Genomic DNA, 64,207 nt, shown 5'->3' on the forward strand with positions numbered 1-64,207 from the left:
CTCTTGCCTCAGTGTCACACTGCCTTCTGCCTGTGTGCCAAAGCGCCCTCTGTCTCCATCCTATGACACTTGTGATGACATTCAATAATAACTATGCAGGATAATCTCCCCATCTCAAGATCCTGAATTTAACCACACCTGCAAAGCCCCTTTTGACATTTCAGGGAACATTCACAGGTTCCAGGAACTAGGAGCTGATATCTTTGGGGACTATCATATAGCCTACCATAGATACATTTACGCAAACACAGTATTAGGGTGGCCACACCAACAGACACAGACATACACACACACACACATTACACACAGGCAGACACTGTCAGTAGAAACCCGCATTCCTGGGGTCCCACGTGGTCACCCATCAGTCACACACATGCCTCATGTCCAAAGCTCTTCCCATCAGCCTGCTTAAGCCAGGTTTGGGAGGCCGCAGAGCACTTCCCTGTCCCATTTTCTCCTGGCTCCCGGGTGACAGCCTTCCTTTCCCCAGTGACACTGTGCATGTCCCTCCTTTGCCCCCTCTACCTAGGAAGCCCTTGCTCACCTCTGCCTTCAGAATTTAACTAATCTTGAGGCCTTAAAGTTTAAGGTCTTGTTCTGAGCCAGCCACCTCCTCCATACAGCCCACCTTGCTCTGCAGTTACCTCTCACAACCATGCCTCGCTGCCACACCCCATGGGTTCTTAGAGAACGTGAACTGAATAAAGGAACAGTAGAAAACCAAAGGTCACTGAGCAGAGCTCTTAAACACCGGTCGTGCGAAGGTGCCACAGTGCCTGAGTTTGGGAGCTTGGTGACTGTCGGACAGACATCTCAGTGTTGGCCAAGCTAGAGCACCTGGGTCTGGGGCATGGATGGGGCCAGACAATGCCCCCAGGCTATGGCTCCAGTCAGGCTAGGGAGGGGTCGCCTCTCTGATCCCCACCTCTGCCCCTGAGTGCTAGACCTCGGGGCCAGACTCTGGAGACCAGCCAGAGGCTCCCGCTCTGGGTGAGTGCGGCTGGCCTCAGCCCTCTGGGTCCTCCACCTCCCCCTGCTGCCCTCCTGGGGCTTCACGCCCCGTGTCCTTCACACATCCTTCCTCCGCCGTCCCCCAGCCTCAGTATTCTAGGGACTCCATCCCCCCAGAGGGCATCTGTGGAGTCTGTCCTCCACCAGGGGCTCAGTCTCTGCCTCTGGTGCAAGGCCCTCAGGCTGGGCCTCACCAAAGGGTCCAGTGAGCACGGATGTCCTGGGCAATTCCGGAACACAGCCTGGACCAGGTGGTGAGTCCAGCTCCCTGCTGAGGCCAACTGCTCCGGGCTCCTGGGTAAGAGAACGGAGGGAAAGGAGGGAAAAGGAGGAAAGGGGAGAGCACAGGCCCTGGTAGACATCTTATCTTGGAAGTTTGACCTGGATGCGTGGAAAAGAATGAGCAGAAAGGTAGGTGCGGAGCAGGAAGGCACCCCCTAACTCTGGGATCAGAGGAGGCCAGTGCCCGCCCAAAGCTTTGGAACGCCTTGGAGCGAAGTCCTCCGTAGGGGTGCTGGGAGGAGAGGACGACCCTCCCGGTAGAGCGCTATCGAGCGTTGGCCTGGAGCCACCTGGGTAGACGGGGGCCGCGTCTAAGCCCCTGCCGCTAGTGAGCGCCCGGGGCTGGGGTCCGGAGCGGCGGGGAGGGGCCGGGGTCACCGGGGCACGGCATGCGTGCTAACCCCGTGCGCCCGCCCTCAGCACGGAGACCCGCGCTGCCGCCGCCCGGGAGGTGCTCCTGGCTGCGCTTGAAGCGCTTCCGCCACAAGCTGCGGGACGCGCCGCTGCACGGCCGCCGCAAACCGTGGGGGCGGCTGGAGGGCACGGACGCCGTGGACTTCGCGGAGCACCTGATCCATTTCGACGGGCCGGAGCGCGCGCTGGACGCGGCGCGAAAGACCCTGAAGAGGGCGGGCGTGCGTGATGTGGCGACGCTGCGCAAGGAGCAGCGGCTGCGGAGTGAGCGCGGGGTGGGGCTCGCCAGGGTCCCCGCCCTCCGTTCCCTCCCGCCTGGGCAGAGTCCTGGCCACAGGCCTCCATCCTTCCACTTCCCCAGAAAAGCCCCGGAGCTCTTCCGGCCTGGGCGCGCTTCGTCCACAAGTTCGCGGGCCCCAGGGCTCCGATCCTGCTTGTGGCCCCGACCCCTGATTGCGCCCCTCCCCGCACCGCACAGTCGGCGGGGCCTCACCGCAGTCCTCCCTTCCAGGGCTCGGCCTCAGCTCCTAGGCGCTGCTTTCCGCGTCCGATAGGTCTCTCTCGGCGGGAGGCGCAGGCCCCGAGCTTTCCGGGCCTTGAGCCCTGGGTTTGGAGTACGAGTGTACTCGAAGTCACTCGGAGGTTCCTGACAGCTGGTCCCAGGGAGGAGCGCGGATGGGAGGGGGACTGTGGCGCAACAGGGGAAACTGAGGTCTGAGCCCGGCGGGGAGGGAAATAGGCCCCTGAGAGTCGGCTGACACAGCCCGCCTCCTCCTCGACCCCCTGTTCCCCTCTCCTCTGTCCGGCCCTTCCCTGCCCCCAAGAGTACAAGAAGAAATATCGAGAGCACGTGCTGCGGCAGCACGCCAAGGTGAAGGAGAGGGACGCTCGCTCCGTGAAGATGAGCGAGCGCTTCACCAAACTGCTCATCGCGCCCGATAGCGCTGCCCTGGAGCACGAGGCTCCGGGGCCCGCGGAAGAGCCGGAGCCGGAGCGCGCTCGGCGATCCGACACCCACACCTTCAACCGCCTGCTCGGCCACGACGGGGAGGGCCAGAGACCGCCGACCGTGGTGCTGCAGGGCCCGGCGGGCATCGGCAAGACCATGGCGGCCAGGAAAATCCTGTACGACTGGGAGGCGGGCAAGGTGTACCACGGCCAGGTGGACTTCGCCTTCTTTGTGTCTTGCCGCGAGGTGCTGGAGCGACCGCGCACGTGCAGCCTGGCCGACCTGACCCTGGACCAGTATCCCGACCGCAACGCGCCGGTGCGGCAGATGCTAGCGCAGTCCACGCGGCTGCTGTCCATTCTGGACGGCGTGAACGAATTGCCGGCGCCAGGGCCCGCCGAGGCCGCGCCCTGCACAGACCCCCTTGAGGCCGCGAGCGGCGCGCGGATGCTGGGCGGCCTGCCGAGCAAGGCGCTGCTGCCCACGGCCCGCGTGCTGGTGACCGCGCGCGCCGCCGCCCCCGGGAGGCTGCAGAGCCGCCTGTGCTCCCCGCAGCGCGCCGAGGTGCGCGGCCCCTCCGACAAGGACAAGAAGAAGTACTTCTACAGGTTCTTCCAGGACGAGTGGAGGGCGGAGCGTGCCTGCCGCTGCGCGAAGGAGAATGAGACGCTGTTCTCGCTGTGCTTCGCCGTGTGCTGGACCGTGTGCCCCGTTCTGCGCCAGCTGCTCCAGGTCCTGACCTGTCGCGCACCTCCAAGACCACCACGTCCGTGTACCTGCTTTTCATCGGCAGCGTCCTGAGCTCGGCGCCCGCGGCCGACCGACCCCGCCTGCAGGAAGAGCTGCACAAGCTGTGCCGCCTGGCCTGCGAAGGCGTCCTCGGGGGCAGGGCGCAGGTCTCTGAGAAGGACCTGGAACGACTGGAGCTTTGCGGCTCCAAAGTCCAGGCGCAGCTTCTCAGCAAGAAGATGTGACAGGCGTGCTGGAAACCGAGGTCACCTGCCGGTTCCTCGACCAGACCTTCCAGGAATTCTTAGCCGTGCTGTCCTACCTGCTGGAGGACGAAGGGCTCCCCAGACACCTGCTGGCGGCGTAGGGGCACTTCTGCGGGGGCACCCGGAGCTGCGTGGCCACCTCGCGCTCACTACGCGCTTCCTTTTCGGGCTACTGAACACAGAGAGGATGCGCGACATCGAGCACCACTTCAGCTGCGCGGTTTCAGAGCGCGGGAAGCAGGATGTCCTGAGGTGGGTGCAGGATCAGGGCCAGGGCTACCCTAGGGTGGCACCAGAGGGGACCGAGGGGACCCAAGCGCTCCGGGGCGCTGGGGAGTCAGAGGAGGAGGAGGGCGAAGAGCTCAGCGACCTGCTGGAGCTGCTGTACTGCCGGTACGAGACGCAGGAGGGCGCCCTTGTGCACCAGGCCCTGCGCGGCCTTCCTGAGCTGGCACTGGAGTGAGTGCACTTCAGCAGAATGGACCTGGCCGTCCCGAGCTACTGCGTGCTGTGCTGCCCGGCGGGGCAGGCCCTGCAGCTGGTTAGCTGCAGACTGGCCACTGCCCAGGAGAAGAAAAAGAAGAGCCTGATGAAGTGGCTACAGGGCAGCCTGGGAGGCAGCTCGTGAGTCCCCAGAGCAGGGCGGCCCTCTTCTGCAGGCCCTCTGTGTGCGGCATATGTGCATCTTATGCACTGAAGTGTCCATCTGGGCCTGGGGAGTGTGTCCAGACCTGACGCCTGCTCCCCAGAGGAGAGGCACGACTTCAGGCTGGTTTTCCCACCTCCTTGCAAGGCAGCTCCCAGGGTGTCCTCACCATGCCCCGCACCTCAGCACCCACATCCGAGGCAACCCTCCCAGCAGCCCCCCACCCACCACGATGCCTTCTCATAAGTCCTGGCGTATACCACGCCCTCTGTGCCCTGAGCCTTTGCTTCTACTGTTCCCTCCACCCAGAATACTGTTCACTGCCTATCCTCAAAGCCTCTCCAAGCCATCCCAGCTGGCCTGAGACCATTTTGGCCTCAGAAATGCCCCACTGACCACCGTATGCCATGACATCTGCCCGTGCCCATCTCCTCCACCAGACCCTCTGCTCCTCCAGGGGCAAAGCTCGTGCCGTTGTTTCTGTGCAGTTAATTCCAACCCAGCACCTGACTCAGGTGCTCAGCATCTGTTGGGAGAATGAATGTCAGGACGTTGACAGGGGCTGGGGCTGCCCACTGCAGGTGCAAGGACAGGCCTACCTGGTGTGTGCAGGTGACATGCCTCCATGGGACTCACATAGACAGCTTCAGTGGGGAGGTACTTGTGGTCACAGTTGAGTGGTTTCACTCTGGGCTTGGGATGAAGAGGGAGGAGGGTCCTGGCCCAGCTTGTGGGTGAGGGCAGAAGCAGCTCCAATACCTCAGGACCATAGGAAGGAGTCCTTTGTGGGAGTGAGGGATTGGAAGGGGCTGGGGCCTTCACCTTCCTTTCTCTCTTAGTAGCTCTCGAACCACCATGAGAAAACTCCTGGGCTCCCCACTGCATCCACTCTGTGAGTGGACCGACCGACAGTGTGGTCTGAACACCCTGATGTGAGTGAACATGCCCCCAGCCCTTCCCCTGGAAGGGATGCAGAGCAGGACACCCTGGGCAGGGACAGAGGTGTGGCCCTGTCTGGGGATGGCTGAGAGGACAGGCTGAGAACCTGTGGCCTCTGGTGTCCCTTGCTGGGGTCGACAGGCTCTGCCCACACAGGACAGAGGAGGGAAGAGGGGATGGGGGCAGGGCTCCAGCACCAGCATAGGTGCTAGTTAGGACAGAGGGCTTGGCCCCAGTCTGAGTGGGAAGCAGAGTCCAGATGAGCATCCTGGGGGAGGGATAAAGAAGGCCAGACTGTATTTCCCTCCCCAAGGAAGGCTGCTCAGTGCTATTGTGAACTGCTGGGCGGTCCCTCTGGATTCTTACAAGCAGATATGGAAGGCGTTCAGGGCGCGGGCTCTGAGGCCTGTCCGCCGTCTGAGCTTCAGTTTCCTCCCCTGGGAAATGGAGCCAGTAGCTTCCACCTCAGAAGGTTGATGTGAGAATTAATGAGGCAGTACTTAGTACATAATCTTTCCAAGGACTGTTCACCACCACCAAGTAAGCAGAAAGTAAGAAAGGCTGTAGGAACTAGTACCGAAGGGGCATGTGGTGAAACAGGCACAGTCCTGTGTCAGTGGTGACACAGGGTAACTTAACTTGGCATAAACGTCAGGAGCCGAAACAGTGATCAGCTCACTTGGCCCATTAGTTCTGCTGCCCGGCTAAGTGCGTGAAGATGTTCCTCGCAGCATTGTTTATAATGCCCAGCTAACTAAATGAGCTCAGCCCACCTGCACTTGGTGGGTGACTATATGGAGTTAGACATATTAAGAACAAGGTCTCTTATTGGCTCATCCAGAAGCTGGTGGAGAATGCCCTGAGGGAAGAGGGGAGTGCAGTCCAGCAGGGACACACATGGTGACAAAGGGCAGGAGAAGCTCTGTGGGGCCCAGGGAGGCAGTTGTGCAGCCAGCACGTCTGCAGACTGAACCTCAGCCCCCAGGGAGTGGGCAGCTTGCACGGCTGGGGACCCATGTACCTCCTGACCACAGGCTGTCCCGCTGCAAACTGCCCGACTTGGTCTGCAGAGACCTCTCTGAGGCCCTGACGGAGCTGGGCCTCTTCCACAGCTGGCTCAGCGAGGCCGGCCTGCATGCGCTGAGTGAGGGCCTGGCCTGACCCCAGTGCCGGCTGCAGACACTCAGGTGAGGGCCAGCCTGGAAGGGACCAAGGGGGAGACGGGGGCTCCCATAGCAGCTCCTGCGGTCAGCACTGCCCGCTAGGGTGCAGCAGCTGGGCCTCCAGGAGGCTCCCAGTATGTGTTTGGCCTGCTCCAGCAGAGCCCAGCGCTGACTACCCTGGACCTCAGTGGCTGCCAGCTGTCGGGGACTATGACGACCTAATTGTGTGCCATCCTGCAGCTCCCAGGGTGCCGCCTGCAAAGCCTCAGGTGGGGGCAGCGCCGGGAAAGGTGCGGGAACACAGCCTCTCCACCCTGGCTTGGGGTGGGCGCCAGGGGCTTCCCCCAGACCTCACAGAGGAGTCCCGCCCAGGGCCCTCCCGAGGGACCCTGCTGAAACTCAGCCCCTGGAGACCCACCCCCTAAATCCCTGGCCCCAGCCCTGGGCTTCAACCACTCCGCCAGACCAAATGTCCATCTAGTGTCTGGTGCACATGGCCACAGTCTGGACCGGCACGCTTTCACTCCCTGAAGGCTCTGGCCCCTAGGCCCTACCCGCTGCCCCAGCCTCTGACAGCCCCCTTAGTGGCTGCCTCCCGTCCCTGTGTGCCTTCGGCCTAACCCAGGTCAACAGCTCCCCATCGCTGCCTCCCCGAGCCCTGGCCTCCTTCCCCCACCAGCTCCACTGCCGTCCTCTGCACATGGCTACAGTCTAACGTCCGTGGAGCTGAGCGAGCGGTCACTGCAGGAGCGGCGGGCCATGGGGACAGCAAAGGCGGGACTGGCCGTCACCCACCCAGCATTGGACAGCGACCCCCAGCCTCACAAAGGGCTCGGCAGTGACCCCTGAGGCCCTGGGGGAGGGCTCTAGTCAGCCCTACGGAGTAGCCCTCCCCACTCCAAGGGCGAGAGGTTGGTGTTCTCTGCTGTGGGCAACTCTTGAGCCTGAGGGGCCCTGGACAGGCAGGTGGGAGACCCAGAGAGACACGGCCCCTTACCTGCTCCTGGACAGCCCCCGAGACCTCCCCACACCCTGGGGACAGGTATGTCTCTGTCCTCCCCACCAGGAGGAGGGGGTCCCCTCCCCTAACCCCACTGCTGCCCCACCCACGTTCCTCTTCTGGGACCTCCAGCCCTCCCATTGCAGGCACCCCTCAGCAACAAGGGTGACGCTGAGCGCCCCCGGGAATTGAGGACCTACAGTGTGTTGGCCTTTACCTGGTGCAGGATGACCCATTTGCTGATCCTGTGCCCATGCACAGTATGGGCACCCAGAGCCCGCTACTCGGCTCCAGCCATAGGGCATCAAGCAGGGGCTGACCCGTGGCTGAAGGTAGGTGGGTCACCGTCCCTCCTCAGGAATTTGGGTCTCAGCATTAGGAGTGAAGCCATCCCTGAGGCTGTGTGGTCTGAGCCCAGAGGTGTCCACTCGCTGTCTGAGGACTTCAGGAACAGGCCAGAGGAGAGTGGACAGGAGCAGTAGCCCCTGCTCCGGATGGGAGCTGTGATGGCGCATGTGGTGGGCAGCGCCCCCGTGCACTGATGATAAATTCTCCTTGGGATTTGTTTTTGTCGGTTTCTGTTGCCCTTAGCCAGGCATCCTAACAGGTGTTCATACTCTTTCCTTTGGTCCCCAGCCCATCTCAGTGGGACAGGGTTGTAGCCCCCGTTTCCTGGGTGAGCTCAGGGGAACACCCTGATGCAGGAAGCTCTGACGTGAGGCTTGGCCTCCATGGGCAGGGCCAGCCACTGACAGCCCCCGAATCCTGAAGTCTTCTCTGCTCAACCCTGCTGGACTTGGCCAGCTTCTGGGACCCCAGTCAGCCCCTCCACTTCCCCAAATTCCCTTCCATAATCCAGTTATTCATTCCACAGAACAGACCAAAAATCCCTGCCCTCCTGGAGCTGGTATTCTAGGAGGAAGGGAAAGCAGGGGGCTGGGGGGATGGAGCCAGTGGTTTCCTCTTACATGTAAGTAGTCTGGGAACATCTGGTTGTGGACGAGGCATTTGAAAACGGAAGGAAGGGAGGGACCAACCCTAAGGATGTCCTGAAGAAAAGGCAGTGGGATGGCAAGTGTAAAGGCCGCAAAGGGGCCTGTCTTGGTTAGCTGCTGCTGTAACAAAATACCATACACCGGGTGGCTTGTCAGCAAGATAAGTTTATTTCTTGTAGCTCTGGAGGCTGGGATGCCCAAGGTTGGGATGCCAGTCAACTTGGTGTCTGGTGAGGAGCCTCTCCCTGCAGATGGCCGTCTTCTGGCTGTGTCCTCACGGGGTAGAGAGAGGGCGAGCTCTCGGGCCTCTTATAAGGGCAGAAATCCCATTCTTGACAGCTCGTGACCTAATTACGTCCCAAAGGCCCCACCTCCAAATACCATCACACTGGGGATTAGAATTCAACGGATGGGTTTGGGGGGATCACATTCAATCCATAACAAGGAGCGAGCTTGGTGCAGAAGCAGCAAGGAAGCCAGGGTGGCAGCAGCGGGATGGGGGAGGGGCTGAGGGCGGGGAGGCGGCCCTGGGTAGCTTGTCCTGCCGGTGAGGTGGGCACCACTGCAGGCTGTGACAACTTGCCCACTCCTGGGGTAGATGTGGCTCTGGCTCTGCTGACAAGGGCTGTGGGGCCAGAGCAAGGACTGCACTAACCCAGGAGCACGGCCTGGTGAGAGCGGGCACGCCCTGGAAGGGGGACGCGCCGGTGGATGTAGGTGGGGGGAGAGCGGGCCTGAGCAGCGGGATGGGTGAAGTCACCACGGCCTGTGCTGGGCAGGCCACGGCAAGGGCAGGTTTCAGGGACACGTTGAATCCGAGTGTCTCTGGCTGGGCGAGTGGTCAGAGCACAGTCATTCGGGTCAGACCAGGGCCAGAGAGACGAGGTCCAGACAGCCCCAGGGCCTGGAGCCTCCAGCGGGGCAGGGGGCAAGTGGGTAGAGGCTGAGAGACGAGGCTGGGGAGAGCCAGAAAGTGGGGCGGGGACAAAGGAAGGCGGGGCTCCAGGAGGGGGACCTGCCTCACCTCTCCGGGGCGGACGGGGGTTCAGGGAGAGAGGCAAGACCTGGCGGCAAGAGAGGGGACACCTAAGCCGAAACCGCGCCCCTCTCAGTTCCACCCTTGGAGAAGACTCAAGGGAGAGTTGGAGCTGGGCTCCTCGCAGCCTCGCAGGCACGACTGGTCGAGGCGGCCCGCCCCACCCGCGCCCCGCCCGCCCCGGGGGTGGGGACGTTCCATCCGGCCCGCGCTGCGCGCCCTGGGGCGGGGACCGCGGGGCCTTCCGGTGACAAGGCCGCCCCTGGCTACTTCTCCCTCCGGTCCGGCGGCCACCCGCTGGAGCCGAGGGACGCTGCTGGGCTGCGGCGAGCCCCAGGGACGCGGCCGACGGCCCGCCTGCCCCCCAACCCCCAGCTGCTGCCGGCACCCCACCCCGTACCCAGCCGGCCTCCTGGAGGGTGAGGCCCGCCGGCTGAGGCCTCCTCCCTTCCCGCCAGCTGGACGGCTTCGAGGCAGTGCGCCCGGAGAGAGCTGGAAGGGACTGAGGCCCTAAGGTGGGAGTCCGGGGCCTCTGCTGTGTCCCTGGAGATCAGTATTGGGGGCGAGGGTCTCTGAGGGTTGAGGGTGTTTCCTGGGGTGGCTTGAGAGTGGGGTTCTGGACAGTCGGGGCTGCCCAGGTGGGTCACACACGTCCCTCCACCCGTGGGGGCATTAACCAGGTTCCAAGGCAAGCTTCGGGGTTTACAGAAAAGGGAGGCCCAACCAACGGTGGGGGCCTCTGACTCCCCCTTTTGCAGGCCCCTCCGCTGAGCCAACCTTGCCATGGAGGATGCTGGCAAGGACGCCACCAGATTCACTGCCCATTCTCTGCCCAGTGACCCCCGGCTCTTGGCCACCGTGACCAATGCCTACTTGGGCACACGCGTGTATCATGAGACACTGCATGTGAGCGGAGTGTACAATGGGGCTTGGGGGGATACGCACCGGGCCATTCTGCCCAGTCCCCTCAATGTCCAGCTGGAGGCCCCTGCAGGATCAGGAGAGCAGCTGACCAAGACCTTTGTCCTGGACACTAACACAGGTAGCCACTGCCTGACCTCCCCCTCCCCTCCGCCATTGTTCCAAGTGAGTGGGAGACCCGACAGAGGTTCCATCGAGAGGATGCCGACTCCCAAAGAAAAGGAAGCTCTGAGAGGCCACTTTGTGAGGCCTTCAGCCCGACGGGCCTCCTGGGCTGGCAGGAGCTGGCGGCGCCTGTGCAGCTGTCGCTTCCCAGACAGGGCATCTGGGGCTTGGAGGTGACTCCACTCCCCGCCGGCAGCTTTGGAACTGTCCTCGGCGGCCCTGAGTGGGGTGTGCGAGTTGTCCTGTCTTCCCCTCCCCGCCAGGCTCCTTTCTGCACACCCTGGAGGGCCCCAGCTTCCGGGCCTCCCAGCGCATCTATGCCCACCGCACGCTGCCTCACGTCCTGGCCTTCAGTGTGTCCATCACCCGCTTGGCCACAGGGAGCTGGCCCATCACCGTGCTGCTGCAGTCAACCTTCTCCCCAGAAAGCCCGGACCTGGACCTGCATCTGGGTCCTGACTTCCAGGGAGCCCGGTGAGGAGGGGGCGGGGGGCCGGCTGGGTAGCCCGAGGAGGGAGCCCGTCCCTGAGACACAGCCATCCTGTTGCAGGTACCTGTACGGCCACACACTCACCCCCGAGCAGCCTGGGGGGGCACAGCAGGAGGTGCACATGCTGTGGACGCCGGTGCCCCCAGCCTTGACCCTTGGGGAAGGGGAGGAGGATGGGACGTGGGAGTTCCTGACAGTGGTGGGTGGCAGCCAGGCCGAAGCCCAGGCCTGCCTCGCCGATGCCCTGCAGCTGCAGGCCAGGCGCACTCTCTACATGGCCCATGCACAGGCCTGGGCCCAGCTCTGGGCAGGCTGTGGCCTGGATGTGGAGGGGCCCCTGCGTCTGCGCCAGGCCCTGCGTGGAGCTCTCTACTACCTGCTCAGTGCCCTGCCCCAGCCCGGGGCCCCAGGATACGTCTGCCACGGCCTCAGCCCAGGCGGCCTCTCCAACGGGAGCCGTGAGGAATGCTACTGGGGCCACGTCTTCTGGGACCAGGTGCGCGCCACCCACCCTTAACGCACACCTGCTGCAGAGCCGGCTGTACACAGAGCTGCTGCCTCTATCCTGCATGGGGTGGGGCTGTGGTTGGGGAGGCCCAGGGACCGTGGCAGACGGAAGGCTTCCTGGAGGAAGTAGTGTCTCGGCTGAAGGCTGTGTAGGCATTTGGTGAAAACGAGTGATGTGATTCAGGCAAGGGGACCAGAAGGTTCAGAGGCCCAGAACTGAGCAGGTGCGGCATCTGTGCAGGGCATCTGTGCAGGGGGCCCTCACCGCTGCAGGAAGAGCGGTTGTAGAGGGGGCTGAGGAGACTTTAACTGGGGAAGGACATGGGCAGCCGTGGGCTCTGGGAAGACCCCTGTGGCTGCTGAGTGGAGCGAGGGTGGAGCGAGGTGAGGCAGCCAGGACCGGCTGCCGGCTGGGCTTGGGAGGGTCCGGGATGCTGCTGCACATTTCCTGATGCCGGAGAAGCTGCTGCTGTGCTCCCTTCACAGGTGAGGCTCAGAGAGGCTGAGCTGCTCACTCTGGGTCGGCCAGCTAGTGAGCAACAGAGCAGGCACCCCCCCACCCCCACCAGGCTGCCCACACCCAGACTCTGGCCTGAGCCCTGGGCAGACGCAGATGCCCGCTGGGGACCAGGTCTGAGGATCATCTGGGCTGGGGATCGGACTGTGGGGTTGGCAGGCAGAGGGCCCAGGACAGACCCAGATGAGGCAGGAGAGGAGGGAGCTGGGTGTGGCCCGTGGGGAGAGAGGAGTGAGAGCGCCAGGACGAGGGGCCCCTCGGCTGTAGCGCCAGGACGAGGGGGCCCCTCGGCTGTGCTCGCAGGACCTCTGGATGTTCCCCAGTATCCTGATGTTCCACCCGGAGGCCGCCAGGGCTCTCCTGCAGTACCGCATCCGGACGCTCGGTGGAGCCCTGTACAACGCCCAGAACCTAGGCTACCAGGTGAGGGGGACTGAGCACCAACCCTACGGGGCCCCCCAAAGGGCTGACGTCCCATACCACCCCCCAGGTCTTCATCCCTCACCCCAGCCCCCTCTGTGGGTGTGGCTGGAATGTCCTGGATTCTCATAGAGGCTCTGTGGCATCCCCCAGCCTGTACTGTACGTGTGGGAACAGCAGCCTGACCGGGACCCCAAAGGACGTCCCCTCACTGCCCTGCCCCAGGGCAAGTACACAGTGGAAACGGGGCAGAAGCCACCTGGCCCACGATGGGGCCACACAGAGGGCACTCAGAGCCCACAGGCCCCCACGAGGTCACGCGGGACAACTGGTGCCCCCGCCTCTGTCTGCCCTCCATGGCTGAAGGCTGAGAGCGTTGAGAACCGGGGTGGGCTACCCCCAGCCCCCCGTGAGCGGAGTCAAGTCTACTCCAACCCCGCAGGGAGCCAAGTTTGCCTGGGAGAGCGCGGGCTCCGGCCTGGAGGTCTGCCCTGAGGCCATTTATGGGACCCAGGAGATCCACATCAACGGGGCCGTGGTGCTGGCCTTCCGGCTGTACTACCACACCACCCAGGTGAGGTGTCACTGTGCCACCACGTGTGACCTCCTACCTAGCGAGGCCACGCCCTCCACGCTGCCATGACTTCCTGTCCGGCCGGTCCGGCGGAGCATCTCAGAGCCAGGCCTTCACTTCTGGGCACTCAGAAGGGTAGGCGTTGGCAAGAAATGCAGTGACCAGTGGGAACTAGAATCACAGGTGCCACGGCCTCTGATGCACCACCTCCTGCCCTCCAGGACTTGCAGCTGTTCCGAGAGGCTGGGGGCTGGGATGTGGTCAGTGCCGTGGCTGAGTTTTGGTGCAGCCGCGTAGAGTGGAGCCCCGGGGAGGAGAAGTTCCACCTGAAGGGTGAGAGCATGGCCATGGTGGGAGGAGTGTGGATGACGGGGAAGGGGCAGGGGGAGTGGATGGTCACAAGTGGGGAAGCAGGTGGGTGCTTCTCAGTTCAGCATGTGGTCACCAGCACCTGATGCTGCCAGGCCCACACTGGCGACTGGCATCAGGGGCAGGTCCCTAAGACCCTGCACTGAATACCACCTTGTACTTATGTGCCCAGGAGTCATGCCCCCTGACGAATACCATTCAGGGGTCGACAACTCCGTGTACACCAATGTCCTGGTCCAGAACAGGTCAGATCCAAGAACCCGCCCCACCTCCACCATGCAGGGGGCCAGCCAGGAGTGCAGGGCTGCAGCCCACCTCTCCCCATCTCCACTCCTAGCCTGCGCTTTGCTGCTGCCCTGGCCCAGGACCTGGGTCAGCCCGTCCCCAACCAGTGGCTGGTGGTGGCTGATAAGATCAAGGTGCCCTTTGACCCGAAACTGAACTTCCACCCTGAGTTTGATGGGTACCAGCCTGGTGAGTGGACTTGGAGCTCCTTCAGGGCCCTTCTCCCCTCCCACAGGACCTCGTGTCCGCCCTGGATGCCCCCTTTCCAACAGGGCAGCCCCTGCCCTCCCCACCTCACCCCATCAGCAGCATCTCCCCCCTCCCCCCAGGAGAGGAGGTGAAGCAGGCAGATGTTGTGCTCCTGGGGTACCCCATCCCCTTCCCCCTGAGTCCTCAAGTTCGCAGGCAAAACCTGGAGATGTATGAGGCTGTGACGTCCCCCCAGGGCCCTGCCATGACCTGGGTAAGGAAACTGCAGGGTGTGGGGTGGTGGTCCCCAGGGCAGCCCCGGCCCTGCCCCACTGGCCTCAGTCTTCCTTCCCCCCGCAGTGGGCCTCCCCCAGCGTGACCTCTGATCTCTGTCCCCAGAGCATGTTTGCAGTGGGCTGGATGGAGCTGAAGGACCCCGGGCGGGCATGGGACCTCCTGCAGAGGAGCTTCGCCCACGTCACGGAGCCCTTCAAGGTCAGCCTGGCCAGAGCCTCGACCTACACGCCGACCACGCCCACCTCCTGCACTGACTGCTTTGCCCCCTGCAGGTGTGGACGGAGAATGCAGACAGGTCGGGTGCCGTGAACTTCCTGACAGGCATGGGGGGCTTCCTGCAGGCGGTGCTCTTTGGGGTCACGGGATTCAGGTGAGTGCAGTGGCAGGCAGAGGGCAACCACCTGCCGCCACCCCCCTCCTCACAGAACCTTCCCCTCGCCGCAGGATCACTGAGGCCGGTTTGACCTTCGACCCCATGTGTCCAGCGGGGATCTCCAGAGTGTGCGTTTCTGGCATCTCCTACCAGGGGAGCAAGCTTGACTTTTCCTTCTCTGAAGGGTCTGTGACAGTTGAGGTCACTGCCCGAGCAGGGCCCTGGGCCCCCCCGCTGGAGGCTGAGCTGTGGCCATCACAGAATCGGCTCCCCCTGTCCCCAGGTAGGCCGCCACTCCCAGACCCACCCAGGGGTCCAGGGCACGTGACCCCCAAGGTAGCCCCCAGTGTGTGCCCTCACCCCACAATGCTTCCTCTCCCTGCAGGACACAAGGTCTCCTTTCCCTGCTCAGCTGGCCGGATACAGAGGTCACACCTGTAGGAAGCAGGGGCAGCAAGTTCTGCCCCAAGAGTTTCCTGGGAAGATTGTTTGAAGACATTAAGCATCTGCGCAGAGCCCACAGGACCCCCTCTGGGACACCCTTGGGCCCTCCAGCCCCACCGAGTCGCCCCCGCCCCCCGCCCAGTCCTGCCCCCTCCCCCAAAACGACCAGGGCTATTGGCTTCAGGGATGTCTCTCAGGCCTCCCCCCGGCCACTCCCTCTGCGGGTGCCCCTGCTGGCTGCACCCACCCCTCCTCAACGCCCTCCCAGCCTGCCGCCCCCTCCCACCCTCCTCCACACGGCAACCAGGCTCACGGGTTCCAAGGAAAGTCTGGACTCTTTGGCCCAAGTTCAAGACTCTGCCTCTAGCCTGAGACCCTCCCCAGCCTAACCCCCCATAGATGGTCAGCTTTCTTGCAGCCTCACACAGCATGTCTGTTCCCGCCCTCCCTCAGTGCCCCTTCCCTAGGACCCCACAGGGTGAGGTGGGAGAAGGGCCAGCGGTTCTGCGAAGACAGAGGCAGATGCCAGCCTTGATGGGGAGCACGGCAGGATGAGGGGCGTGGGGGAGACTCAGTCTCCTGTGGGATTACTTGGGACACCGCATCGCAGCTTCACAAAGGACCCTTCTGTGTCACACGAGGGAGCATCAGGTATGGCTGGGTCCAGGTGCTCCTGGGCTGTTGTGAGCACTCGGCATCCTCAGTCCTTGGGTCCTCTTGCCTCTGGGCCACTTCAGTCAAGTCGGATGGTCTCTGTCACATGCCTTTCCTCAGCCAGGAAGGCAGGGGAGTGGGGTGTGGAGCAAGACCCTGCATTTCCTCTGACCAGCCAGAAGGACTGGGGCCGGGTGTGCGTGAGTTCCAGGCCATGGCCCTGGGCCCACCTGTCCTGGGCAGGCTGCCCTCAGCCGAGGCTCTGCCCACTGTCTCTTCCTGGGCTTCAGCCCCTCAGTTGGTACAGCAGACTTGGGTTTCCCCAGGGTGAGGCGAGATGGTGTCTGCCATGGAAATCCTGGCGAGGGCCGAGCCTGCTGCAGCAGATCTGCCTGAGGAATGGGCAAGCTTTGTCTGCTGTGAGGAGCTGGCGAGCTCCCTGCTGAACGTGAGGGTTTCGTAAAGGATCAAGTTTCCCTTCCACGCGGCTGGGAAGCACAGTCACTTGCTCGCTAGAGCAAGTAAGCGAGTCCCGTCAACACCTGCGCCCCTCCTTCATCTGCAGACCGTGCTCTCTGTTCTCAGTGGAGAGTTAGCCCGAGTTCTCCAAGAAGCAGACACCAGGCAGACAAACTGTGATGGACTGAAGCCCCATGAGGGAGAGAGGGAAGGGGGTGGCTGCAGGGAGTGTGGCCGAGCTGCAGACCAGCTCCCTGAGGGCCTGTGGCCTCAGAATGGATCCCGCGACTTGGTGGGGCTCCCCCAGGGGCCCACAGGCTCTCGCTCAACCGGTGGCAGTGCTGCAAAGGCCCAGGCAGGTCTGCTGAAGCACAGCATGGTGGCCAGGGACTGTCCCCATGAAGCAGACATTTGCCTTTGCAGCCCTGGAGCCAGATGTGGGCACAGGCATCAGCTGGGGGTGGTAGGTGGCCCTTCACCCACAGGACTGACGTAGCTTGATACGTGCCCGTGTGTGCCGTGTGTGTGTGTGCGCGTGCACGCACACCTACCTGTGCCTGTGGAGGGGCAACCCTCCAAGGGGCCGTGACGGTGGCAGCGTGTGTGCTGGCCTGGCTGGTCCGGCCCATGACAGCCAATTGCCTGAACCTGACCAGGGTCCTTCAACCTGCCCAGGACACAGGCTGGAAGGGTTTCTGGTGACCTTCTGTGCCTGGCTTGACCGCGTATTCTTTGTCCTCAGCAACTGGGCAAGGGCTGGACAATGTCTGCTCCCCTCACCAAATGTGGAGACCAGAAGACCATCCCCTGCTTGGAGACATGTACCCGGCTACACACAGGCTGACCCCTGCTCCCAGCCTCTGTGTCCAGCATGGGTTGGTCCCTTCCTGGGCCAAACCTGGAGCTCAGTGTTGGAACGCCGTCTCCATCCTAGTCCGAGCGCTGGCCTTGTCCTTAGTCCAATGTAGGGCCAGTGCCCAGGAAGGGGCACTGCTCCATCTCCACCCCAGGCCCCGGCCAGCACAACCTCTGCCTCAGGGGCTGGCTCAGAGCAGCGCACACTCAGCAGGGGGCTGGGGTACTGCCAGCCTGCGGCCGGGACTCATCTCTGCTGGCACGCTTTAGAGACAGCTGGACCAACTGTTGGCCGTCACAAGAGGGGGGCTACTCTGGGGGCTCCAAGTACAGGAACTAGACAGAGACCCACGCCCCCAGCCCAGGCAGGGTGGGCAGGCAAAGGGAGGGAAGGGACCATGGGTGGGGTATTCAGAGCCCTGAGCCACCCTGTGGTTAAGGCCCCTGCAATTAGCCTGCCCTGTCATTGGCCCGGCCACAGCAAGGCCCAGGGGCCTCACCCCCAGCCACACAGGGTGTGCGTGTGTCTTTGGCAGCCCCCACTCTGCCAGGCTCTGCTGGGGCTGCCGGGGGGTTACATAAGGGAGGTAACTGATGCGAGGACGTGCACCCGCACAGAGGCACTGGGAAAACGCCCTCACCCCCCACGCCTCCCTTTCTGTACAATCGTGCGTGTGCAGAAGGTGCTCCTGTGCACCTGTGCGTGATGGACGTGTGCACGGGTGACGGCGTGACCATGTCTGTGTGCCTGTGTGTCTGTGTCCAGCCCCACTGATCCAGGAAGGAGGGAACCCACTGCCGGGACAGATCAGAATTAAAGGGACGCAGGGTCACAAGGACAGAGTGACCCAAAGAAGTAGGTCAACACAGGCCCAGCCCCAGACAGGAACGTGCACGACAAGGACAAGTCTCACTGGTCAGGGACTCCCCTTAGCACGTGTGCACACACGCTGACTCGGGGATGGGCAGGCACGTGGACGCAGAGACACAGCACACACATTCTGAAAGACAGGCCGCTAAACCACAGAGCGGCAGAGATCAAAGCCCGACTTCTCTAACTTCATTCTAAAATACTCAGGCACCTCCACCCAGAAGCCGCAGGCCGCCCAGTGCCTGAGCAAAGGGGACAGTCGGGGCACCAAGCCGACAGGGCAGGGCGTCCACCATGGACGCTGGGGGCAGTCCAGGGGGATTTGGCTGCAGTGGTCCCTAGGGTAGCTCCCCTCAGGAAGATACCCTCCCCCACCCCAGCCAGGAACAGTCCTGGAAGGCACTTTCTGGAGCCAGGCGCTTTTAATTGTGAAACTGAGGCTGAGCCTGGCGGCTGGGGAGGGAGGAGCTGGCCTGGGGGCGGGGGTGGGGGGTGGGGTTAGGGGACTGGGGGCATCGATCGAGGTGAGGGTAAGGCCCTGGGGTCCCTGTGGAGGATCTTCAGGGTCAGTGTTAGGTGCCCAGGCTGGGGCTGGAGGGTGGGCCTCAGGCCCGTAGGCAAGTCAGGGTTCCAGGCGATTAGGATGGAGCCCCTGGGGTTGGGGTCCCTGGATCAGGGCGGTGACAGGGCCCAGCCTGTCAGTCATAGTCTGAGTCGTCGAACTTGGTGCTGAAGAAGGCGGCGGAGCCCTGGGCCAGCCGGGACAGGTGCAGGGCGCCGGTCACCACCAGCACCAGCAGCAGTAGAGGCGGCACCAGAGCCCACACCGTGGCCAGGATGTTGTAGCACTTGGCTTTGGAGCCGAGCCGCCGGGCTGCTTCCAGATCTCCAGTCACCTTCTGGTCTCGGGCCTGCGGGCCAACAGCAGGGCCAGCTCTCTACACCTGCCTGGGGCCTGGGTGGGGCCTGCCACCCAGTCCCAGGCAGCCGCTGGGTCCACACCTTGGAGGACCCGAGCTGGACCCAAAATCTAGATGGAGGGGTGTGGCCTGAGAGGATATTGCCCGGGCTCCACCCACTCCCTTCACTGTCCCCAGCTGGGCACATGGGCTTGGCCCGCCCAGGGGGCCTTGGGTCATCAGGGGCTCAGCCTAAAGTGGGGCTGAAAGGAGACCCTGCATCTTCCCACTCCAGCTATGGACCCAGTGGCCCTCCCAGGCCAGCATCAGCCTCCAAGGACCTCCGAGGGTAGGGAGTTCTCAGAGGTGCTGAGAGCGTTTGATGGAAGAGACGCCCTTGGATAAGGCCCCATCGACCCTGGGCTCTTCGGGACAAACTAGACCCCCCATTTCGGTTTTATGAACAGCACCCCAGCCTCAGTGGAGAAGCCCTCATGAGGGAGGGGCTCCCACCACCGTCAGGCTGACGGATGGCCCCGTGGATACTCCTGCACCCCAACTTGATAAGCAGCCCCCGTGAGATGCTCTTGGGCCCCCTCGAAGCGCCCCAAGGCCCACCTTGATGGAGTAGGCCAGCGCCAGGAAGCCGAGGCAGCACAGGTTCAGGTAGAGGGTGCTGAACACCGACCAGATCAAGTGGTCTCGAGGTGGGGGTAGCGGCGCCCCCAGCGTGAGGGCCGTGTGGGCGGTGCCGTCGGCCTTGTTGGGCGTCGGGGCCCGGGGGTCCTCGCGGGGGTACGACGTGTCCATGGGTTCCAGCGCCGTCTCCTCGCTCGGACTCCTGCTTCGAGGGTGGGCGCCCCGGCCGCTTATAGTCCCCGCCGCCGCCCGGCTGACCGGCCCGCCGCTAAATTTAACGACAAATGACAGCCCGGGGCTGAGCGGTCGCCCCGCCCGCCCCGCCGCCCGCCGCCCCGCCTGCGCGAGCCCACCCCCCAACCCCCGCAGAGTCCCCCTCCCCCCCAGAAAGCCCCGCTCCCCGCGGAGAAACACTGACCCCGTAGAGGCTGGGGGCCGGTGCGGGGCCACCAGAGCCCCTCCTGTCCGGGTAGTCCAGCCTAGGGAGCCCCCTGCAAGGCTGCTGGTGGGGCCATGCGGTGGCTGCGGTCTGCCCCTCAGAGCCCCCGCCCCCGCCGACGAAAGGAGGCGGACGCACCAGCTCAGGGCCATGGTGGGTGGGCCGCTGCCTCGGCTTGAGGGCAGGGCTAGGCGGGGCTCCTCAGGACCAGGGCTGCTGAAACCACAGCCCCTCTGTCCCCAGAACTGCCCGCATCACCTGGTCATCAGTGCCCACCCTGCCGGGTGGAAAAGAACAGTGCTCAGGAGAGAACAGCGGGGAAGAGGGAGAGCGGGGGTGGGGGGGGTGGCCTGTTGGGGGACCAGCTGTGACCTGGACTGTTACTGTGCGGGCGCTACAGTGAGCTCTCCAGGGCCTGCTCTGGGGACTGCCCTCCTCCCTCCCAAGCTGTCAGCTGCTTCTCAGGCTCCTTTGCTGGTTGCTTCTCCTGAATCCAGAGCTAGGGGGCTGGGAGGGCGGGGCTGAGCTTGTGTCCGCACCCCGGTCTCATCTCCCTCCAGAGGGCCCAGCAGCCTGTTGGCTAAAATGCCATCTATGTGCCCGTCAATCACATTTATGTCAAAGGGCCAGATTGCCGTGCTCCGCGGAGGAGGGCTCCCAGGGTCTCCAGCCTAGCTCCTCAATAGGAAACCTCAGGCTCTCCCAAACCTTCTGTCTGAGCTGGGACTCCCATAGCAAAGTACCCGGACTAGCGGCTCACAAATAATAGAAATTTATGTCTCACATTTCTGGAGCCTGAAGGTCTGAGATCAGGGTGCCAGCGTGGATGGGTGCTGGTGAGACCCGCTTCCTGGTTGCAGAGGGCCGACTTCTCAGGGCTCCTCACTGGTGGAAGGAGCTGCGAAGCTCTGTGGGGTCCCTTTTATAAGAGCACTGACCCTACCATGAGGGGTCCACCCTCATGACCTAACCACCTCCTAATACCGTCACTTTAGAATTTCAGTGGGGGAGGGGGACACAAGTGTTCAGTCCACTGCACCCTCTGCCCGGTCTCTGCGGGCACAGCTGGTGGCCGCTCCACCCGTCCAACTGCTCAGGACAAAAGCATTGGCTTACGCCTGCACCTTCTGCCGCTCACACCGGATCCATTTGGTCCCACCTTCCAGAATGTGCAGAATCTCACCCCCACTGTGACCTCTGAGACCAAGCCACTCTCACCTTCTCCTGGGTTAGCGGGCCCCCCTCCTCGGCGTTCTCACTACTCCAGCCAGAGTGATCCTGTTACAACAGAAAACAAGTTGTGCCCCCTGCGCCCCCCAAGGGCCCCCACCTCACTCCAGATCCAGAGTCACTGCAGTGGCTCACAGGCCCTGCAGGGTTACTCCAGGCCACGCTCCTGGACTCTGAGAAGGACATTGAATAGGGAGGCTCTTTGTGTCCAACCCTGAAGAAGGGAGGAAAAGAACAGGATGGGGTGGCAGTAGAAGCTGAGCTGCAGTAAGGCCCAGCAAAGGCCTGAGCTGAGCCCGCAGGAGCTCTGGAGCTTGGAGGACATTTGAGACGTGTCCAAAGCAGGGCGACATTCTGCTCACCGCCAGCCACCAGCTCTGCTAGGCCCAGTGGGCCGCGGTGTGATGCGGCCCCTTCTCCAAGAGACCTAGGCCTTGGCCACCGTGACCGCCTTGGGGCAAGAGTGCTGCACTTGGCCATTTACCATAACACTGGGCAAGAGGGGGCCCAGTGTGGAGCATCCCTCCCTCCTCCTGCAGACCAGAGTCAAGTGGCCCTGCCTGTGACCCAGGCGTGGGAAACAAAGGGGCATCCAGAGATCGTAGGTCAACGGCACCTTTTTGTGTCGCCTGAAGGAAGCTTTGGGAGACAGAACTTCTGAACCCACAAAGCCCAGAGCAGCAGGGCTGGAGAACGTGAAGGCACCAGTGGTCCAGGAAGTGAAGAGGCAGAGCTGCCCGGTCCTGCCCTGGGGCCCTGGGCCCATGTACTCTACCCACAGCCACACGGCACCTCCTAACGGCCTTTGACCTGAGGGCTAACTGCGGCCAGGAGGGGTGCCCACCCTCTGCTTGGTGCAGTGGGGTGGTAAGGTGTGGGACGTGACTGGCAGACCTGAGCCTGTGTTCCCATCCCTGGGGATGACATATGACGTGGACTCCTGTGCAGGGTCGGTGCTCCGAGTTCCTGAGGGCTACACGCTGCCCCTCTGGGGACAAGGGTCCAATGAAAGTAACTCGCTTGCAGCTCTGCCCCTCACCCCGGTGTTCAGGCCACTCCTGATTGGGCTGGAGTGCAGGACCAATCCTGTGGCCAGCCGTCTCCCTCACACTAAGCTGACCAATGGAGAACCGGGCTGGGAATTCTTCCTTCCCCATCATCTGGTCCCAGACGGATCCCCCTGTAGCCCCAGATGTGAGCAGAGAGACAGGCCTTGGGAAGCAGTGGTGGATGACACAGGGTCAGGACAACCTGCTTGTTTGACCTGGAATGGTGCACGTCCAGCCTCGAAAGCATTGCTGCTGGACTAAACTGTCAACTGAAAGACAAACACACAATGCAAGAACTGTGAGGTAAGTTTTATTAACAGTGTTACTGAGGACTATAGCCTGGGAAGCAGCCTCTTGGTGCCTCTGAGAAACTGTAACAGGAAGAACAGACCTGGCACCACCTCCCCCAACACCCATTCTTCGGCCTATGTAGTCCATCACTTTCGTCCCCACACGCCAGGAGTTAAACAGTAGAGAAATGTTGTTTGTTCCCAAATAGCCCATTAAGTTCCCTGAAGAACGTTCCCATCCCACGGTCCTGGGTTACTTATGGCCATTACTTGTTGTAGATAAGTTTGCTTTCAGCCTGGAAACCTTGCAAATAAGCAGAGATAAGACTGTAAAGTAAAAATAACTGCTAAGGACTTGAGGATTTGCAGGCGCCTTGTGATCCAGCCTGCGTGAGCAAGCAGAAGAACGAAGCAATGCTGCGCTTCCTTGAAGGCCAGGTGGCTCTGAGAAGTCTGCAATCTGCCTTCACCCTCTAATCTCAGATGGTTCTTTAGGAACCATCTTCTTGGTTTGCTGGCCTCTGATTAAAGTCACTACTTCTTCCCCATCACCTTGTCTCTTGCCTCATCAGCCTGTCGTGTGGGAGCAGCGCGAACTTGGACTCTGCACTCGGTAACAGAACTGCTCCGAAGAGGTAGGGGAGAAGCCAGTGCACGTATGGTTTTAGCTAGGAAATGCGTGCAGTGAAGCACACAGCTCGGTAAAAGGTTCCCGAGAGTCACGAGGATCAGACATCTCAGTTAATGATTTTAGTGCTTTTCTATATGAGAAAATGCAAGAAATTGGGTTCATTAAAATTTCTTCTTGGGACTTCCCTGGCAGTCCAGTGGTTAAGACTTCATCTTCCAATGCAGGGGGTGCGGGTTTGATCCCTGGTCGGGGAGCTGAGATCCCACATGCCTCGGGGCCAAAAACCAAAACAGAAGCAATATTATAACAAATTCAATAAAGACTTTAAAAATGGTCCACATCAAAAAAAAGTCTTAAAAAAGAAAAATTTCGGGCTTCCTTGGTGCGCAGTGGTTGGGAGTCCGCCTGCCAATGCAGGGGACGCGGGTTCGTGCCCCGGTCTGGGAGGATCCCACGTGCCGCGGAGCGGCTGGGCCCGTGAGCCACGGCCGCTGAGCCTGCGCGTCCGGAGCCTGTGCTCCGCAACTGGAGAGGCCACAACAGTGAGAGACCCGCATACTGCAAAAAAAAAAAAAAAAATTTCCTCTTGCGATTACCCTGCCTAAGGGGCCTGGTTTTCCAAAGCACAGACAGCCTTTTCGTCCTGTTCTTCATCCTGAATTGCCCTCAGGGTGAGCTGTCAGTCAGAGACTCCAGTGGCTAATGGCCTGATCCTTGTAGAACTGGATGGTGGGCAACAGTATTTGTTTTACAATTTGCCCCTCTTGGTCATAAATTTAACCAAGGTTTGGGAGGCATGTCATGACCATCCGCCCCATGGTGCCCAGAGGGCTCCATGTGCTATTGCTGGACCAGGCCCTGTCAGAGGTGTCCATGAAGTCTCTGGACCCCCTGTCACTCTAGTCTGTTACAGTCCAGAAAGTGACTCTCCCATGTTACTTCTTCCCATATCTAGAGTTACATTATTACGATCATTGTAACCTCATATAGAACTATATATTTGGTAGACTATTTCAAGTTGCTTAGTTATTATTTTTGTTGGAAGCTCACTTACACATTGGTCAATACAAGAAACAACAATCTTGTAGAACAGGCAGAAGACAAGTGCTATAGCTAGTAGCATTAATAAAATCGTAAGTAAGAAGTTAGGCCAAGAATTTCCATTCGGTGTGGCCGAGTGCACCCCAGTCGGCTGACAGTTTGCTCTGAACCAGTCGCTATCTTTAGGGGTAGCGACATATTGGCATTGTTCATAGGACAGCCCAATTTCCTGGTGTCATCAGGCTGATGACCCTTAGTATGGTTTAATTGTTCCCTGCCGGGGACCAGCCCCAGCTGAACAGGTTTCACCGAAAGGGGAGACGGAGTCGGCGTGGACAGAACACAAGACACCTCAGAGGATGCAAGGATCTGCCAAATTTATTTTCATAATTCCGAAGCTTTTATACTGTGAGGCAATCTCACTTTCAATCTTAAAAACTTCATTCCCACGCCAAAAAATCCCCTACATACATCATAAAAACAAAAGTAATTTACATCAGCAGGTTAAACAGGTTAATTAATCTTCTTATTGTTTCCAGTCTCCTTCGTCCCCTGTGGTTAGGCACATCTTGGTCACATCTACGTCAGGAACTCTGTCTGCGGTTTCCTCATTCTTCTCAGAAGATTAAGGTGTTCTTGTACCTGCACATTCTGCTTGATCAAGCCATAAACTTAAACATATTATTCTGTTAGTGATTAAAAATAATCATACAACATTTCATCTACAAATTTCCTAACCCCACCATAATAATCAAAACAATACACATTATTTTTTTATACTTCTAAAAAACCATGGGAGCGGGCATTGTACCATGAATTCATTGATTAAACTCACTGCTGCATAAAAACTCGCCACCATACCCAGGTATTTCCCAACATGTTTATAACTCCACTGGGAGGCCATAACTCTTTCAATTTTTCTTTCAGAGTAAAAAGCTGCTGCAGAAATGTTCCCACCATTGTATTTCCCCAAGTCCAATGCCCTGGCCTGGGAATAAAAATTTCAAATATAATCATTAAAAAAGCCGAAGTAGCTACAATTCTTCTCTTGGTTTTTACCCTAACTTGGGGTTTTTCTTAAACCCCTGCATTAAAACTATACATTTTTCCCAACACCAATAACAAAAATCACCTTAGGTAAAGGCAGGGGAAAACATGGGGAATCACACAGAGCAAAGCTTTGCTTCCACACAGAGGAAAGCTGTGGTCCACGGAGAAAATGGGAAACAAAGCCCTGCTGCGGCGGGAGAGCAGTTGCCATTGGCCAGGTCTCTTGTCTGCTACCTGGGTTCCCATCTGAGCTGGGCGTGGGAAGCGAAGCAGCCATGGGGACAAGAGACCTCCATCAAAAGGGGTGAGGGTTCAGGCTCCTGCAAAGTTGGGGGGTGAGGGTCTATGCCCCACCTCTGTTGGCCCCCAAGTTCTCTCCTGATGGCCCCTCTGCGACTGTGCCTGTCTTAGGTTGTTCCTTCCCTGAGGAATCTTACCCGTCTCTGGCTAACCAGCCATCCTCCGGGGCCAAGCAGGGAGATGTGAGGTGTGCGAGGTGCAGTGCCCCCAGAGAAGGTCAGTTCTCTGTCACCTTGGTAGCCTATGCCCCCGTGGCCTCCACGCCCAGCACCTGCCCTGGGATTCCCTCGCCAACTGGCGGGGCCCCGGCTCTGGTCACATGTCTTCGGGAACCCAGGTTTCTCCTCCAGAGAGGGCCCAGCTTACAGCACTGGGCAAGAGAGACCAATTGCACGGCACCAGCCACCAGGAGGCCTCAACCTCAGTGTGGGCAGGAAAGCCCAGGCACCAGCCCTGGGCAAGGAGATTGTGAGAAGAGAGCGCCTCTTGGCAAAAGGGCAAGAGGGGCCGTTGCAGGACACCCTGTGTTCAGGAAGCTTTGCAAACGAGAGCTTTGCTTTTCCATATTTATGTCTGACAGCATCAGCTTTGCAGAGGAGAACTTTGCCTCTCCATATTTATACCTGACAGCACCAGCTTTGCTGACACTAAGGGTCTCGTCCGTGCTGAGACTCAAAGGCACTTCCTATGTGGCTCCCGACAGTTCCCAGCACAAGGGGACCCTTAAACTTAAATGACTGTGACCTGGTAAATCTACCCCATAACTGAGGGAGGGTCCCTCCTAATAAGCAAGTGATTATGGTTTTTGACTGAAATTTAGCTCACTGCTCTGATTGAACTCGAGTAACTTTTAAAGAAAACTCATATTTCTGGCCAGGGTCAGAGCAAGTATGATTAATTAGCCAAGTGAGGGGATCCCACCTAGTAATTCGATAGTGGCCTGAACAGAACTATAATTTTTTTCTTCTAGAATAGATCTCCTAAGGACCATTCAGAGCCAGTCAGAGCCGCAGGAGAAATCCACCAAGATAACCAGATGTACTGAATGTAGTTAATTGACCATCAACCCAACAACTGGATTGATTTTAGAACTCTGCATAGGACTGTGCCCATGATAGAAACACATTCGATTCATATGCAGAAGTTCAAGAGTTAAGAAAACACTGTAAATGATCATATGGGTCAGGTCTGGCATCTTGGGCCAGCTGCCTACTTCTGATGTCATCTTCTTCTTGTCCCCGTGTGGGCATGGTTTCTCTTCTGATTGAGCATTGTTTTTGTTGTTGTTGTTGTTATTTTTACATCTTTATTGGAGTATAATTGCTTTACAGTGGTGTGTTAGTTTCTGCTTTATAACAAAGTGAATCAGTTGTACACATACATATGTTCCCATATCTCTTCCCTCTTGCGTCTCCCTCCCTCCCACCCTCCCTATCCCACCCCTCTAGGTGGTCACAAAGCACCGAGCTGATCTCCCTGTGCTATGCGGCTGCTTCCCACTAGCTATCGGTTTTACGTTTGGTGGTGTATATATGTCCATGCCACTCTCTCACTTCATCCCAGCTTACCCTTCCCCTCCCCGTATCCTCAAGTCCCTTCTCTAGTAGGTCTGTGTCTTTATTCCTGTCTTACTCCTAGGTTCTTCATGATTATTTTTTTCTTAAATTCCATATATATGTGTTAGCATACGGTATTTGTCTTTCTCTTTCTGACTTACTTCACTCTGTATGACAGACTCTAGGTGAGCATCGTTTTAAGGTGAGTTTGAGATCAGCAGTCCTCTATAGACCAGTCAGTCGGGTGCAAGGGCCCTTTGTAAATGGGAAATATGAATCCAAGAACTAATTCCCTTCAGTCTTGCTGTGTGTGAGCTAGTTAAGAGCACCCAATGAGGGTCCTTCTATCTGGGTTGGAGAGAATCCTTTAAATGATGTCTTTTCCAGTGTGTATAATCTCCTGGTTGCAGGTTATGGGGCATCTGATGTTCATCCAAAGAGAGATTATTGTGATAAGCTTCAGAAACAAGCTTAGAGTGTCCTTTTAACAATTTAATTAAACCATGGTAATGCAACACAGTAACAAGGAGCCATCTAGGCAGTGAGTCTCAGGCAGTAAATACAAAACCTCAAAGACAACTAACAACACTAGAACTTAATATCCACTGAAACAAAATTTTTTTCTCTCTAAAATTACCCTCGTTTCTACAAAATATAGCCGAAGTAAGACTAATTTGCTTACAAAATAAGCCTGGTTTCAATAAACATGACCTGATTATTTACATAAGTGTAATTGATGCAATAGGCTCTTCTAAATTGGCCTTGCTGGAACTTTTTTTTATTTTTTATTTTTTTTATTTTTGGCTGCCTTGGGTCTTCATTGCTGTGCGCAGGCTTTCTCTAGCTGTGGCGAGCAGGGGCTACTCTTCGTTGCGGTGCATGGGCTTCTCATTGCGGTGGCTTCTCTTGTTGCAGAGAACAGGTTCTAGGCGCGCGGGCTTCCGTAGTGTGGCACGCGGGCTCAGTAGTTGTGGCCCACGGGCTTAGTTGCTCTGCAGCATGTGGAATCTTCCCAGACCAAGGATCGAACCCGTGTCCCCTGCACTGGCAGGCGGATTCTTAACCACCGTGCCAGCAGGGACGTCCCTGCTGGAGCTTTTTATAAGGAATCTCAGACTGAACTTTAAAAGTCCTCTCAAGGCCATGAAAATCACACCAAACAGTTACCATCAGCTTCTGCCTGTAATACCTGTAGATTGGGGTAGACTCTTCTCTTCTCAAGGTCCCCCAAGATATCTTGAAATTCCTGCACCTGCCAGGAGGTGGCCTTCCTTATTCACCTGATAAGGCTGCTAGGAACCCCGTAAACAAGGTACCAGGCTGTTTGTCCAAGGGACTTCAGGCTCCATGAAGTTCACCTTAGTCCTTTAAAGCTGTGTGGTCATATCTGATTCTGATTGCATATTGTCCAATATGACATTTCAAAGCCAGGTTAATACAACCAGTGTTCCCAATTGTGTCTTGTTATAAGGAGAACATATTCTTTCTGAACTTATCCAAATAACTATATTGCCATGAAAATAAGAATACTCACTAGAAGTTTCCAAACTCTGGAGGGATCAGGTAGAGAGAAAAGATAAATGATTCAGTTCTGCTTACAAAGGTATAATTTACCAAATCGCCATAAGTCATAGCAACCTTCAGGAGAAGGGTTTCCTTAGATCTGGAAAACAAAGATGAAAAACCAGTAATATTTCAGACAGAAAGTCATAAAAGTTATCATTCAGCCTATGTACTAATTCCTCTTGATCTTGACCTTCTGTTAACAGCTTTATGAAGCCATCAGGTTTTTCGTTAGAATTCTGTCATTTCTTGCCCAGTTCAGTGTTATGACCTGAAAGTTATCGGAAATTTTTTACCTTCAGATTTTGTCCTATGCTTTCCCCTTTTCTCTCTCTCTTTAGAAGAAAATTACTTTCTTTTCCCTTAACAAAATGCATTTCCATTACTTACACTTTCTTTTTCCTTGCATACAAAGATGTTTTCCTCATTAATTTTTAGTAGTTTAATTACATTTTTAATTAGAATCCTTAACCTTTAAAAACCTTAATTTCTAGTGAGAACTAAGAGGTAAGCAATTATGAACTTTTACCTTAGCACTCTGTAAATTGGCAAATTTATAAATATTATTTATAATTTCAAAAAATGTGTGCTTTCTTATAGAATATGCCTCAGTATGGCGCCAAACATATCTACTAATATCTTTAATTTTTCTGTAAAAGGAAGCCTATGTTTTGTAATTAATGTTTCAGTATTTTATCTTATTTGGAAATAATAGAGACATTCAATAAATTTTCATCATGTAACTTTATTTAGCAAAACTCTCAAGTTTCAAGTTATCAAAAATCTGGTAAGTAGACATATCATAAAACCTAATTATTCTTAAAAGGTTTATCTGAAAGCTCTTACCCCATTTATATCTCTTTAATTCACTTGTTCCCAACAATTATGTTTAGATGACCCATGAAAACTTCATGAGACATCAGAACAAGTCAGCCATCATCTGAAGCTATTTTTCTTGCTGACAAATTTTGTAACAGATGTAACATAAACTTATCTGACTTTTAGTAAATCTAGGTACAATAAAAGTAGTATACTTAGTGTTGATGACTCTAAAGACATGTCTGTATTAATTAAATGAAACAGACAAAACTTAATACTGAATATTAATTTAATACTGGATATTTCCCTGATCACTTAACATGAGATGCATTTGGGTTAGTTTCTATTATATTTCTGAGAATTTATGTAAGCACTTAACTTCTTTTAAGTCAATTAAATAGAGCTCATTTACAAATTAAATTTGAAAATACCACCTGGAGGTAGAAACATTTATAATGTACATACATTCAGATAGACAGAGATCTCATCATTTTCATTTTAAAACAGTCATGAATCAGGTATTAAAATATAAAACTCACTAGTTTATAAATAACAGTTGAAATAGACTAAGTCTACTTGCTTGAGTTTTTAAAAAGGCTTCTTCCCTTCCCCCTTTTTTCCGTTAGTATCAGGACCTGGAGATGGCCCGGATATGTGTTCCCTGACCTGGTAGAACATTTATATCTCAAAGGCACAGGGAGAGAAATGCAAGCTTCTTCTAGAAGGACTTTTGTTCCCTTAGGGTCAGACTTCTGAAAAGATATTTTATCAAGCCAGCTTTCTCTAACTGCTTACGCGAAGAACAGTTTTGGAATGCTGAAAGAGCTCCATCTTGGCCATTGCAGGGAGAGATTTTTGTTTCCCATTTCATGGTCAGCTGAGATAAAATTGCTGTTAAAAGCTCTGTGTGGGTTGGCGTGCTATCTGTGAGCTTAACTCCTTCAGGTGTTACCACCGAGCCGTTTAGCTCTCTCACGTGTCTTGGTGTCTCTCTCTAGTAGTCTAAAACCTGAGCACCAGATGGCCAATCCTTTTGTGTGCTCTTCAGACGAGTGAGATGTTTTTGTTTTTGTTTTTTTGCTTAATGAGAGGCTGTCCCTTTGGGACCGCTGCATGGTATGAAGATCCCACTCCACCACTCCTATAACTTTCTCAATTGCCTGAGAAAACAAAGCCATAGCTGGCTGGGAGAAGCTGGGTCCCTTATCTTTGGAGCTGAAAGCTCTCATGTGATATCGTCACTTTCATTCAGACAAACTTTGTTAAAGTAGCCAATTCAAGGAGAGACACAAGGCCAGCCTCCTACCTAGTCACCCAGAGTCTAAACCTTTTCAGGGTCTTTCAACTGGGGAATCCAGGTACCCCTTCTTCACCTTAAGTTCAAAGAAAGAGCTACTCCTTATAACGAGGAGTTTAATAACCACCAGATATTGTAAAACTCAGGATTGCCAACCAGGATGGGAGACCTGGGACTCAGAAGAAACCTATCCATTCCTCTGACTCACCAAGGAGGTGGATGGGCACAAGGGGCCCTCGCTAGTACCAAGGCTGCCTATCCTCTTGGAGTTCAGGCAAGGAGAGACGTCTGCTCTGGGTCCCTTCGTGGTCACCCAAACTGTCGACTGAAAGAAAAATGTACAACGAAAGAGCTATGAGTTGAGTTTTATTCTGGGACCTTACTGAGGACTATAGACTGGGAAACAGCCTCTCAGTAGCTCTGAGAAACTACGAGGTAGGGGAGAAGCCAGCGTCACATGGTTTTGGCTAGGAAATGCAGTGAAGCACACATCTCAGTAAAATTTCCTGCTAGTTACAAGGATCAGATATCTCAGTTAATGCTTTTAGGGCTTTTCCATGTATGGGAATGACAGGGACAGAGTAGGATAGTTACACAGGTAGTCATAGAAGTCCCACTAGGGAATTATAGACAGAGAGGGAAACCTAGGGAACGTTGGGAGACCACTGTAGGTTAATGATCACTCAAGAAAGCTATCGGAACTTAATGGAACGAAGCAGTCTTGCTTAACTATAAAGCCATAAATAAAAGTATGAGATATGCCCCAGGTCATTAAGTGAAAGAATGAGGCCTGCATTCTGCTGGTCGAGTTCGGCAAGATAATGATCCTTAGGACCAAGGACAGGAACTTAAGGGAAAGATGACGTTCCAAAGTAGGAGACCTTCATTATACGGAAACCTGAGATGATGCAACATATTTCAGTATATGTTACCACCCTTCTGCTGATTTGAATGAGCGCTATGACAGTCGTAGTTTGACCTCATAAGGTCAAACACTCTCCTGCCTGATACGAAGGAAGAGCTAGTGACGTCTACTCAAAGAATGAGGAAGAAGGCGGTCTTCCCCCCTCCCCGCTTCCCTTTGGTTATAAAAATGTAGCCTGCTTAATTCTTGGGGCAGAACCCCCTCGCCTGCCCGCCTGTATCCCTCACGAGGGTCCTGTATTAATAAGTCCATCACTTTGCCTCTCACTGAATTCCTTCTGTGCTGAGCCTCAGTAAGTCCAGACACCAGGTGAGTGATTCTAATTAAGAGACCGTGGGCTCAAGTCCCAATCTGAGGTGCACAGTTTCAGAAAGATACAAGAAATTGGGTTCATTAAAATTTTTTCCAGAGATTTCTCTACATCCAAGGAGCATTCTCCTGACCTTTGTCCCGAACTCCTTTCAGGACGCCCTGTTGGTCCGCAAGTGCCGTGGCTGACAACCTGAACCGTGTAGCGTTGAGTGGTGGACATTCTTTGTTTCACAAACAAAGCTCTGTTTTGGTGGGTCTGACACAACCCTCCTATGGCTGCCAGATCTGCCACGAGGTGGCCGGGTGGCCATGTCCAACTTTAGAGACAGGACAGGAAAGACCGCCTTCCCCAGACCTCTGTCCACACACCCTAGCCCCGGGCCCGGTTGACGTACGTCTGGCACAGCAGCTGCACTTGGACTCCCACGGCTTAGTCTGCCGCGGCCCCGAGTCTCCACCAGCTCCATCTGGGTCTGGGGCCAGACAGGTGAACGAAATGGAGGTTTGGTGGGGGTGACACCCCTGCACCCTTTAGGCTTTGAGATGGCTTAATTTCTGCTTCACTCCCAGTCTGGGATACAGTAAGTTCCTTACATACGAACGAGTTCTGTTCCAAGAGTGTGTTCATAAGTCCAATTTTTTCTAAGTCCAACAAAGTTAGCCTAGGTACCCAACTAACACAATCAGCAATATAGTACTGTACTGTAATAGGTTTATAATACTTTTCACACAAATAACATATAAAAAACAAACACAAAAAAGAAAAGATTTTTTTAAAGACTTTAAAAGATTTTTAAACTTACAGTGCAGTCCCTTGAAAAGTACAGTAGTGCAGCACAACAGCTGGCATGCAGGGGCTGGCATCGAGGGAACAGGCAGGAAGAGTTACTGACTGGAGGAGGGAGAGGTGGTGGGAGACGGTAGAGCTGAAGGGTCGTCAGCAACAGGAGATGGAGGGCGAGCTGCACTTTCACTCACGCCTGACGCTGATGGCACAGGCTCTGGTTCCTTGCTGGGTTCAACTCTATCTACCATCTTGAAAAAAAGATCCAGTGATGTCTGGGTAGTAGCTCTTTTTTTCTTATCATAGGTGACATGGTAGCACTGGATTACATTCTGAACAGCTGCTGAAACCTTCATGTACTGTTCTATATTCAGGTCCTGTGCCTCAAAAACTAACAGTGCCTCCTCAAATACAGAAAATCCCCTTGCCATTTCCTGCGCTGTGAATCTCTTCCGTTCTTCAGTTACTTCTTCCTCTTCTTGTCTCTCTTAGTCCTTTCTCTGGGCCTCCAATTCCATCAGGTCTTTGTTAGTCAGCTCCTCGTGATGCACAGCAACAGTACCGTATGGTACAGTACGCAAAAGCACCACCACTTGGAGAGGATGCACGCACATGACAATGTACGCCAGACACGTGACCTAACTTACGTGACTGGATATGCGAACACACCTTCGCATCATTTTAAGTTCGCAACTTGAAGATTCTTATGTAGGTGACTTAGTTATTGGTTTTGATTTTCCTCCCTGCTGGGGTGGGCACTGGGAAGCAATTCCAGTGTCCCCACCAGCCAGCCCCATGACCGTGGCTCCTACCCAGAAGCCACTGACCCCATGTGAGGATGTGCCGAGCACCACTTGCTTCCATTCCCATTCCACCCCAAGGGTGGGAAATGCCCGGACGGGGTCGGGCCCCACTCAGAGTTTGATTAGGGCCTGGAGCCCCCTGATTCCTTAGCCCCACGTGCCCTGCGTGAAAGGGCAGCCAAGTGATACTTTGCCTGTTGAGTTATTGTGATTTATATTAAGAAATATATATTCGAAAAGAAAAAAAAGAAAAAAAAAAAAGAAATATGTATTCGACCTTCTTCCTGTTTCTTGCAAAGAACTCCTAAAACTCTTACAATTTCCTAAGTGATGAGAGTGACAAAGGTATCCTCGAGTGTAATGAGGTGACTTTTGGACCCCACCTGAGGATGAGCGCTTCTCAGGGGAACCAACCATGTGTTTAGACTGTTGGAATTCTCAGTCCCAGTCCCCAGGCCTCCAGGGAGAGGAGAGGGGCTGGAGGTTGGGTCAATCGCTAACAATCTATGATTTACTCAATATGCCTGTGTAATGAAGTCTCCAAAAGCCCCAGAAGGACAGCGTTCCAAGCGCTTCCAGGGTGGTGAGCACATGGAGATGCCTGCAGAGGGCAGGGCAGCTCTGTGCCCCGTCCCCCATAACTGCCCTGTGTGTCTCTTCCCTCTGGCTGTTCCTGAGTCATATTCTTTACAATAAATAAGTAAAATGTTCCTCTGAGTTCTGCGAGCTTCTGTGGCAAATTAGTTGAACCCAAGGAGGGCCTCGTGGGCCCCTCTGGTTTACAGCCGGGGTCAGAAGCCCAGGTGATATCCTGGTGTCTGAAGTGGCCGGGGGGCTGTCCTGTGGAGCTGAGACCCTAGCCTGTGGGATCTGGAGCTGTGTCTGGGCAAACAGTGTCAGAATTCAATTGAACTGAGTAGAATTCTCAGACACCTTGCAGGAAGCCCCCTCCCCCTCCACACACGCACACATTGAAATTGGGTCCAGGAACCTATTAAATACCAAAAAATTCAACGGTGAAAATTTGAAGATCTAATTGGCTTTACTGAATGACTCACGAATGGGGCAGCATCCCATCCAACGAGTGGAAAGGAGCTCCAGTGGGCTTGCCAACTACAAATCGGCACTCGCCGTCTGCCTCTACGAGGATTAAATCATGAGCCACTGAAGCTGCTGACTTCCATTCAACACCCCCGGAAAGGAGTTCAGGGTGGAGACCAGGAATGAGGCCCTCTGTGCTCTGGGAAAAACTGGCAGGACAGGTCTTCAGATAGTTAGATACTTTCAGGAGATTTTAGGAGCCCTATTCTTGCATCTCCTCGTATCTAGAAAAGCGCTAAAATCCTTCAAGGTGACGTCTGTTCCTCGTGACCAGCGATAAGCCTCTGCCAGAATGCGGGCTTGACTGCACGCCGCCTCCCCCACCAGCCCTTCACTAAAGTCGCATATAACGCTGACCTTCCCCGCTGCCTCTTTGGAGCAGTTTCTCAGAGCTGTCTGGGATGCTGTCTCCCGGGCTGCAGTCCTCATTTTGCCCCAAATAAAACTTCACTCGCGGGCTTCCCTGGTGGCGCAGTGGTTGAGAGTCCGCCTGCTGATGCAGGGGACACGGGTTCGTGCCCCAGTCGGGGAAGATCCCACGTGCCGCGGAGTGGCTGGGCCCGTGAGCCATGGCTGCTGAGCCTGCGCGTCCGGAGCCTGTGCTCCGCAACGGGAGAGGCCACAACAGTGAGAGGCCTGCGTACCGCAAAAAAAACAAAACAAAACAAAAAAACTTCACTGGCAACTCTTCACAGTGTGCATTTTTTTCCATCGACAGGCTACAAAAATGGAAAAGATTTTAAAGGCAAGACAAGGAAGTCATAAACAAAAAAAAGTCTTAGATAATTTAGATTTCAGGCTTAAATAATTCACCTATGGGGGGAGGGAAAGGATCTTATTGGGGTTTCCTCCTAATACTGACCAGGAAATTCCAGGTTGACTGGCTAAAGGTTACTCTCCCGGGGAAGGTTGAAACTGCAATTAGTTTGGGTGTTAAGTCTTGGTTGGCTGGTGTGGGGCTTAGCACATATGACTCCATTTGGGGCCTGTTGTTTCTTTTTAACAGTCCCCCCTTTTGCTCAGACTCTCAGCTTAGCTGGGAGATGTCATCAACATTTAAGGCATTAGCACTACCCCAGCTACCGCTCTGAAGATCCTTCCTGTGATGTTCACAGGTCACAACTTCAGATTCCAAATTTTTAAGAAACAGGTGAACTTTGAACTGTGTCTGGAGGCACATTTCTGGTTTTCCAAAGATTTGTAATATAAGGACACTTGTTTTTAATTCCTCAAAGAACTGGGTTGCAACTTAAATGACACCATAGGTTGATCCACTCATAAATCCTTTTACAAGGGCTTCCCTGGTGGCGCAGCGGTTGGGAGTCCGCCTGCCCATGCAGGGGACACAGGTTCGTGCCCCGGTCCGGGAAGATCCCACATGCCGCGGAGCGGCTGGGCCCGTAAGCCATGGCCGCTGAGCCTGCGCGTCCGGAGCCTGTGCTCCGCAACGGGAGAGGCCACAACAGTGAGAGGCCCGCGTACCGCAAAAAAAAAAAAAAAAAAAAATCCTTTCCCAAGAGCTTTAGGAGGTTTTTCCCTTCCTCTTGGTAGATTTAGCTTAGGGGAGGAGGCCTAAAAAATTTCTATCAGGCTTTGAACATCAGCTTCCAATATAGCCAAATTTCTGATCCTAGTGTGAAGTTAAATTCACATTTTATGGCAAGACAAGAAAATCTTAAACATAAAAAACTTTCTCTGCCCTTTGGCCTCCTCTCTCCCTGCACTGCGCATCGTGTATCGACATTACGCATCAACCAACCTCCCCCATCGGCAGAAATATTGGTTCAACCATAAAGAGCAATATTCACCCGTCAGCAAGGCAGCTCCTTAAAGATAACACCGCTTCCTGACCTGGTAAGGGGCCACGCTGTCGCTAGGCTCTGGATCGTGTAACTGTCGATAACGCGTCATTTAACGTACAGCGCTCTTGTCTCAAAAAACTTATGTAACTGTGCCTGGACTTCTAATGGGCAGAACAGTTCTCTGTACTTTCTGAGACGTTCTTCCCAGGATATAAGCCTCAAATTTGGCTCAAATAAGACTTTCCATTTCTTTCTTAGTTTGATTAATTTTTCATCGGCACTAGAGTATCCTTTTAAATATCTTGTCAGGTCTCAGCCAGGACAAACAGTAAATATTCCTGGCAATATCAAACAACTCCGTGGACCCAAGAGGCATCCTCAGAGAAGGTGTACAGGTTACCACCTCCCCAAGATCCAGAGTCACCCTCAAAGACAGCCAGAAAAAGAGCTGACAACATGCATGTCCCAGGCAGGCAGAAAGCCAAGCCCCCCTCCTAGGACACAAAGTGAGACGAGCAAGAAGACAACGGCAGTCCTTGGGGGAGAAAGATCCGTAATCTGTAGGTCTGGTTTGGAAAGGAAGGAACACCATGACATTTTGTTTTCCTCTCTCGACCGGGCAATAAAGACAAAGACATAGGAGAGCTGACTCTGCTAAGAACCCTCACCTTTCTCTGGCTTCTGTCAGCTTTCCCAGGATCCCCTGTGCAGGCTCCAGTTTTGCATTAATTTTAATTTTAGTTTCCTTGGCTGTTTAAGGGAATAGTGTAGCAGTTTACCCGAGACCCGTCAGAGTCCCATCAGTTCTGGGAGGGGCCCAGATGGGGCCTCCTTTGGGGATAGATAGGAGGGCATTCGAGTTGATGTTGAAAAATCCCCTTTGAGGACAATCTCTTTTCCATTGCCACAGTTGACTACAACTGACACATCATTCCCTGGGCCCCTAGGTGTCTGGTCTTGGAGCTGTAGTAGCTGTAATGTTAATGCTTTGGTGGACTTTTGATTATGACCTGTGTCTTTAAATTTTCATTAGCTTTTTGCAAATAATTTTTTAAGGAAGGTATTTTGGAATTTTGAAGGCTTTTGGAAGCTTCCACATACCAATAAAAACAGGTATCCCATTTGCTCTGTTTGATTTGGGAAACTTTGCTTTCAAGTACACCTCTTAAATGATTTTATCTAATTGGAATAGTCCTTATAAACGCCCATTGTGACTCTAGGTTGTTTTAGTAAGACTTTTCCCATTTTTGTGATATCTACAGCTTCTGGGACAACAGTTCTTAGATATACAATAAACGGTTGTGCCGGCAGGTGGCAAGTTCCTTTCTTCTAGCTAAGCCTTGGGTTCTCTCTGAGCCAAACTAAAACCTCAAAGGGATGTTTCTCTGGGATGCAGATTGTGTGTGGCTCATGGTGCATCTCGCTGCTCGGAAATTTTCTTGACGTTGGTGGGTGACCTGGAGTCAATATAACCTGTTCCACGATCAACTGATCCTAACATGGGAGTCCTTGGGTTAGGAGACAAGTGGTCTAACAGCTCTTAAATGCTCCACCTGCACTACCAATTTTTGCACCTTTTTTTTAACTTGCAAATTTCGCATTCGCTGTTAGCCTTTGCTTAAGATTTTACTCGCCCGAGGACCTGCACTGGACCCAGTCCAGCTTAAATTGGACCTAGTTCATTTTGAAACCCCGTTCAGTTTTTAAATCAGACCCAGTCTGACTCCAGCTGGTAAACACCAACAGTTCCTACTGTGGAGTCTGAGGACTCGTGGAGGATTGTACCAGCAGAACTCCACACATGAGGACCTCAGCCTGGGGGCTCCACGTGGATGGGAAACTGCACTGCCACTTACAGTTCCCAAGTAGACGTAGACGCAGATTCAAGGGAACTGTGGAACCTGTGGCTTGGGGGATCACTCCCAGTGAGAGTTCACAGCGAGGCTGCAGGGGCACACACGGGGATGGGGGGGAAGCTATGTCTCCACCACCCCAAGAAGTTCTCCTTCCCAGCCTCATTAGAGAAGTTACAGCCTTCACACTTCGGATTCAGACCTCGAGTCTGGTCCAGAAAAGAAAAAGGTACTGAAAGGGCACTGACCACTGGTGGGGTGAGTGGCCAGCAAAGGGGACAGAGCAGAGGGAGGGTGAGCCCTGGGGCCTCCCGGAGAGGCTGAGAGTCCATGAGGAAGCAGATCGAGGCCCAAGGAGGGGACGGGGGGCCCACCGGGCACTGTCCTGCTTGGGCTCCGGGGAACGGGCAGGGGTGGGTCCCCATCTGGGTGAACGGGCCCTGGGGGACGAGCAGGGGAGGGCCTGAGTCACAGCACCTGGCTGTCACCTGGCCCAGCTCCAGGACCCCTCACCGTCTCTTCTCCCCCAGTCTAGGGACCGGAAGATGGTGGGCGATATCACTGGGGCCCAGAGCTATGCCTCCACCGCCAAGTGCCTGAGCATCAGTGCCCTGGCCCTGGGCATCTTTCTGATCGTTGGATTGGTGTTTGCTTACCTGAAAGCCTACCAGATGGCTTTACAGATGGCGAATAATAGAGGCTACTAGCCGCTGGACATGGAGGCAACCCAGTTCCTCCACCGTCCACGGCCGGCCCTGCACCTGGGGCTGTGGGCCTGCCCCCTCCCCCCACCCCTTTATACAGCAATTTATGGAGACAGAGCTGTCGACAGCTGAATTCAATAAAGTGCACTCATCTGTGAAGGTGCTGTGATGTCCCCTGCGAGGGGACACTGCTGTGAGTCCCCGGTTGCCTCGGGGAAGCACAGAGCGCTCAGCTGTGGGCTGACAGCAGAAGCCCAGAGCAGAGCTGGTGACCCCGCCCCGATCGACAGAAACCCCCAGAGGAAAGACCACTCCCTCCCACGCAAACGTGGCTGCCCTGCTGGGTGGAAGTGTTTCACAGACACTGGGGACCCTGGGGCATTGGGTGTGAGCCTGGGCTGTACACGGGGAGGTGGGGACCCGCCTCAGCCCAATACAGGGAGGGGCACCCCAGGCAGGTATTCCTGTCTCTGAGCCCCAGAGGGAGTGGGCGCAGGGGACGCACCCTACCGGCTGGCCCACCGCGCCCTGCACAGTATCCCAGGTGCGCTGTGCATCACCCGGGAGAGGCTGGAGGAGTCCAGGCGGCCACAGGCTGGTGCTGGGGCAGTGACCCTTCTCCACAGGCCCCTTGGGGATCCAGGCTCTTCTGGGCTCCCTCACGGGGCTGAGGTCCAGTCCTGTCCGGCTCTCATTGAATTCAGCACTCTTCACAGTGGATTTCCTTCCATCCTGGCACCTAGGACTCTAGACCCCAAACCCTCACAAGGCCCTACCTCGGGGGCTATGTAGGTTGGGGTCCTCCCTGGAAGACGGTGACTCAGACGAGGTTGCCCGCTCTCTCTTGGGTCCCACATGTGAGCTCGGGAGGCTCGGCCCCAGGGAAGCTGGTTCCCGGAGGAGGGGAGGCTGGAGGACCTGCCTCTCTGAGTCCAGGAAGGACACTCTCCCAGGCAGGGGGTGGGGGGACAGACGTATGACCCCAAACCCCCAAACCCCCGACCCCGGCTGGCTGACTAGGCACGTCCCACACCCCCCTGTCGGGTGGACAGCAGTCGCGAAGGGTGGGTGGCACTGACTGTAACCCCGTCAATCTTCACGGATTTGGGGTGAGGATCCTGCTAGGTGGCAGGCCAGCTTTGCCTGGAGTCTGGCCTGGAGGAAGTCTGCCCTTAGGATTCCTGAAGATGCCCCGCCCAGGTCTGGTCCCGAGGGAGTGAGGGCAGAGCAGGACAGACGCGCTCGGGGTGGGGGTGGGGGGGACGAACATCTCTCCTGGCCTCGCCCCTGGCTCCCTTCCTGAGCGCTGCTGGTCCGGGAAGCTTCCACCTGCCCAGCCCACCCAGCAGGGGTCTGAGTCGCTGGGCAGCGCCCCCTGCCGGACTCCAGGGCTTTACTGGCTGCGGGCCCCTCCTCACCTTGGCGTCAGTCCTTCCCAATCCAGAGGGGCAGGTCTGCCAGCCTCCCCTCCTCCCGGACTTCCTTGGGGCTGTCCCCTCCTTGCTCACGTGTGACAGACCCCCGGGGAGAGGGGCTCCCTCATGGCCACCCTGAGACCCCAGCCCCTTGGCCATCTCCTGGAGTCGGGACTGCAGCTGGGGACAGATAAAGGGGCGTGGGTGCGGGTCGGGAGGGGATCCACAGCTGGGGTCGGGTGTCAGGGTACGAAGGGGAGGCTAGGGCCACCCCACCTCACACCGCACCTGCCCAGCTGGTTGTGGGCAGGGTCTGCCCTGGGGCACCCCAAGTGCCCACACATCTAGAGGCCTGACAGAACCAGGGATGGGGGCTGATTTCCGGGGCAGGGCAGGGGTTTCTCCTCCTCCTGGGGGCTGTCTCTGCAGCGGTGGCCCGCGCACTCTTGTAGCCTTCCTGAGCTGACGGGGTCCTTGGGGCCATGGACCAGGAACAGCAAAGTGGAGACACATGTCAAAGGGTCTGCAAGGGAGCAGGGGAGCCACTGCGGACCTGGAATTTGCACACGTCCTGGCCGTCCTGGGACCACTTGGAACCTGTTGTCTTTACTCCCTGGAAGCCTCAGTTTAGCAGCCAATCAGCTGCTGACATGTGACCCACTGCCTGCTGGCACCGATCCCGCTTCGTAAACAAGCCCTGTAACTTCTCTGGAATGTCTTTGTTGTGTTTAGAACCCCCCAGCGTTTGTCCTTTCCTCGCAGCACGTTTGACTTGCTACTTGAATCTGCACTTCTCCGATTGCAAATCCTAAAACTCCAAATAAACTCTTTTCTTATTTGTGGGCTTCGTTTGTTTTGTTTTGTATTTTGTCAACAGGGTCAAGGGTGTTCTGGACCCGGCATGACCCTTCCCCAGAGGAAGGCACCACCCCAAACCCCTGTCCAATTGCTGCTGCCCCAGCTCGAGGCCAAAAACAGGCAAAGCCTTAGGACTTGGCAGGTCCCACTCAGAGCAGCAGAGCAGATGGGACGGGGGGGAGGGGCTCAGTCTCAGGGGCAGGCTGGGACTCTCAACAGGGCCCCCTCCCCAGGTCAAAACACAGCACCCGGGCTTCCCTGGTGGCGCAGTGGTTGAGAGTCCGCCTGCCGATGCAGGGGACACGGGTTCGTGCCCCGGTCCGGGAGGATCCCACGTGCCGCGGAGCAGCTGGGCCCGTGAGCCATGGCCGCTGAGCCTGCGCATCCGGAGCCTGTGCTCCACAATAGAAGAGGCCACAACAGTGAGAGGCCCAAGTACCGCAAAAACAAAACAAAACAAAACAAAAACACACAACACCCTCACATACAAATGCTTTATTTCATTCAGCTGTGGACAGATGCGTGTGTAAACTGCAGTGAAAAGGGGTGACTGCCTCGGGCTGCCGGCAGCTACTAGTTGCCTCCATAATCCTTCATGAGCTGGGAAACCGCTTGAAAAATCATCACGGAGCCAGTGGCGAAAACAACGATGAAGACGGTGATGAGAAGGATGCCCAGGACCAGGGCGCAGATGTTCAGGCACTTGGCGGTGGAGGCATAGCTCTGGGCCCCAATGACATCGCCCACCATCTTCCGGTCCCTAGACTGGGGGAGAAGAGACGGTGAGGGGTCCTGGAGCTGGGCCAGGTGACAGCCAGGTGCTGTGACTCAGGCCCTCCCCTGCTCGTCCCCCAGGGCCCGTTCACCCAGATGGGGACCCACCCCTGCCCATTCCCCGGAGCCCAAGCAGGACAGTGCCCGGTGGGCCCCCCTCCCCTCCTGGGGCCTCGATCTGCTTCCTCACGGACACTCAGCCTCTCCGGGAGGCCCCAGGGCTCACCCTCCCTCTGCTCTGTCCCCTTTGCTGGCCACTCACCCCACCAGTGGTCAGTGCCCTTTCAGTACCTTTTTCTTTTCTGGACCAGACTCAAGGTCTGAATCCGAAGTGTGAAGGATGTAACTTCTCTCACAAGGCTGGGAAGGAGAACTTCCTGGGATGGTGGAGACATAGCCCCCCATCCCCATGTGCGCCCCTGCAGCCTCGCTGTGAACTCTCACTGGGAATGATCCCCCAAGCCACACACACACACACACACAGAACAATACACACAAGGGCTCTCCACACCCCACATGCCAGCCAGGCAGGGGGGGGCCTCTCCAGGCTCACACACACTTCCTTGGAGAACCCCCCAGGCGCCCACCCACCTTCACGGAGTAGGCGAATGCCACGAAGCCCAGGCAGCACCAGTTCATGAAGATCGTGTTGAACAGGGACCAGACGATGTGGTCGGGCACCGAGGTCTCGCTGCGGATGTTGATCACCGTGGTCGTCACGGGGGCCTGGCTCTGGGGAGCCCCCAGCATGGCCACCTCGTGCTCCTCCTTGAGCATCTCATAGTTCGGGGGGATCCCGCTGTGGGCACCATTGAAGAACGGTTGGGATGTGTGGTTCATGGTGGACATGAGGCAGCTGTGATCCAGGTGCCTGGACAATCTCAGGGGTCCTCCCTTTCCCCAGTAGTTTCGATTTCACTTAAGTTTCCTTTTCCTGGAAGTTGGGGAATTGGGGATGGGCTGGTCCTAGGAGGCGGGATGAGAACCTCCGAGTGTCAGGTTACACCAGCGTGAGTGGGAGGAAGGCTGAGGGCTTGGAGGGAGCTTCCCATCCCAGAGGCTGGAAGGGGCAGAAGACTTTCCTTCTACCTTCCCAGGTTCTTGGTTGAGACCCCACTGTAATAAAAAGACAGTTTAACAGAAGAAAAACAAATAAAAGTTTAATAACATGTATACCTCCTGTATACATGGGAGAGACCCAGGAAAACTGAGTGACTCCCCGAAATGCTAAAGCCACCACCTTAAATGCCACCTCCAGCTAAAGACAGAAGGTGTTGCGGGGTGGGGAAGAGAGGCCCCTCTGGGAGGTGACAAGGAAAAGCACATAAACAATGGTAAGGTTTCCTGCGGAGCTTCTCCATCCACAAGAGTCTCTAGAAATGTGGCCGTCCCCCTCATCCCCACACAGGAGGAGACACACTTGCATGGAGGTTTCCCTTGTACGTGTAAATGTCTTTCGAAAGGCTGACTTCTCCCAGGTGTCCTATTGCTTAAAAATAAGCAGCTTAAAGTAATCAATATGGCAAAGAGGCACATTTGGGGTAATGAGTTCTGCTTCCCTTCACACCCGAGCCAGGCCCTGTCTCAGCCACCCCACCTCCCTACTTAGGGGTGTGGTCGGGCCCCGGGACGCTTCCCCAGCCTGGGGGTCTCAGGCCCAAGCCTGCTGCAGCCCCGCTGTCCTCACGCAGGGCCCCTCCCAGAGCCTCACTCAGCCTCCACACCCCAGCCCCCAGAGCGAGCCCTGGCCCACGGCCCACCCCTCACTGCACCGCCCTCCCCTCGGAAATGCACTGGCCTTCCTGGCCCTGAGTCCCTGCTCCAGGCTGGTCTGGGTCCTTCCTGGTTGCAGGTCAGCAGCCAGCAGCCTGGGTGGCCTGCCCCAAAGGAGCCTCCCATGATCTCCCAAGGGCTCCCGGGTGTGGGGACACTGGGCTCCGCGTGACCTGAGGAGGCAGCTGTGGTGGGAGATCCCAGGGTCCAGAGCATCTGGTGGCAGCTAGGAGCCCAGGGCCTGCATATTTGCTCAGCCCTGTCGTTCCTTCCTCCCTCCCGCCGCCCCCCCCCACATTTGATCTACCGACCAAGGAGCTTAAGGGGCAGCATGGAGGGGCCTCGGGAAGGGTCAGTGCCTCCACCGCCCAGAGCCTTCCTGAATTACACGCTTTCCTCTTACTGACTCTGTCCACCCCACAGCAAGATGGTGACATCGGAGCAGAGAATGGTGTGTGTCTTGCGGTGAGGCCGTTCCGGTGTCTCAGGGGCAATGAGCGCTGTGCTGTTTCCCCGTCACAAAGAAGTAACGCACATAGTAGGCCTGGCCCCTGACCCGCCTCTCCCGCAGCCCCCCTCCATGCCGATGTCCATCTGGCTCCCCCCAGCCCCTCCTGCTCTGCCGTCTGAGAGCCCCCCACCCAGGGCAGGGTGGCTGCCTTTTCTCCAGGAGCTTCCAAGTCCCCTGTGCCCTCCCCTTGTCAGGCTGGGGGAATGAACTTGGTGGCCGCCCTCCTGCTGCCCCACCTGGGGGTCCTCCCTGCCAGCTCCCACTCCTACAACAGCCTCCAGGGTGGCTCTGCTCCAGCGCTTCACAGTGGCCACCAGGCCCGGGAACGTGGAGGGTTCCAGTGGAGAAAAGATGTATGCATAAATCTCATATCAGCTGTCCTTGAAAGCTTGGTGAGAAAAAAAGAATTTTTTGTTAAGATATAAAATATTTCATCAATAATATCGTTCATGGGGCTTCCCTGGTGGCACAGTGGTGAAGAATCCGCCTGCCAATGCAGGGGACACGGGTTCGAGCCCTGGTCCGGGAAGATCCCACATGCCGCGGAGCAACTAAGCCCCCGCGTGCCACAACTACTGAGCCCGCACGCCACTACTGAAGCCTGTGCATCTAGTCCACAATAAGAGAAGCCACCGCAGTGAGAAGCCCGCCCGCCGCAACGAAGAGTAGCCCCCGGTCCCCGCAACTAGAGAAAGTCCACGCGCCACAATGAGGACCCAACGCAGCCAAAAATAAATAAATAAATTTATTTATTTATTTTAAAAAATAATACCTTTCATTGATGATATGTTGTTATAATATTTTCTATATTTAGGTTCAAAGAAAACAGATCCTTAAAATAAACGTCACCTGTTCTTTTTCTCCCTTAACGTGGCTACTGGAATAGTTTAAATTGGGTTTGCAGCTCACACTCTACTATGCGCATGCCCTGGTGATCTGTAGGCAAAAGAACAGAGGGTCTGACCCCTTCTACTTGCAACAGTAGGCCCCAGAAGGGACATGTCATCTTGTGGAGACGCCCCTCCACCAGCTCCCCAAGTCTGAGGTCCTTTCTCAGGCGGGGCAGGGTCTCTCGGAGTCTGTGCTGGGTCCCCGCGCAGCAGACGAGGTGGTGGAGGCAGGAGGGGATGGTACAGCTGGCCGATCCCCTTGGAAGGTGCCATTCCTCTGCAAAGTTTTAGGGGTTTTACACAACTTTCCCTAATGAATTTCCAAGGACCAATAATCAGAGAGACCAGAACAACCTGTAACAGTTAGGGTCACCTAGCTTTCTAACTACTCAGGGAAACGAGATCCATCTGTGAGCCTGCTCAGATTAACACGGTGTAAAACCAGATATTGAACATGTCTAGGATGTAGAAAGATACCTCTTCCCTCTGTTAAGCCTAGCCTCTGGGGTTGCATGAGTTAACATTTTAAGGAAAAAGCAGGTCTCTACAGGGCCTCTTGCTGGCCAAAACGGAGTAGAGGACCAACAGGTTCTGCTTCACAGAGAAATCAGGAGCACAGAGCGTCCGCCGCGGCCACAGGCACTCTGACACGCTGTCCTTGAGGAGGTCCCCTCTCTTGGAGGCGTGAGGGCCAGCGCCTCGGGGTGGTGCTGATGCTGCAGCGCCCAGTCGCAGCTGGTACACGGCGGAGCGACAGCGGGCAGGGAGCCCGCGCTCACAGACCAGCTGCCCCGGGACCGCAGACAATCAGCACAGACGCGAGAGCAGCCGGAGGCAGGGCCGGCGGGGCCGCCGTCTTCCGGGAGTTTCGGGGGAGGCTCTGGCCCCTCACAGTGCGCGGAGCGCGGAGCCGCACCCCGCCAGCCCTCCCCCACCAAGTCCCGCAGCACCTGGGACGCGGGCGCAGGTGCGGGGTCACTCGCGGGCATCACGCGGACTCCGCACATCCCTGTGGCGGTCACGAAGCCCGCGATGGGAGCTTCACCCTGGGCCCCGGGGGTGAGGGGGACCCGCCGCTGACGGCCGCCAGCCCACGTCAGGTGGCAGCAGAAGCAGGAACAGAGCTTTCTTGGCCGCCGTTAAGATCCCAGATCACTCGTCGTCAGAGCACCGTGCAGCTCGCCCCGACCGCCGCGGCCCAGCACCGTAAACGCGCCTCGGGCCCGGGCCCGGAGGCCGCAACGAAAAGCTATGTTCCCGAGGCGGGAGAGATCCAACCCACGTGGAGAAGCGTGATGTGAATTTCCTGTGTCAGCCCGGCCGGGGCGCAGGGCCCAGACGCCGGGTCAGAGGTTATCCTGGCGTGTCTCGGGGGTCTTCCTGGATGACCTTCACTTTGAAAGGTGCGCTGAGTAAAGCAGACCCCCTCCACAGTGTGGGCCGTCTGTCCAACCCCTCCGAGGGCCGAGTAGGAGAGGGCGGAAGAGGGCAGAAGCTCCTTCCGACTGGGCCCTGGCCTCAGCCTGGCGGCCCTGCGGCTGCCCTGGTCCCCCTCCTTATGACAAGTCTCATCTAAGTATACGGGGGTCTGTTTCTCCAGGGAACCCCGACTAATACAAGCAGCGAGGAAAGGGAGGGTCAGCTGGCTCCCTGTGATATTTGGAAGGCGGACCAAGAACCTAGAACCCTGTAGCCCTAGAACCCCCGCTGCTGGCTGCCAAAGGCCCATTGCATGCTGTTCACTGTTGGCTGCGTGTTCTGGCCTCTGGGCTCAGAGAGAAGGGCTGGCGGGTGGGCAGGAATGAACGGAAATAGAGGAAGTCCAGGGCAGGGACTTGGGGGGTTAGAAGAGCGATAGCTTCTCAACCAGAAGCAGTGAAAGATAAAATCACAAAGCTCTCGAGTTATACTCCAGTCAGGGCGCAGCTTGTCCACGTCAGCCCGACACGCCCGGTTACCTGCCTCGCGCGGGGGGAAGGTGGGCGGGAGGAGTAGGGGGTGAAGATGCAGAGAAAAGCAGCAGAAATGAGAACTGTGGGAAAAGGAGCTCCGGGCATGACTTTGACATCTGAACCTGACTGAAATTAAGTCCAAGTTTTAAAAGTCGATTACACATATGAAAGAGAGATACTGTCCCCCCAAAAATCATCAGCCTGGACCCGAAGAGACTGTGCTGGCTCGAGACTTAAAATAACCCTGGGACCCCGACTCTCTGTGGGCGAGAAGGGGATGGGAAAGCTTTGGGGTCTCCAGTGCCCACCTCAGCACCCAAAGGCCATGGAGAACGGCAGGTGGTGTGCCCCGCCGGTCTAGTCCAGGAGTGCATCCACCCTGGGCCGGGGTCCTCAGCACAGCCACCCGGAGGACTTCGGACCCCAAGTCCATGTCCACCGCCTTTCTGCTGCTCAGTTGACACTGCGGGTTTGGGGGTCAGTGATCTGGCCTTTTAGCCGTGCTGCTTGCCAGGAGGCATGGCTAGGCCTCCTTCGCATCACTTTTGACCTTCGTGGGGCTGGAGGAGACTTTGGGATGGTCCCCCTGGGGGAGAGTGTATTTCGCACACAGGAAGGAGCGCCCCCAGGTCTTCCTGACCAGGTGTGAATGTGGGGTTCCTTAGTGCCGCCCAGTCCAGGCGTAGCCAGGGTGTGAGTCCCCGAGTGGCCTTCCTGTGCCTCCAACCTGGAGGTGGCACCTCCCCTGGTCGCTGCCTGACCGCGGGAAGCAGCGGCCCCGTGCCCCTCCTGGGGGTGTGGTCAGATCAGGACTTAGGGATTTGGGGTTGTCTGTTGCAGCCTGTCCTAAGCAATGCGTCCTTCCAGGCAGCCGCCTGCAAGCCCCCAGCTCATCCCCCACCCACGGGAGACCCTAGCCTTTTGCCTTCACATGTTTCCCAGGCCTTTTCCTGGCAGAATTTTGATGACTTCAGAAACACAGTTACTAACAAGTGCACTGCTCCCAGCGTTTCCATTTGCTGGTGCCTGATGTGTTCGGTCTGTGTTGTTAGGTGCATATACTTTTAACCTTTCCTTATTGTGAAATTTCACAAGTACACAGCAAAATGCATGAAACATGAACGTTCTGCCTAGCAAGTTGCTAAAATGCAAATGCCTACAAAACTACCGAGTCACAAGCAGCGCACTGCTGCTACCCTGCGGTACCCGCCATGCCTGCCCCAGGAAGGCCACTACTCTCTGGGTCATTATGCTGTGTACATTCTTGCTTTTCATATGCGGTTTAACCCCCAAGTGTGGGCTAAACTGAACATGATTGAGTGGAGGTTGAATCTGAACACCATGGTTTACTTCTGCCTGTTTTGAACTCATGTAAATGAAACGATGCTGTCTTCTTTGGTGCCCGTAGTCCTTCACTCAACATTACATTCTTGAGCCGCGCCGAGGTTGCAGCTGTAGTCCATTTATTCTGATCTGTGTTGTGTCCATTGTATAACAGCTTGTCTGCTCTCCTGTCCATGGGCAGTGTCGCTTGCCGTTTGTGGCTACGAGGGACAATGCTGCTGTTGAGAGTGCCCCTGACCCCAAGGGTAGCCGCTCTGGGGGTTGTGTAATGCTGTCTCTTTGTGGTTTCAATTAGATTGTAGCAGTTAACTATTGCCACAATAAGGTTGCATAATGACAAACCCCAAAACCTCAGTGGTATATACCAATAAGCATTTGCTTTTGCCCAAGAGCCTAGGAGCTTCGGCTGACCTGGACCGCCTCGGGTGGCCTTGGCCAGGCTCCTCATTTTCTGCTGTCAGCTGTGCGTTGAGGGGACAATGCCAGCTCTCCTATGGGAGCCCTCACCTTCCGGGATGTCAGGCTGGGCTTGTTCTTAGGGCCACGGCAGGGTCCCCACAGAGAGCAGAGGTGTGTGAGGGGCTCTGGAGGCCGGTCTGGGAACTGGTCGTGTCACTTCCTCCATTCATTAACCAGACAAGTGTTGAAGGCTGTTTGCAAAAGTGGCCACAGTGGCTCCCAGCCCTGCATCCAGGACCCTCGTTGGGGTGAGCGGGGTGGTCTGGAGACTAGGGGCCACTTCTGTGATCCACCCACCGAAGAAGTTTGACACCTTTCGTTATGCCTGATGGCCATTTGCTGGCTAAAGAAATACAACCAGTGTTTGGATATGAACTTTGCATCCCGCAACTTCGCCAGACTCTTATTAATGCCAGTAATGTCTCTACTTTGGCTGGTGTTTACGGTTTTATGATTTCATCAGATAGTGTGGATACTCAACACTCCTTTCCTATTATCTTACTTGTTAACAATAAATTATGACATCGCTCTGAGACCCTTAGGTGCTCTTACCTGCCCAACGACACAAGGCCCTTACCTCCCTCCTGATTATGCCGCTGTTGCCCCGCTCTTTCATTTTTCATTTTCTGACAAATCAAGATGTTGTCATTGTTTGGTGCAACTACTACCTACTGACACTGACCACACGCAGGTTTCGCAGCTTCTCAGCCCTTCCTGCATGCCCAGTCCGTCCAGGTCGTTCTCTTCAGCGTGAAGAGCTCCCTTTAGTGGGGGCTTACTGGTGGCCAAAGCCCATCAGTTTTTGTTTTCCAAGAAAAATCTTTATTTCACCTCATTCTTGAAGAGTGTTTTCACTCGGTAAAGAATTTTAGGTCAGCGCTGAAGATACAAATCCACTGTTTTCTGCTTCTGCAGTTACTATGAAGTCAGCTACCAATGAGCTGTTACTCCTTATTAGGAAATCTGGGGGTTTTTTTTTTTTTTTTTTTTTTTTTTTTTGTGGTATGCGGGCCTCTCACTGTCGTGGCCTCTCCCGTTGCAGAGCACAGGCTCCGGACGCGCAGGCTCAGCGGCCATGGCTCACGAGCCCAGCCCCTCCGCAGCATGTGGGATCTTCCCGGACCGGAGCACGAACCCGTGTCCCCTGCATCGGCAGGCGGACTCTCAACCACTGCGCCACCAGGGAAGCCCCTGGAAATCTGGGTTTTTATCAGGCTGTTTATGATTTTGTTTACACCTTTTGTTTGCTACAGATTTACTGTGATGTGTAGAGGTGTGGATTCATTTTTATTTATTCTGGTAGAGACTTCTTGGGTTGCTTACACCTGTGGGTTAATGTCTTCCAACAGTTTTAGAAAATTCTCATCCATTGTATTTTCAGATATTGATTTTCCCCCATCTTCCACATCCTCTCCTTCTGGAACTCCAATTAAACATAGATTAAAGCTTTTCACCGTCCTCAGTATCTCTTCCTGCTGTCTGTGGTTCCCTCCACTGTCTGAATGGTTTCTTCTCATCCATCTTCTCCAAGTGAGGTCCTTGAGCAGCAGCGTTGGCCTCACCTGGGAGCAGTATTCTGAGAGATCCGGGACTCACTGCGTGTTCTCTCCAGGTGTGCTCCACATGTTGTAAACCGCCCACTGAGTTCTTAATTTCTGTTACCGTATCTTGCAGTACTATGATTTCTAATTAATTCCTTTTCAGATCTGCAATATCACTTTTTATGGCTTCCCATTCCTGCTAAAATGTTTAAGTTTACCTTTCACCTCCAGGAGCTTAGCAAGCGCAGCTAGTTCATCATCTGGAGATTCCAGTATCCAGAGTTCCGTCGTCTGTTTCTCCTGCCGATCCCCGAGCAAGTTTTCTTGTCTCTTGGGGTGCCTATTTATCTTTCGGTTCTGGGTTCAGAGCTAATTTCAGGCCTGAGATGGTGTCTCACCCCAGAGAGGATCCTGATGATTCTGGCAAGGAATCACCCAAATACAATTTCAGGGACTTCCCTACTGGTCCAGTGGTTAAGACTTCACCTTCCAATGCAGGGGGTGTGGGCTGGATCCCTGGCCAAGGAGCTAAGATCCCACATGCCTTGGGGCCAAAAAACAAAACAAAACAAAACAGAAGCAATATTGTAACAAATTCAATAAAGACTTTAAAAATGGTCCACATCAAAAAAAAAAAAAGAAAAAGAAATCCAATTTCAGAGACTGAGATTTCTCCATATTTCTGGGTCTTTTCTTAAATTGTATCCCTTTTTGGATCTCTGTCTTTTAATTCACATAATAATTCTTCTGTTAGGACTTATTTCTGTCATATTTTTCATATTTGCTATTTGCTCTACTTTTCTGTTTCTTTTTTCATTTCTGTTGATTGTCATTTGGTGGATTTTTTTTTCTTCTTATAACTTTTTTTTTTTCCTGCGGTACGCGGGCCTCTCACTGTTGTGGCCTCTCCCATTGCGGAGCACAGGCTCCGGACGTGCAGGCTCAGCGGCCATTGCTCATGGGCCCAGCTGCTCCGCGGCATGTGGGATCTTCCCGGACCGGGGCACGAACCCACGTCCCCTGCATCGGCAGGCGGACTCTCAACCACTGCGCCGCCAGGGAAGCCCTCTTCTTATAACTTTGCCCAGAGCTGTGGCGGACATGAACGTTCTGGCCGTGTCTGCTGGCTTCTGTCCACTCCCAGCACTGAGCACCCGGGCCCCTGACACCTTTGCCCTTTGGTGGCCCTTCCTGTGGCCCTTTATCTTCCCTCCTGTCATGTTGGCGCCACCCAGAATTTTAGGTGGGGTTTGTATGGCTGCACATCCTGCACTTTTTAAAAAACTTTATTTATTTATTTATTTGTTTGTTTGTTTGTTTTTTGGGGCTGCGTTGGGTCTTCGTTGCTGCACGCGGGCTTTCTCTAGTTGCAGCGAGCAGGGGCTACTCTTCATTGCGGTGTGCGGGCTTCTCATTGCAGTGGCTTCTCTTGCTGCAGAGCACGGGCTCTGGGCGTGCAGGCTTCAGTAGTTGTGGCTTGCGGGCTCTAGAGCGCAGGCTCAGTAGTTGTGGCGCACGGGCTTAGTTGCTCCGCAGCATGTGCGATCTTCCCAGACTAAGGCTCGAACCTGTGTCCCCTGCATTGGCAGGAGGATTCTTAACCACTGTGCCACCAGGGAAGCCCACATCCTGCACTTTTGCCCTTTGTTCCTGCCTTTTCATTGGTGATGGTTTGTTCCTAAAATAAGAAAAGGCTTCACAAAGGCATTTGGCCTCCTCGCTTCCTTTATGACTCATGGATTTTCCTGGGTGTGTTTTTCCTCTTTTTCAGCTCCTGCTCCAAAAATGTTATCAGTGTAGGTGTTTGGGAGGGGCACATGCTGAGGCTTTCTGGAAATATCTTTATTATATTCTTACATTTGAATAACAATTTGGCTGGATATTAAATTTTGATTAAATTCAGTTCTTTAAAATATCACCCTGTATCTTCTTATATGATTTGCTCAGAAATCTGGTATCAATATGATTCTTGTTCCCAGGTAGGCGGTCTGTTCTTTCTCTGTGGAACTTTCCTTTCTGGAAACTTCCCTCTGATACTCTTAAATTTCACTGTAGCATATCTAAGTGTGGGTTATTTCTCATCTTGCCTCTTTGTGGGCTGAAGCCCTTCATCTTTCTTCAGTTCTGGGAAGTTTATCTTCGTTGTTTCGTCAAGAATATTTCCTCTCATTTCCTTTCCTCTTCTGTCCCAGGACGTAGGGACTTCTTCCCCGACACGGCTCAGCTCCCTTGTCATCCCACTATGTGCCTCTCCATCACCTCCCAGGACCGCTGTAGCTTAATGTCCCACACACTAAGCTGCCCTTCGGGGGGTCCACCCCTGTTTACAGTTCTGCTCATCATAAGAGTGGTAAGTCTGCACCAAGCACTGTTCTAAATGCTTCACATATATTAATAGATTTAAACCTCAGAACAACCGGATCAGATAAGTGCTGTTATTTTCCTCATTTTAGAAAAGAAGAAATGGAGGCACAGAGACATTAGGTAAACTGCCCAATGTCACACAGCTGGACAGTAGCAGAGCAGGCTTTGGCACCGAGGCAGGCTGGCTCCAGGCTGCAGCCACAATGCTACCTTCCTTATCCCACCTCTTTATTACTTATTTCAACAAGCCTAACATTGACTTTTTCCTGGCTTTGTATTTTCAAGAAATTTCAGACATATGGAAAAATTGCAAGACTATACAGAGAGAGCTTCTGTACCTCCTCAGCCAGGTTCCCTGTGGTACCATGAGCAAAACCAGGAGGTTAACATTGGTACAATGCTATTGACTAAACTGAAGACCTCATTCAAGTGTCACCAGGTTTTTGCCTAACATCCTTTTTCTGTTCCATGATCCCACGTTGCATTGAGCCGTTATTTCTCCCAGCCTCCTCCAGCCTATAACAGTCTTCACTCTTGCCTTTTGCCCTGAAACGTTTGAAGAGTATCGTCAGTTATCGTGTAGAATATTCCTCAGTTTGTGTTTGTGTGCTGTTTGGAATGAGGCGCTAATAACAAAAATTCAACAAAGTAAACTTGAGATCTAATTGGCTTTGTTAAGTGATTCATGAATCAGGCAGCATTACATCCAGCAATAGAAAGAAACTCCATTATAGCTGCAGAGAGAAAAGGTTTTTAAAGGTAGGAAGGGAGAAGAAAAAAGGAAATTATTAGCAAAGAATGCATTATTTTAGGCAACATTGCCCCCCTAAGGGGAATGGAAGGGGTCTAGCAGCATATTTCCTCCTAGGACTGACCAGGAAATTCCAAATTGACTGGTTAAAAATCACTCTCCTGGGGAAGGTTGAAACTGCAGTTAGGTTGGGTGTTAAGTCTTGGTTGGCTGGTGTGGGGCTTAGCACAAATGACTCCATTTGGGGCCTGTTGTTTCTTTTTAACAGTCCCCCCTTTTGCTCAGACTCTCAGCTTAGCTGGGAGATGTAACTAAAATTTAAACACCACCCCCAGCCACCACTCTGAAGTTCTTGCAGTGTTTGTGGCTCCTTCATGTCAGATTCACAGGTCCTGACGGTTTTTGCTCAGTCTCTGTGATAGTCACAGGTCACAATTTCAGATTCACAGTTTTTAAGTCAATGATGCTCTTTGTTGTTTTTTTGACAGTCCAGTCTTAGGAAGATCATTTGCTCAGTGGTCAGCAGCTGTGAACATGTATGTAAAGCCTTTGAGAGGACGTGGAACACCAGGGAGATACTATGATTATTATAAGCAGGAATATTTCCAGTGTCTGCAGGGCACTTTGGAGCTTGGTCCCTAAGACCCAAACGAATCAAAATCACATAAATCAAAGACCCATGGAAGAAGTCACCTTTTCAAGCCACGCGGTTTGCTCAGTGATCTTATGTAACTGAGTTTCAACCTCCCCAGGAGTGTGAACCTGGGTGGGCGGGTGGTGATGGCCATGCACAGACACCTCCTGCCTCAGCTCGAAGATACTCAGGGGCTGTCCTATTACCAAGAACAACACTGCCCAGACTCTAAGGATGCTTGTTGGGCAGCTCTTGACCTAACAGCAGATTCTGCAATGTCTTCAAGCATTAAGGAGAGGTTTCTGATCATATCCTCATTTACACTTACTCCTAACCAGGGAGGTACGAATCCTGACTCATGAAGTCCTCCTGGTAGGTCCTTCCTAACTACAATGTGAACCCAGGGGAGTCACCAATGAGGGCTCTTTGTTTGTGGAAAGCTAAGGGCACAGTTACATAACCTCAGAGGCATTACCTGGCTGTGTGCCAGCCATCTGGACAACCAAAGGCCCGAGAAGAATGATAACCGTCACAGACAGAGATAAACCCAGACCATTCCCGTTAGGGCACATTGTTCATGGATTTGTTCACAGGAATTGCTGGCTGTGTTTACCCGTTTAAGTCAGGGGTCAGCCAGATTTTTAGCACATGTGGTAAGAAATCTCCTAGTCTGAAATAAGGAGTCATTTGAATATCTTGCAAACATGCGTGCTGCTGGAGAGATCTCTTAGTTGGTGGGGGCAGCCCTGATCTAGATAATCATGAGAAGGTGAGGATGCAGAAGTGCTAAGATTTATTTAGGTATTTGTATCTAACTGGGCAGGTACAGTTATAACTGGAGAATGGTTAAAAACAAGGCACAGGTGTTCTGGCATAAGGTAACAGAGAAGAACAAACCTGACTCCGAGTCAGATCTATTCCTTTAGCTCTAACCTTTGTGCTCTGTCGCCTGTTCTTAGTCATGCTGGCTCTGCATCCTGTCCCCTCAAACACTAAGTGAATGTTGCCTTGGGAACTCCCTGGTGGTCCAGTGGTTAGAACTCTGCGCCCTCACTGCCGAGGGCATGGGTTCAATCCCTGGTTGGGGAACTAAGATCCCTCAAGACAAGCAGCATGGCCAAAAAAATTTTTTTTAATTTTTTTAAATTAAAAAAATAAAAGAATGTTGCCTGTAGCCTGAAATATACACAATATTTGAGGCTGGAGCCTCCTCAAGGCTCTGCCTCCCAGGTTTGCACTTTAAAGGCATAACAATTTTTCATTCATATAGAGATAAAAAGTTGCCGAATAGAGAATAACACTTGTCTTGTTGGAGGGTTACAGAAACATTGTGACCAGACCTACACAGTGCTGCAAGAGCGAAGAATTTTCACATCCCCTCCAAGGTCTGGAAGAAGTTTGCAACAGCCAGCCACACCCCCTCCCCTTTTAGTATAAAAGAAAACTGAATTCTAACTCAGGGAAGGTGGTCCTTTGGGACACGAGTCCGCCGTCTTCTCCATCTGCTGGCTTTCCAAATAGTCACTATGCCTTGTCCCAACACCTCATGTCTTGATGTGCTGGCCTGTCATGTGGTAAGCAGTATGATATTGGACTCGGTAACAGTAAGAGTTGAAGTCAATAGAGATTTCTAAGGAGTCAATTGTAGTTTGCGGTGACATTTGGAATAGAAGAGAAACTGGCCTCAGGGAGGACCAGGGGTCTCCAGCATCATAGGTGGGTCAGAATCTTTGATGACGGAGCCAGCCGTCTAAAAGGCCACCCCCTTAGCAAAGCCCGGGAGATACAGATGAGGGTGACACCTGTAGCTATAACCGAGTCCAAGCTCACACAACAGGCCAGTGAGTTGAGAGACAAGGTGTTGGGGAAGAATAGCGACTTTATTCAGAAGTGAGCAATCTGAGAAGATGGCAAACTAATATCCGAAAGAACCATCTTAATTCAGGCTTCTTTCATGCCAGGGAAGGGGGAAGCGTGCAGAGGTGAGGTCAGGAAGCAGGAGAGGCTGCAGTCCAAGGTCTTTGTTCTTGGTCAGTTGACTCCGGTTGACATTAACCTGGTCTTGTCATGATGTTCCTTCAGAGAAAGATAAGACATGTTAATTTTTCTTGTTCATATTTCCTTATCACCATGGGGGTTTCTTGAAAGGGGGCTGTCACATACACCCCAAGCTGTGGGCAGAATTCCTTTAGTGACTAACGTGTGTATGTGCACGGCTGAGCAGAGGCTTATGTCTCAGAGGTTAAAGCAGCAGAGGAGGGGATGTCCAGATTCCACAAACAAGAGGCGGGCAAGGGCTTAGCTCCTGAAGAGCAAAGAATTCTGTCAGACTGTCGTGCACATCCCTTGAGGAGAAGCTATGACTCTGTTTTATCCTGAACTATTGTCATTACTTTTCTCATTTAATTGCTTTTCCTCTGCTTCTGCATTCCCTCACTTCCTTAATTAGTAACTGCCTGTCCCTGCTCTTTGGAACTCAGGGAGGGCCTGGGAGACCAAAGCCTTTTTCTACAAACAAGAAACAGGAGGACACAGAGGGGTTTTTGTACTTGGAAGGGCCCCACAGGACCCTGCTTAGTTTCAATCCCCCCTTTTCTTTGATACTCCTCTATCCTGAGGGAAACAAGGGGTGGGACAAGAAAAGGAGTAAAGTTTTGGATAGAGAGGTTCATTATAAAGTCTGCAGAGAAATTCGGTTTAAGGGGGACTTGGTTTCAATGCCAGAGTAAAGGAAAGAATAAGAAAGTGTTTTGCGTTTTAATTAGAAACCTTGATCCAGCGTCTTGGGTGGCAGCCGCCGCTTCTCCTTGTCTGTTTGATCCTGAGGTCCCCAGTGTCTGCACAGGACCAGATGTCAGGTGGGACCTTCTTTAGCTGTGAGATGTGTACCCAAGGCTCAGTACCTTCTAATTTTGCAGCAGTGTCAGTGGTCAGGAGCACTTAGTAAGGTCACTTCCACCAACATCGAAGGCTGTCTTCCTCTGGTGAAATTTCCAGAAGACCCAGTCATGAGGCTCCAGACTGACCAACAGGATTCTTTGAATTGGGACTGGGAAAGTTTCTTTAAAGTGTTGATGAGACACTTGAGCATAAGACAGTGGAGACTTACAGTAGCTGATCGCACTAGCGTGGGACAAGGGATCAGCAGAAGGTCAGATACCAATAGACATCTGTCTCCCGGTGACTCCTGTGGAGTGAGTTTATGTTTCCCAAAGGGGGTCCTATGAACAGCCAGTGAGCCCTTAGGCCCACGGAGTCCAGAAGGTTTGACAAATTTAGACATTTGAGGATCCCTTTAGCTCTCTCAACTTTGCCTGATGATTGAGGGTGAGAGGGACAGTGATAATGATGCCAAAAACTTGGCCTCTGTGCACCAGTGCTGAATTGAACCTCAAAGACAGAGTTTTGGGTGAAGTAGAAGAGAATAGCTGTATTGCTTTGCCAGGTAGAGGGACACAGTGGGCTCATGCCCTCAGAACTGTTTTCCAGCCGGGGAGGATTTGGTGAGGAGTTTTATAGCAATGGTTCAAGGGCAGGGCTGCTGATAAGGATCAGGGTGTGTGCAGGGCCTGCGCTCCTTTAATCTGGCCTTGGGTGGTCTCCTGAAGAGCTTTAAAGGCAATCAGAGTCCAGCAGATTCAGGAAAAGTGCTTTACCTCCCTCTCAACTGCCTAATTTACACTGGAGACCAGGAAGCGAGCTAAGAGATACACTGCAGAGCAGCCTTTCTGCACCAACATCCTGCTGCCGGCCTTCCTCTGTACCCCAGACCCCACCCCTCTCCTTGGCTCAGGAAGTTATCAAAGCCACAATTTTCTGGCTGCCCTTTGGGTCTCATGTTTTTATGGGGCTCCTGTATGCACAAAATTTGTTTTTCTGCTGCTAAGTTGTTTTATGTCAATTTAATTATTACACAAGCCGAAGACCCTAGAAGGGAAGAAGGGAAAGTCTCCCACTAGACACAACAAAGCAGCCTTTTTTGACTGTCAAAGAAAAGCCTAGACTGTGAGCTCCTGCTGCCAGGAAACTGCAAACTCAGGCGGGTCCCGTGTCTGGAATCCATCCGGCCTTCCTGACTGCCAGCCTCCAGCCCCGGGGCCACAGCCTCGCCCAGAGGAGGCGGGAAGTCACGTGACCTGTTTATCGGAAACTGCAACACAGAACTGATTTGTTTTTTGTTTTTTCTGTTTTTGCAGTATGCGGGCCTCTCACTGCTGTGGCCTCTCCCGTTGCGGAGCACAGGCTCCGGACGCGCAGGCTCAGCGGCCATGGCTCACGGGCCCAGCCGCTCCGTGGCATGTGGGATCTTCCCGGACCAGGGCACAAACCCGAGTCCCGTGCATCAGCAGGCGGCTCTCAACCTCTGCTCTCTGCTCTCAACCAGGGAAGCCCAACTGATTTGTTTGAGATTGTTTTCCTTCCTAGTACTTGAGCTTGTTTGGACTTGAACTTAAGAATTTTAGTTCAATTTCTTTGAGGCTTATATTACTTCGGGAAAGGGTTAATTCTTGTACCGTAATTTCTCCTGGAATACTGGATATCGGGAAAAGATTTATACTCAAATTTGGGCTGTCACAGCGTCAGAGCCTCTATGCTGCCGTTGACCTGAAAGTATAATTTTGCTGCACTTAACGGGGTTAAGGGTAATCTGGGGTGGAAAGTAGGTGCAATGGGAACCGGGGCCAGAATACAACGTGGAGTTAATCCGATGTAGGGTATTAAGGAGGCAAAAGCCCCCGGCCGCCAGCAGCCCCAGGAGGGTTCCCACAGGGCTGCTGTGTGCAGGGAGGCCTGGCCCCCACCCTGATGGGTGAGGCTTCTGAGCAGGGGCACCCTGGTGGCGGGCTTAGCCTCAGGTCTAATTGGTTAAGAGAACAAAGGCCGGGCCGGGGGGGGGGGGGGGGGAGGGGTGGCTTGGGGGGAGGGGGAGATTGCAGTAAAACCCAGGGTTCGAGGGTTCTTCTGTGAAGAATTGAAGGGTCTGAGATTTCACCCACCTTGCAAGCTGACAAGTGAACCCACCACAGTTTTAGAGTACATGGACCCTGGGTCAGAGAGAAAGGACACTTCCCTTCTCATAACAATTTCCAGGTGTCCCCCACAGGGGGTCTGGAGACCGGAGAGGAGGCCTGGGCAGAGGGAACCAGACGCATCTACACCACACCGGCACCACCTTTGCCCCAAGGACGACATCCCCCCCCACGCCCCATCTCCCCGCTCCCCTCACCAGCTAGCCCCTACTCTAGGGAGTCAGGGTCCCCCGAATCCTCACTCCGCAGGCAAGTCTGCGGCTGGCCTGCAGGCTCGGGATCTAAGGTTCCGGGCAAGCTGGAGGGGCTGCCGTCCCACCGGGGAGGTTGGGGCGGTCTCATCCCCAAGGCTCAGACCTGAGGGGAAATGTCAGGGCCCCAGCCGTGGCCGCTTTTCTAATCTGGGCTCTGTCCCAGAAGCGTCACAAGCTTCAGCAGAGGCGATGCCCCCTCTCCCCGCCGCCCCCTTCCTCAGCAGGGTCTCTGCGCAGAGCGGAGCGCTCCCACAAACCCACCCACGTGTCTCTCTACTTTCACCATTTCTCAGACACAAAGCTCTGCCGACCGCAGGGCCCATCTGTCCCCAGTGCCCGCGCCCCTCCCGTTTCCGGCCGCAGCCCCTGCCTCCAGGCCTCCCGCGCTCCCCCGCCCCCGCGCGCCCCGTCACTTCGGGGAAATGGGAGGCTCGGAGGCTGCAACCAGGCCATCGCCCCGCACGCCCCGGAGTCCCCGCCCCAGTCCCTGCGCCCCGCGCCCCCACCCCCGGTCCCCGTCTCCCCCCCTTCCCCCCGCCCCGCTCGCCTCGCCGCAGTCCCCGCCTCCGCGGGCAGCCCCCCTCCCTTGGATTCTCCGCCTCTTACCGGGGCCTGGAGGGGTCGAGGGTCACGGGGCTCCCCCAGGGACCCTCTCGACAACCACAGTCCCGCCGGCGGCCCCCGGGGCGCACCAGGGAACGTGTCGCCCCCTCCGAAGACACCACCCGAGCCGTCCGGACGACTCTGGCCCCCTCGGCCGCTCGCCAGGAGCAGACCCTCACCTCCTACCCCGGCCCCACCGGCTCCCGGAAAGAGGCGCCCGGCGGCCCTGCGCCGAGCCCTCCGGCCGTGCGTGGGCCTGCGGCGCCACCTGGTGGCCGCGGGGACCGAACGCGGCTTCAGGGACAGCGAGGGGTGGGGGCGGCCGCCGGGAGAGGAGGCAGAGGGGACTCGCGGGACCCGGGTGCGGGGTCTTGTTTCAGCCCGCGGCTGCTGGCCCAGCGCAGATGGATTCCGACCGGCAGACACGGCCGGCGGAACGGTGGCTGGCCGAGCCCTGCTGCCGTGGGTCAGGGCCAGGGTCTGCGGGAGGGGACTGCTGATTTCCCCCAGGGAGCCGGCCCGGGAGGATGGACGCCCTCCCCCGCCAATGCGCTGGGGACCCACCGGGGGGAAGGACCAGGCCCCACCCTCATCAACTGTATCTCAATTTCCCCCGCTACTCCCACCCACCGCGCCGCTTGCGCTTGCGGGATCTTAGTTCCCGGACTGGGGCTTGAACCCCGAGGCTCCGCAGTGAAAGCGTGGAGACCTAACCACTGGACCGCCAGGGGATTCCCTCTACCCCAATTTTTTTAATTAAAAAAAAAAAGTAAGCAGGATAATTTCAGGATTTGGTAAGGGCTAAGAAGCTCGTGAAGCAGTGTGACGTACAAAATGTGATGAGACGCGAGGGAGTGAGGGCAAGGTCAGTGGGAGCCAAGGAGGAAATTCCCTAAGGGACAAGGACGTTCTGGCCAGAGGAGACAGCCGTGCAAGGGCCCTGGGGCACAGAAGGGCTGTAGTCCCTCCAGTGACGCGAATCCAGAGAAGTGGTCAGACGCCAGATCTGGACGTGTGTTGGGAGGTGACTCAGGAGGACAGCCACGGGGCAGTGGCGAGGCCTGCGTTGTGCTGGTCGTGTTGGGTGAGCGGTCTGGCCTCCCATGCGGGGGCTAAGCAGCCCCTGTATGGGGGGGTGGTAGAACTGCGGGCTCATAGAGGGCGCCGAGAACAAACCGCTCACCACCCACAGGTGCCGACAGGAGCCGGCGGGACTCGGGCTCACAGCACACAGGCCTCACACGGCAGCACCAGGTCCCTGCCCTGTGTTCCAGGGTGATGTGATGGGCTGCATGCAGACTGGGTCGTATCACAGTTGAGGGACTTGGGGCCCTGGGGCAAGCAGCAGACACAGAAGTCCCTCCCCACAGGAGTGGGCAGTCGATGGTGGTCCCCCTGGGTCCCCTTGACTTGCCTAGTGGCAGTCGTCATGGCGACAGAAAGCACTCGGCCTCGGACAGTCAGCCCTGCAATCCAGCCGTTCAGCAAGGACACATGGGGTGCATGGGGGCCCCCTGCCAATAGCTTCCCTCGAGATAATCCTACCCCCAGCCAAACTCAAATTGTCACAGGTCGGAGGGCTGACAGGGGCTGGGCCACTCCTGCTCAGTGTGTCCCACACTTGCTCGATAGTCCACTTGCGGGGTGAGGCGACCCACAGACCCGGCCGCTGCCATGTTCACGAGTCCCAGGTGGGGTGCAGGTCGCACCTGCAATGACCCTTAGCTTCTTTTCTGAGGGCCTGACAGTGGTATCAACCCAAACATGGGAGGAGACGCTCCTCCCCACTCAGCCAGGGCAGGCTCAAGCCGGCCGTCTGTTGCCATCGTGACCCGCCCAGGTGCTGACCTGGGCTGGGCCATCTCACCAGCCTGGTAGACGGGGTTCTGACCATGGTCTCTGGGCATGAAGACAGGACAACCTGGGGGTCCAGTGAGAGCACGTGGTTGGGGATGGGGGTTAAGTGGCAATAATCAGAGGTGATGATGGCTGGAAGGTAGCCCCATTCCCCCATGCAGAGGCATCTGAGGCCCAACATCCCCACATCCGAACAGGTGGCCCAGCTTGAATCTGGTTTGGGTCTCCAGCACGTGGGTTTGCTTAAACATGGGAGCAGGGCTTCCCTGGTGGCGTAGTGGTTGAGAGTCCTCCTGCCGATGCAGGGGACACAGGTTCGTGCCCTGGTCCGGGAGGATCCCACATGCCGCGGAGCGGCTGGGCCCGTGAGCCATGGCCGCTGAGCCTGCGCGTCCGGAGCCTGTGCTCTGCAACGGGAGAGGCCACAACAGGGAGAGGCCCGCGTACCGCAGAAAAAAAACCAAAGAAAACCCCAAAAAAACCATGGGAGCAGTGTCACTGAGCATTTTCAGCCTCAATTGCTGCACGTAGCTTAACCCAAGACCACTCGGGCATGAATCAAAAAATAAGTTCCAAGAGGAATTTTTTAAAAAGAATTTGAACTAAATTAAAATGAAAACACAACTTACCAAAATTTGTGGGATGTAGTGAAAGCAGCACTTAGAAGGAAATCTATAGTATAAATGCATATATTAGAAAAAAAGACCTAAAATCAATAATGTAAAATTCTTATTTAGGAAACTAGAGAAAGAAAGGTAATGTAAGCCAAAAGAAATGATATAAACTAGAACAGAAATCAAGGAAATTGAAAATAGGAAATCAATTCAAAAAAAACTAAACAATGAACCAAAAGCTGGTTATTTGAGGGAAAAAAAGTAAATAAGATTGATAAACTTCTAGGAAGGTTAACCAGAAATAAAAAGAGAAAACAGAGATTACTACAATGAGAAATGAAAGAGTGAAAGAGGGGCCGTCACTACAGTTTCCACAGACATTAAGGGGTTAATAAAGGAATACTATGAACAACTTTATGCCACAAATTTGATAACGCAGCTGAAATGGACAAATTCCTTGAAAGACACAGACTACCAAAACTCACACAAGGAGAAATAAACTAAATAGGTCTGTATCTATTAAAGAAATTGAATCAACAATTAATAATCTTCCAAACAAGAAAGGCCTAGGCCCAGATGGTTCCACTGGTGAATTGTACCAAACATTTAAGGAAAAAATGATGCCAATTCTCTATAATCTTTTCCAGAAAATAGAAACAGAGAGAATGCTTCCTAACTCATTCTGAGGTCAGCATTAACCTAATAAAACCAAAAGCAGATAAAGACATAAGAAGAAAGGAAAACTACAGATCAATATCTCTCATGAATAGAACTGCAAAAATTCTCAACAAAATATTAGCAAATTAAATCCAACAATTAATTATACACCACAAAACAATTATATACTACTACCAAGTGGGATTTATTCCAGGTGTGCAAAGCTGATTCAATATTTTTAAAATCAATTAATGTAACCTATCACATCTACAGGCTAAGGAAGAAAAATAATATGATCTTATCAATTGATGCAGAAAAGAGTTTGACAAAACCCAACACGAATTCATAATTAAAATTCTTGGGACTTCCCTGGTGGTGCAGTGGTTAAGAATCTGCCTGCCAATGCAGGGGACACGGGTTCAAGCCCTGGTCCAGGAAGATCCCACATGTAGTGGAGCAACTAAGAAGCCCATGCACCACAACTACTGAGCCTGCGCTCTAGAGCCCGCGTGCCACAACTACTAAGACCATGTGCCACAACTTCTGAAGCCCACGTGCCTAGAGCCCGTGCTCTGCAACAAGAGAAGCCCCTGCTCACCACAACCAGAGAAAGCCCACGTGCAGCAACGAAGACCCAACGCAGCTATAAATAAATAAATAAATAATAAAATTTTAAAATAAATAATTAAAAAAATAAAATTCTCAACAAAATGGGAATGGAGGGGACTTTCCTCAACTTGATCATTTACCAAAAAATGCACCACTAACATCATACTTAATTGTGAGAAACCAGATGTTTTCCCCTGAAGATCAGGCACAAGGCGAGGATGTCCTCTCTTATTTACTCCCATCCAACATCATACTAGAAATCCAGGACAATGAAATAAGACAAGAAATAAAATATACACAGATAGGGAAAGAAGAAATAAAACTATCTTTGTTCACAGATGACAAGAGTGTCTATGTAGGAAAACCAAAGAATTAACAAAACGAAAAATTAAAAAACACCTGGAATGCAT

General features: G+C 54.8%; 4 protein-coding genes and 2 long non-coding RNA genes across 6 annotated transcripts; 2 read left to right on the top strand and 4 right to left on the bottom strand.

The window, feature by feature from the left end:
• The first annotated feature begins 1,682 nt into the window (after positions 1-1,682).
• NLRP6 (NLR family pyrin domain containing 6) lies at positions 1,683-7,248 on the top strand. Its single transcript, XM_033402237.2, is given in 11 exon segments — positions 1,683-1,971; positions 2,219-2,255; positions 2,530-3,383; positions 3,386-3,622; positions 3,625-3,723; positions 3,726-4,275; positions 5,137-5,229; positions 6,271-6,423; positions 6,502-6,506; positions 6,509-6,668; positions 7,110-7,248. Coding segments are annotated over 11 exon segments (2,616 nt in total).
• A 2,557-nt stretch (positions 7,249-9,805) lies between these two features.
• On the top strand, positions 9,806-22,914 carry PGGHG (protein-glucosylgalactosylhydroxylysine glucosidase). Its single transcript, XM_012536088.3, is given in 15 exon segments — positions 9,806-9,945; positions 10,189-10,472; positions 10,780-10,990; positions 11,067-11,502; positions 12,334-12,453; positions 12,893-13,024; positions 13,246-13,357; positions 13,566-13,638; positions 13,731-13,867; positions 14,008-14,141; positions 14,267-14,362; positions 14,437-14,534; positions 14,609-14,820; positions 14,923-14,999; positions 15,001-22,914. Coding segments are annotated over 14 exon segments (2,445 nt in total). The 5' UTR covers positions 9,806-9,945; positions 10,189-10,213; the 3' UTR covers positions 15,349-22,914.
• Positions 18,224-19,949, bottom strand: IFITM5 (interferon induced transmembrane protein 5). Its single transcript, XM_004278110.3, has 3 exons — positions 19,777-19,949; positions 19,338-19,626; positions 18,224-18,731 (listed from the first exon to the last, which is right to left on the bottom strand). The coding sequence occupies exons 1-3, from the start codon at positions 19,947-19,949 to the stop codon at positions 18,519-18,521; spliced, it is 675 nt and encodes a 224-aa protein (XP_004278158.2). The 3' UTR covers positions 18,224-18,518.
• A 4,533-nt stretch (positions 22,915-27,447) lies between the features above and the next one.
• Positions 27,448-33,851, bottom strand: LOC117195944 (uncharacterized). The gene is made up of 3 exons (XR_004475883.2): positions 32,664-33,851; positions 30,832-30,948; positions 27,448-28,607 (listed from the first exon to the last, which is right to left on the bottom strand). It is a non-coding gene; the product is annotated as an uncharacterized LOC117195944 (long non-coding RNA).
• Positions 33,852-41,660: 7,809 nt separating this feature from the next.
• On the bottom strand, positions 41,661-43,044 carry LOC101287672 (interferon-induced transmembrane protein 3). Its single transcript, XM_004278109.4, has 2 exons — positions 42,546-43,044; positions 41,661-41,945 (listed from the first exon to the last, which is right to left on the bottom strand). Exons 1-2 carry the CDS (start codon positions 42,801-42,803, stop codon positions 41,754-41,756), a joined length of 450 nt encoding a protein of 149 aa, XP_004278157.2. The 5' UTR covers positions 42,804-43,044; the 3' UTR covers positions 41,661-41,753.
• Positions 43,045-56,034: 12,990 nt separating this feature from the next.
• Positions 56,035-59,903, bottom strand: LOC117195943 (uncharacterized). Its single transcript, XR_004475881.2, has 2 exons — positions 56,943-59,903; positions 56,035-56,249 (listed from the first exon to the last, which is right to left on the bottom strand). It is a non-coding gene; the product is annotated as an uncharacterized LOC117195943 (long non-coding RNA).
• Between the last annotated feature and the right edge of the window lie 4,304 nt (positions 59,904-64,207).

This window comes from Orcinus orca, chromosome 8, assembly GCF_937001465.1.
Source record: "Orcinus orca chromosome 8, mOrcOrc1.1, whole genome shotgun sequence".
Taxonomy (NCBI): domain Eukaryota; kingdom Metazoa; phylum Chordata; class Mammalia; order Artiodactyla; family Delphinidae; genus Orcinus; species Orcinus orca.

Excerpts from the sequence above, each read along its gene's own strand:
- IFITM5 (XM_004278110.3), bottom strand. The coding sequence starts at position 19,949 with ATGGCCCTGAGCTGGTGCGTCCGCCTCCTTTCGTCGGCGGGGGCGGGG. Across the intron at positions 19,627-19,776 it reads CGGCCCCCAGCCTCTACGGG|CGGCGGGCCGGTCAGCCGGG; the intron begins GTCAGTGTTTCT and ends CGTTAAATTTAG. Across the intron at positions 18,732-19,337 it reads CGCTGGCCTACTCCATCAAG|GCCCGAGACCAGAAGGTGAC; the intron begins GTGGGCCTTGGG and ends GTTGGCCCGCAG.
- LOC101287672 (XM_004278109.4), bottom strand. The coding sequence starts at position 42,803 with ATGTCCACCATGAACCACACATCCCAACCGTTCTTCAATGGTGCCCAC. Across the intron at positions 41,946-42,545 it reads CATTCGCCTACTCCGTGAAG|TCTAGGGACCGGAAGATGGT; the intron begins GTGGGTGGGCGC and ends CTTCTCCCCCAG.